The 68,319-nt window shown below is 43.0% G+C and overlaps 4 protein-coding genes across 5 annotated transcripts; all 4 read right to left on the bottom strand.

The window, feature by feature from the left end:
* Positions 1-13,944: 13,944 nt before the first annotated feature.
* prkg3 (protein kinase cGMP-dependent 3) lies at positions 13,945-24,411 on the bottom strand (the record flags this gene model as incomplete). The annotated part of the gene is made up of 21 exons (XM_083642617.1): positions 24,321-24,411; positions 24,073-24,135; positions 23,843-23,969; positions 23,077-23,243; positions 21,885-21,998; positions 21,646-21,751; positions 20,840-20,903; positions 20,304-20,381; positions 19,983-20,071; positions 19,448-19,513; positions 19,210-19,257; positions 19,051-19,092; positions 18,652-18,763; positions 17,857-17,993; positions 17,508-17,597; positions 17,143-17,284; positions 16,682-16,845; positions 16,082-16,198; positions 15,660-15,722; positions 14,913-14,988; positions 13,945-14,031 (listed from the first exon to the last, which is right to left on the bottom strand). The coding sequence occupies exons 1-21, from the start codon at positions 24,406-24,408 to the stop codon at positions 13,945-13,947; spliced, it is 2,040 nt and encodes a 679-aa protein (XP_083498743.1). The 5' UTR covers positions 24,409-24,411.
* Positions 24,412-31,674: 7,263 nt separating this feature from the next.
* On the bottom strand, positions 31,675-39,539 carry LOC310782614 (phospholipase ABHD3-like; the record flags this gene model as incomplete). The annotated part of the gene is made up of 9 exons (XM_083643296.1): positions 31,675-32,122; positions 32,729-32,894; positions 33,039-33,087; positions 33,203-33,376; positions 34,602-34,714; positions 36,207-36,252; positions 37,263-37,445; positions 37,848-38,008; positions 39,420-39,539. 9 exons carry the CDS (start codon positions 39,537-39,539, stop codon positions 31,917-31,919), a joined length of 1,218 nt encoding a protein of 405 aa, XP_083499422.1. The 3' UTR covers positions 31,675-31,916.
* A 5,377-nt stretch (positions 39,540-44,916) lies between these two features.
* LOC310782372 (cathepsin B-like) lies at positions 44,917-48,071 on the bottom strand (the record flags this gene model as incomplete). The annotated part of the gene is made up of 9 exons (XM_083643037.1): positions 44,917-44,993; positions 45,147-45,275; positions 45,366-45,482; positions 46,282-46,425; positions 46,592-46,677; positions 47,263-47,378; positions 47,521-47,635; positions 47,735-47,820; positions 47,949-48,071. The coding sequence occupies 9 exons, from the start codon at positions 48,069-48,071 to the stop codon at positions 44,917-44,919; spliced, it is 993 nt and encodes a 330-aa protein (XP_083499163.1).
* Positions 48,072-49,654: 1,583 nt separating this feature from the next.
* Positions 49,655-60,357, bottom strand: fdft1 (farnesyl-diphosphate farnesyltransferase 1). Of its 2 annotated transcripts, XM_083642544.1 has the most exons (8): positions 60,239-60,357; positions 58,341-58,438; positions 56,289-56,472; positions 55,284-55,412; positions 54,412-54,603; positions 52,582-52,758; positions 51,648-51,800; positions 49,655-51,562 (listed from the first exon to the last, which is right to left on the bottom strand). In XM_083642544.1, exons 1-8 carry the CDS (start codon positions 60,332-60,334, stop codon positions 51,335-51,337), a joined length of 1,257 nt encoding a protein of 418 aa, XP_083498670.1. In that variant the 5' UTR covers positions 60,335-60,357; the 3' UTR covers positions 49,655-51,334. The 2 variants fall into 2 exon arrangements, with proteins under 2 accessions (XP_083498670.1, XP_083498669.1); XM_083642543.1 differs by lacking the exon at positions 60,239-60,357 and having other exon boundaries at positions 58,341-58,693.
* Between the last annotated feature and the right edge of the window lie 7,962 nt (positions 60,358-68,319).

Genomic DNA, 68,319 nt, shown 5'->3' on the forward strand with positions numbered 1-68,319 from the left:
TGTGTCTTATAAAACAGTATGTCTAGTGGTAGAACAAGTTTTCTTTTCACACAGTTGTCCGTTATACCAAATGTCTGTAATTTATGGAGAGAATAATAACATCATATCATTATGGAATGGAATATGTTTGACTAGAGTTCATTCCTGTTTATCCATAGCAGAGCCCCAATATTCTTTCTAAATTTTTAGACGTGTGCTGTACATCATGTCTAAACCAGATGTTTTCAAAGTGGGAGGCGGGCCTCCCCAGGGGGGCTCCAAGCAGTTTCTGGGAAGGCTCAGTGAAGGAAGTGAAAAAATATGACATTAGTTATCAAAAGGAGAAATATGCCTAAGTATGTGTGATTTGGTTAAAGAGATAGTTCAGTGCTAGATACAGTGCTATAGTAAATGTCTTCAGACAGACCTCTCTATATTTGGTGTAGCCTGAAGTATGTCAAACAGCAATATCAGGCTATCTTGGCTCAATTATTGATTGTGTATGGGATCAAATAACATAATCATGATCCTATTATAGGCATCAGGAATTGAGCGAGGGGGGGCGCCTTTTCCAAGCTTTGTCTGGGGGGAGGCCCACAGTCTCAGACTTTGAAAACTTGCCAGGTGAATAATTGCATTAGCAGGTTACAGATGAACTATCTCTTTCTCTCTCTCTCTATGAGGGTTGTGTTTGTAATCGATCGATAGAAAAGATAAACATCTCCTGTCGTACGGACTTGCAATACATTGAAAGAGAGAGAACAGCCTGGAGAAAAGAGAAATACAGTGCACATGGAGGGACAAGTTAGCCCCGAAGCCTTTCTGGAAGAAGACCTTTCTGTAAGAAAGGCCATGTCGACCGAACTCATTTGATTGGTCGCCGAAACCGCTTCTTCCCGAAAACGTGCGGCAAGTAAAAAAAGATGTGGTTAAGATTAGGGTTTTCTCATCTAACCACGACCATAACCAAACCCTAACCCTAACCACATTATTGTACTTGCCTAAACCTAATGTCTAACCCTGATGTTTTATAAAAATGTGTGTGGTTTGACCAGGAATCAAGAGAAAAGTTAAAAACACGCACATCCAGGTCGAATCCGGCAGGTGCAGAGCTGGAGAGAGGCTGGAAACAGTGAATAAATAAAACAGCTCGCACACTGCATGGGCTCCAGTGAAAAGATTTATTGCACCGTTGGTTGTAACGTTTCGAGCAGACTGCTCTTCATCAGACCTTGACCAGGAATCAAACCCCAGATCTCCGATTAGAAGGCAAGCATCTTACCCATTAAGCCACAGGACAGAGCACACCCTGAGCTGCACTTTTTTCCCCACACCTAACCTTAATCTTAACCACATTTTTTTAAATTTGCAGCACGTTTTCAGGAAGAAGCAGTTGCGGCGACCAATCAAATGAGTTTGGGCTCCGGGCCTAACTTGTGCCACGTGCACCCTTAATGAGCACGCTCAGAGCAAAGGCCTGTGGGTAAATAAGTCGGCCGGGTGATCGACAGCCTCTGAGATGCAAGCTGTCAGTGCCGAAGAAAGCCAAGGAGTGCTGCGGTGTGTGACGTTTACAGCACATGTGAAGCTGTGTGTGTGCGTGTGTGTGTGTGTGTGTGTGTGTGTGTGTGTGTGCGTGTGTGTGTGTGCGTGCGTGTACGTGCATGAATGTTTGTGTGTTTGTATGTGTGCTGGTTGGATTGAGAGGGCACTGAAAGTTCATTTCAATTGTACCCACAGAAGGATCTTCACATAATTTTGTTGTTTTTGCAGGAGGACACTTTCTAATCCAGTCTGTGTGGCTTGCATCAGAATCCCAGTTTAAGCATCTTGAATGTTTCTGCCTTTCATGTTGGTTATGGTGTGGATGAGGTTTATTATGAATGTAAGCATGCTCGTGATCTGACATTGTGATTTACAGTATGTATGCAACGCAAATCAGATGGCGGTTATGTTGGAAAAACAACTATGGATTTTTTTTAGACATCATTTATAAAATGACAAAATGATAATGATATAGCAACTGATAGATATCAGTTTGATTTTGGCATCAAGAGCCATCCTTCATAAATCATTAAATGAACCGTTTTCATTTAAAATCTTAACACATCTGTAAAAGACTAGCTAATAAACAGCAGTGCGAGTCACGTACACTCATTCGAAAAGAAACAACAACATGATTTCAACAGGTGTCGCATGTTGCTTTCTGTATTACTTCCCATGTTTGTAGATCAGATGAGTGTGTATTTCCAGGCTGTGCTTAGCGTTCCGCAGCATCGCAGCCAATGAGTTTTCACTGAGTGGTCAATGTGTTCATGTCGGTATGTCAACTCAAACGACACACTTTTCACAAGCTTTAGAATAAAGTCTTTTATATGAACGAAAACGAAAACAATCAAGGTCACTGTTTTGTTACAGCACTGCAAAAAACATACAATATTACTACCTATAGCTTCCAAAATGATCAAACAGCTTAAAACCTGTTTTTCTTATAAACTGTTAAATGATATTCCGGATTTTGTTATGTTTATTACTGTATTAGTGTTCTAGTGTTTTGGATAATTATCTAGCCCCATTGTTGTCACTGGTAAACAAGTGGTGGCCACTCTGTTCTGTACAACTCAACAATAATGGACTCAGTGGTGTTGTAATCACATGAAAGCAATGACAGACACTGCCTAACAATGCATCTGGGCTGGTACACTGATCTGAGTCACAAGTTAAAAAAAGCTTCTTCATTGGTTCACAAGCACAGCATGGACCTTGCGACCTGCCAGTCTGCTGACGTCATTTCAGCTCTACCTCTCCTTCACCTCATACACATACAGTATTTCCTTTGTTCTGATAACACAAAAGCTACTTTTTGACAGTTTTAATCAGCAGCCTATTTGTCACTCAGGTGGTGTACAGTATAATCCTCAATCACGGGAGGGTCGATCTAAACGTGTGTATGACATCGACATACAGGAGCGCTAAGCACAGCGGCGTATAGACAGTGCCCGCAGTGCAGTTGCACAGGGGCCCCTGGAGTAGAGGGGCCCCAGGAGAGAGCAGACTCTCCATCAACGTATTGGGCAGAGAACGGGCCCTTGCAAATGACTCAAATTGCCACCCCAGAAATACGCCTGTGTTCAAATAAGAACACACATTAGCTTTAAAGTGGTGCCATTTGCATACAGAATGTCCTCGAAAGGCAAAACCATCTCTGCCATAGTTTTCATTTTTGTAAAATAGTCAGTAGCAATCTATAGCTAAATGCTATGCTTAAACATCAAATCAACATTCATCGACATTAAACTTGTTAAAGTCAGCAGTCATTTCAGAACCAGACAGCTTGTCCGCTCTCAGGTGCTGCTTCTGTTACTGGGTGTCAGAGCGCTGTCCATGGTTCTGATAACTTGGTCCTCTCTATTTTCCCCATACAATAGCCTACAAGTAACTCATTCAACTGTAAAATCCAACACATGTTGGTAATAAATATATGTATATGTATATGTATATATATGTATGTATATGTATACATATATATATATAGCCTATGCGTAATGTGTGTGTGTGTGTGTGTGCACACACACACGTGCGTTGCTTGCGTGTCTGTACTTCGTAACTAGTAGGGCCCCGTCAAAGTTGCTTGCACTGGGGCCCCTCGTGAGTCATGACTACCCTACGCCACTGGCCAAGCAAGTATTCAATAGCAAGACAAAATCCCAGGCGGTCTGATCATGGTAAAAGTCATTTGGACCAGAGTCTGTCATGGTTTTACTTAACACGACCTGACAGGTTATTTAATGACTCCAGAGATAGAGAGTGACGTTGCACATCCCCTCCCTGCCTGACAGAGACATTAGCAGATTCTCAGACGTCATGTTATGCTGGGAGGAACACGAGCCGTACTGCATCTGCCCTTCAACTGAGAGCTACGGCTGATCCACACTGCCTGATGATGGATGCTGATTGTGGACTTGATTTATACAGACACACAAACAAATGATTTGCACCCTTTGTTGGCTCAGATAATATATGATAATTTTCTAAATGTGCAGACTCTGAGTCATCTCAATCACTAAATGCAATGCAATATGCCACATTTCTGTGCAGCAATTTGCCTTGGAGATTTGGTGGAGAAATATATTGACGGCTTACAGAGTTGATACAATATACAATATGAAACACATGAAGGGACCTCACATGCAGGCAGTGCAAAACAACAATAGATACAATAGAAGAGAGAGTATAGACTATACTATCTACCATATTTTTCACTGTTTTGACAGCAAAGTAAATAATTGATCTGTAAAGGCTGACATCTTGACATAAATGCACTGTCTGCAACTGTATCAACACACATACAGGCATCTCAAGTTGAGATGTAGGCTATGTGTGTGATGGGGTGGCTGAGGATCGGTTGGTCGATTAGTAAATGTACCTGCAGTGACATCAGAGCCAAGGTCGGATTAAAGTACCATGTGCCCCGAGGCTATGACCCCCCCCCCCCCACCCCCCCACACACACACAGGCACCATCATAACTCCACTATTGCCCCGTCCAACCTGCACAAACATCAGCTATACACTTAAAGGGATATGTCAACATTTTTGGAAATGCGCCTATTTGCCATATTCCTGATAGTATAACTAGAATGTAGATGCCTTTCTCTCCTCTGTTCGTGTGTTTCACCCCTCACTGCTTAGCAGCTTATCACTACAATGGCAGTATATGGTACTCCCGTGCAGTCGCCCAAAATACACATTCCAACTGCGCCAGAAACACTCACATGTACATGTTGTGACTCGTGTACTCGCCACGCGATGAAGTAATAATCCAAAGTTATGGGAAACAGTTATTTTCTAATTAAATCCATAGCGAGAACTAACAAAGAGGGTTCCCTCTCTAACCGAAGTTACTTCCTCGTTTGCCTGAGGCGCATGCGCTGTGTGTGAAATTCTTATGCTATGGGCTCCCTTACAGACAAGGTGCAGTAGGTCAATACGTGCAAAATCATAGCAAACAACAAATACAAATACAAAATATACAAACAGTAAAATAAGAAAAAAGTAATAAAGTATTAAAATATAATAAGATAGAATAAATGTAAAAAGGCGTTCAGTGTCCAAAAGTGTCCACTTGTCAGTGGAAGTGTGCAAATGACACAGGTTTATTGCACTATTGTGTGTGTGTGTGTGTGTGTGTGTGTGTGTGTGAGAGAGAGAGAGAGAGAGAGAATTGCTTCACTTGACAGGTCCTTTGCAGACTATCTAATTCTACAGTATGATTCAACCCGTAATTGGCCTCAAGTCACATCCTCCCTGTCATTTTCTGTATTTTTCTTTCCATTTATTTGCACTCATGAAGGAGCTGCAGCTTTGATTTCACCTTTTCATACAAATACAACTTTTTATCTGAAATGTAGCCTATCTTAAATTATTTGTGAAGCTGTGTCCCTTTTGGGCCGCCATCAGCCCGTGAAATTGACTCAGATTAGCTTTTCATACTGTAGCAATGAATAATGTATCTATGGTAGGGGGGGGTGTATAATAATCATTCTCCCTGCAGCCAATATCAAGTGTGCAGGACCCCATTACTGATTAACAAAACACACAGCAGTGGAAGAACTGGAGGTATACTGTTCAATTAATGGTGTTTGCTGTGTCTGTTCATAAGCCACTCTACTGTGAGGCCCCCTCGTCTACTATATCAATAACCTCAGTTGAATAAGTTTTTTCACCACGTCATTGTAGACGTATGAAAAGAGACATTTGGCGAGAAAAACACTCTCTGGCTCTCAGCATCCATCTTGTAGTCACTACAGATTGAGTGGTTAGTGTAATAGATTTGTGGTCTATATACATATATATATATATATATATATATATATATATATATATATATATATATATATATATATATATATATATATATATATAAACTCAATACAGAAACAATACAATGATACAATGGAGAATTGGATCTACCAGGGCTTTCAATGATATATGAGAAGTCATTTGGAGTTGTGGTCTGGCAATATAGCTCCAGTCTGTATTGAGAAATATATTGATATGACGAGACATTTTCAAATGATTCACTTTAAGCTGTAACAAATGGGATATTACCTCTTTAATTGGACTTACCTTTTCAATCAATCAATTGCAAAAACAGACAACAAATACTTTTTTTTAAACATTATTTTAACTTTGACCTTTCCCTGAATCTAACAGCACTTTGCTGGTGGTCCAGTGTGTTGCAGATAGGATTTCCTCTCACACTGAGAAGATGAATAGCTTTCTGGCCTTTACTGCTCCAACCGTCCCTGTGGAGCATGAATAGTTGTAGTTAGAATAGCGATCCTTCATAAATAGTAAGCAACTTTTAACGAATGTTGAATACTATTTCTAGAATCTAGTGTGTAGGACTTGAGGCCAATATGCTCTAAGTCTAAGATACATAAAGGTCCAGCCTTGTCATGATCCACAGGAAACATAAATTGTTTAAAATGTTTGTGATTTTAATTTGTAATATTAGATCAGGCGCTACTGTTATACAGCTACTCTTTCGTGGAAGGATAGATCTGTATTGTGAAGCGTCTTTGAGCATTTGGAAAAGCGCTATATAAATCTGATGTATTATTATTATTATTAGATCATCATAATACTATAAGCTAGTCGACTCCTCAGTTTTTCCGTCCTTTCCCACTGGCTTCTATTGCAAAGGAGCTCATGGATCTGAGCCTGGATATCCTTCAGATTATGAAGAGAGAGTGGAGTGTCACTGAGATACGGAGACGTGCCTCTTCTTCTTCAGGCTGTGCAGGGCGTCCACTCCTTACCGCATGAGGCATTACAGTTGCCTCAGCTCTGTTTAGTCTCCCAGTCCACTAGACACATGAAGGGTGTGACAGCACAGATGTCACAGTGTTGACTTTGACATTTGGGAAACTTCAAATGGGTTGAAGAAATGGGATATGCATCATCTCTCGGGTGTCTCCTTCTGTCTGTCAGGAGGAGCTGCTGAGATAGATCTTAAGAAGTTACTAAGAAGACATTTTCCAAACTTGTTACAAAGGCTGGAATTAAGTGTAATACTGTAATAAGTTTTCTTAAAACAAATCGAATCTCTTACAAACTAATCACTTCTATAATAGAGTTGAGTTTACCTGGCAATGTAAATAGAGAGGCAACAAGCGTAAAAGGGGAATTTTCCCTCGCTGCAACCATCATACTTCCATCTAAAAAACAATTTGGAACAATAATTGCTAGGCTATCTTATCGTATACTTAAGTAACCTTAAATATAGGGCTCAGACACTGGTTATCTTTTAGCTAAAAGCATCTGTCTACTTTGAAGAAACATGAGACAAACACCAAGTGACAAGCTAGTACTTAATAAAATGTGAAATACAGCAAGTAAACATTCCTTTAAACAGCTGCTTGCTTTTATAAAATGTGTGTTTAAACTTAAGGGATGAATTTAGGCTTGCCTTCACTGCAACAAGTGGAAGGTGAAAGTAAATAGACCCGTCCACAGTCCCAGAGACAGCTGGATTATCAACTGTCAGTCTCTCCATATCAGCCTCCCCATCAGCCAACCTCTGCAACACATGACCCAGTAGACCTCAAGAGGCTCTATTCCGTCTGACAACGGTTTAATCCCTCTGTGCCTCCATTTCTGCCCTAGCCTGCATATTTCCTGCTACTCGACATTACATTGTATTGTTTTAGCTCCACTTAAAGTATGTCAAATTGAATTGAAGTTTTACCATTTAGTATTCGCTGTTCTGAATGTTTTCAGCTTCAAAAGTTATTTTGAGTTTTGTATCTATTTATGAAATTGAGTTACCCGGGCGGGGACCGCCGTTCCGACCTACCCTGTTCGGCCACAGCTATGCCGTTTTAGGTGCGATCGGGCTGAAACCCGCATGTGCCAATAGGACGGACGAGGCCGAGCTACGGGCGAGGCTGCGCAGCGGCCGAGCACAATAACAGCTGCACCACATTCTCTTTTCTTCTCTTTAAGGCCATTGGAGCAAGTTCAAAGAGACAATAATAAGAGTCACCATGCACAGGAGCCGAACTCTTTACACCTACTGACAAAGAAAGCGTTCCACAACAGTGTTGTTTGTGCTGTAGAAAAGTGAGGGTTTACTTTCAAATGCATTTCCCCTTGTTCTGCATTTTATTAGAAAACAGCAGGCCTATTATTAGGGACAACATATTGTGGCATGCCTTTTTCATTTAACTTCCAAATATTCATACTATAGCCTGACCTCCCTGAGCTGTGTATACACTATAGCCTAACCAGTGAGCAGTGTATACGTAAGGGATAATGTATACTGAGCCGGTGATTACTGTGGAAATAATGACCGACAGGTGAATGATTTAGCCCGACGCGCAGCGGAGGGCTTAATATTCACCTGAAGGTCATTATTTCCAGTAATCACCGGCTCAGTATACATTATCCCGCTTAGAACACGGCCTACAACTAAATCATTCAATAATCTGACAAAAATAATTATTCAAATAGATTTTTTAATAGCGTTTTCAACACAAAGCGGTTTCATTCGTAATTGGCACACAAGACACCACAGCTGCAACTGGTTGGCCTAATTAGTAGCGTCTGCGGACAAAATGCTCTTACCAACTGATTAATCCAGGTGTGGCAGAGCAGCGGTCGGTTGTCGAGAAATAATGACCGGTGAATATTGTTGATTGACCAATCAGAATCGAGTATTCGAGAGAGCCGTGTTCTAAGTAAGGGATAATGTATATTGAGGCGGTGATTACGGGGGAAATAATGACCGACAGGTGGATTGAGCCCGACGCGTAGCGGAGGGCTTAATCGTTCACCTGAAGGTCATTATTTCCCAGTAATCACCGCCTCAATATACATTATCCCGCTTAGAACACGGCCTACAACTAAATCATTCAATAATCTGACAAAAATAATTATTCAAATATATTTTTTAATAGCGTTTTCAACGACAAAGCGGTTTCATTCGTAATTGGCACACAAGACACCACAGCTGCAACTGGTTGGCCTAATTAGTAGTGGCTTGCTGACAAAAGGCTCTTATCAACTGATTAATCCAGGTGTGGCAGAGCAGCGGTCGGTTGTCGAGAAATAATGACCGGTGAATATTGTTGATTGACCAATCAGAATCGAGTATTCAAGAGAGCCGTGTTCTAAGTAAGGGATAATGTATACTGAGCCGGTGATTACTGTGGAAATAATGACCGACAGGTGAATGATTTAGCCCGACGCGCAGCGGAGGGCTTAATATTCACCTGAAGGTCATTATTTCCAGTAATCAACGGCTCAGTATACATTATCCCGCTTAGAACACGGCCTACAACTAAACCATTCAATAATCTGACAAAAATAATTATTCAAATAGATTTTTTAATAGCGTTTTCAACACAAAGCGGTTTCATTCGTAATTGGCACACAAGACACCACAGCTGCAACTGGTTGGCCTAATTAGTAGCGTCTGCGGACAAAATGCTCTTACCAACTGATTAATCCAGGTGTGGCAGAGCAGCGGTCGGTTGTCGAGAAATAATGACCGGTGAATATTGTTGATTGACCAATCAGAATCGAGTATTCGAGAGAGCCGTGTTCTAAACTCATAGATAGTATAGCCTGACCTCCCTGAGCAGTGTATACACTCATATATACTATAGCCTGACTTCCCTGAGCAGTGTATACACACACTCATAGATAGTATAGCCTGACCTCCCTGAGCAGTGTATACACTTGTAGAAAGAAAGGGGCTGTGGATATAGGCTATTTTCTATACATTCCCATTTCCACAGGAATAGTCTGGCAAAGAACAAGAAAGCCTTGTTATTACTTTGATTGGAGTTGCAAAAACTCTGCCCCGTTGGGAAATTACAAGGACACAAACATTCTACCAAATGTTTTGAGGAAGCAGTTAAATTGAGGAAGGAATTCACAACATCAGGTCCACAATATTAACAGTTATCGGCAGCTTGGTGATAGGTGCATTTTCTAGCTACCGTCAAGAGCATGAACATTACAAATGGAAAGCATCAAAAATCAATTTCCCTCCAATATTATATAAGATGTTGGAAAGGCTTTCACATAAGGCCTTTGTCTGTAACCAGTGTGAGTCAGCAGACATATTGAACCAGAGGGCACATACAGAGACGAGCAACACATCATTCAGATTAACAAGACGTTTGATTTTCCCCTCAGGGAAAATGTGATGTAACAACAAGAAGCTCAAACATCTTCTACTCTAGTCTGTACCCTGTTTTTCATGCCAGCCACTTCAAATTGATTTTTTTCCCGCATAGTGCCAGTGGAGTCAGACTACACATGGTGAGTCAGGTGAGTCAGTCTGGGGGAACGACGGAGAAGACGGAAAGGTGATGTGCTTCATCACATGGCCTCTAGAGGGCGGCTTTGACTAAGAGTCTTGATTAAGACTCCATCCGTGCCTGTAGCCCATCTAGCCACAACCCACGTAAGCTGCCCCCTCTGTTGCAACACACACTGTGGGCTTGTACAGGATCTGTGCTTGTTCTCTGGTACATGTCCACTTACACCTCTCCCCTTACTTCTGCCCTACACATTATACAGTCATGCACATGCTCTCGCTCTCTCTCACTCTCTCTCACACACACACACACACACACACACACACACACACACACACACACACACACACACACACATTCATTTATTTATAATCTTCCTATTGTAGTCCCGTATTTCAGTCCATTATGCTCCAGTGACATCCATCTTGCTATGCGGCCATCGCTGATGACATCACATCATTAGCTAATTAGCCTAATTAAAAAATCTGTCTGTCAGGTCACCCGCATGTGTGACGCACACAATTGTGGTCACATTGTGTTTATTTTGTTTTATTATAATAATCCTAATCATATCCCAGCAGCATCATTGCTCACTTTAATCAGATCCTAAGGAGTCTCACTTCGGCCACTAGGCGGCAGCGGTGCATAGCGAGGTGATTCAAGGCAGCGGAAGTACTCTCAGCTACCCTCAGCGCTCTCGTTGGGCTCCCGCCATTCTGCCACGAGAATCGTATGGGTATTGGGTACACAACTAATGTTCCAGTGTCCACTTCTTTCATCTGTTTTAACAGGTTAGTGTTATGTAAAAAACAAACTGTTTTAAAGTTTTAATATTTTTTCGGGTGAGAACGTAACATTCCAAATATGTGACCAGTTTATCAGAATAACGCCTATTTGGAAATATTTAACGAGCAGCGAGGACTGAGAGCGCTGGCTGTGTGACCAGTCGGACTAGCTAGTATCCATCAAGAACTACTACTAGGCAGTGAGAAAACACTGTCGACATGCTTTTGGAACCAACGTTAAATGCCGACCGGCTACAGATATCGGCTCCTCGCAGCAGTAATGCTATGAACATATAACTGAATTCGTTGGCCGCAGTGTAGCTTCTGAATGTTGCCAAACTTAATTCAAACTTCATAGTGACGAAACAGAAGACGGACAGAGTCCACATTGCCAAATGTATATATAGATAAGATAATACAGCCACATATAACTGGAGGTTACAGTTTAGTAGGCTACCCAACATGCACATTGATTTTCAAAACTTGGGAATTCCGCGGAGGCATCAAATATGTAATAACAAAGTAGTCAGCAGCAGGCAAATCAGGAAAGCAGAATCCAGTGCTATAGATGTAGGCTACAGGTAGCCTACATCCTGATTCCTCTGGACAACTTGCCAGGTCGCTGTCATGCTCGATGTTTCGTGGAAGACTGAACCGAATCAACCGAATTGAATCCCAAGACTTCAAGGGCCTATGATGTATTTCCCTGCAGGCAGCGGGGAAACGTCTTAGACTTGGTGTGTATTCTTTCATGGAAAATACAATTGTCTGCTTTCATGTGATTTTCTCTGATCCGACACAGCAGACGCCTCACGGCAATTTACGGGCAGGAGCAGCAGGTTGAAAGCCCCTGCCCTGACAGACAGCGCTCCCCCTCAGAGCCTCGCATGCAGCTGCAGCCAATTTCGCAGATCAGATTAAACCTGTAAACCTCACGCAAGCACTTCCTCCTCTGATAACCACTTATAAGGATGTTCCCCTTATTCAGGAGGATCCGTCTATCTCTCACATCTTGCAAATACAGTGATTGCATGTGTGGTTGGGGAAGTAAAGGCATCTCCAGGGACCAGGGCATAGACAAATAATATGGACGTAGCTATCCCATTCAATTTCTTCTCCCTGGAGTTCAAACGTTGGCCGTCACCATCTTGATTTTTCGTCAGCAGGTGCTGAAAAATATCGCAAGAAGCGATGGGTTGAGTCCTTCCGCACCTCACGTGAGATGGGGGTTTCGCAGAGCCGCAGGTCCGCTTACTATTGGTCCGTGATCGGCCAGCTGCGCGATCGCTGGACATGCAATCTGTCAATCACACCCTTTTCTATCATCTATTTTACTCCAAACGGATGAGTTGTATAAAAACTGACCCCCCTACAGTTGTTATGAAAAGGTGAAATTAGCTATATAGGCGAAAACCGTGTTTCGCCCCTAACTGGAAAGATGTTTAATTCTTTTAGAAAGTCGAGCATTTTAACATGGGGAGATCTGCCTACTGCCCCCGAGCCCAAGTGGCCATTCAAGGAGTTACAGCTTAAACAAAGACTTGCGCATCTTCCTGGGAAAGGGGGTGGGCTTGCTGGACCAGGGGCAAATAAAGACCGCTACTCAAGCATATGAGAGCACTTTTATTTAGCAAACTCAAGTCATATAGGAATTCTCTATCGGGATGTTCTGTGGTGATCAAAATACTTTGTCCACAAACAATCATGCATAAAAATAGGCTACACACAATAAGGCAGCAGAAAAAAGTGTACCCTGATACATTTTTGTTTACATTCGACAGTTTTGTTTACATGATGTTGTTTTTATGTGGAAGCCTATTTCATTTACCTACACAGTATTTCTAAATATGGGCTGTTCAAAGTATCACTGGAGTGATGATATGTTGCATTCGGGGTGTTTTTGGTACAATGTTGACATTTCCAATGTTTTCAGTAGCATTTGAACTTCTCACTCACGGATCTGTGATTTATGTTTGTTTATTAGGGGAGCCAGGTGTCAGTCTTTTGTTATTAGCCAATCATTGCTGATCACGAGATGAGTATCGCATAAGGTCTAAGGCAGAAATTGCATTATGTATTTACTTTTTTCTTCCAAGATAACAAAATAAATGAACCCTTTGCCTCGAGAAAACAAGCTTTGTTCTCTCGAGATAATGACACAATTAACTTGTGTTCTTGAGATAATGGCATAAAAAAAATGCAAGCATAGCCGTTCTCAGCGTCTGTAGAGTAAGGTGACCAGATTTCTGAAATGAAAATCGGGGACATTTCCAGTTCGGCAGTCAATATATAATTAAAATATCCAATGTTATAATCTATGAAATACAAAAAAGGGACAATCCAAAATGTAGCCTAAGTTTGGAGCATTATTTAGCCCCCTTCCCGACAAGCTAGCATGATATGTTATGTTATGTTATGCATTATATGATTAACACCTCCTCATCAGGCACCAAATCTCCCTGTGCCGAGTTTGGGAACAGAATGTCCTGACATCAAGTCATACTGCAATACCTCCATACGTTTCTGGTCCTTCGCCACCTCGAGTGTTAAGTCTAATGAAATTACAGTTCTAACTGAAATAAGATATTCTAGTTATGCACGAGGGAGTTAATGTCCATCACATCCCCATCATGTTTCTAAAAACGGTTTTATCTCTTAAGGTCCCGAGGCAGATCAAGTATGTTTCACCATCACGTGGCCTAAGCCCTGTTTTGGCTCCAAGGGGGTCTTATAAATAAATGAAACCAAGAATACATTGGATTTGCAGCCATACAGCATTTGGGTGATCTGGGTGCCTCCTCCTGTGGCTTTTGAACCCTGCACCTTGGGTTTGGTGGGTGGCTGCAGTCAGAAGTCACGGTCCCAACCGGAGAACTCCTCGTCTGCCTTCGGCTGCTCGTAAGGGAAACGATCAAAGTTGATGTAGCAGGGGCCCTAAAGGAGGGGGAAATGATCATGGATGATTTCAAGAAAAAGAGTGTAATTTTTATCTGGCATGGGGTCCAACTGCAAAAACCAGTACTTACACCACATGGTATATACATGCCTATCTTAATGCAAATACTGTAACCAGTACTTACACCACGTTATATACAGACAAATAACCAGTACTTACACCACATGGTATATACATACATGCCTATCTTAATGCACAGGCTAGTGGAGCTGAAGCCCCGGGCCCAACGATATGAAAGGCCCCTAAGTTTATCATCGTCCAGTGTCTGTTTGTTGGCTTGTGATGCCGTAGCAGGAGGTTTGAAAGCGGCTGGCTGAGGTTAGTATGTCGCCCGTCGGCTAACGATCAAAAATAAAACTAAATAAAGACTTGTCAAAGAAGAGACTGCGCAGCGCTCTACAATGGCCACTTAACATTGATGTCATTGGAAAGTGACATTAGGGCTCTAAGGACTTTTCCACACATAAAACCAGGAGGAAGACATTTTGAAGGTCGGAATGGACTTTAATACGTGCGGTTGTTGATTGTTTTGTGCAATAATCTTGCACTACTTGTGAGAGGACAGAAGGATGTATCCAGACTCTCGTGCGCGCGCGTGTGCGCGTGTGTGTGTGCGTGTGTGTGTGCGCATGCATCATGGGAGAGAGATGGATATTGGCCTACAGTGAACAGGCCTGTACTAAATGTAAAATCAATGTGGAGACTCGAGAGCATCAAAACTAACTAAATGGAAGCTTGAAGAATTCGCAACCTGGGGCCCGTGATACTTTAATCCAGACTTGCAAATGAGGATCAAATCTACACAAGAAAACTTCCAAAATCAGCTGGCAGTGACGCCACCCTGCTCCTTTCTTCTTACCTTGCGTATGAGGCGGACTGTGGGGGCGTCGACCTGGCCCACACGCAGCTTGTGCCAATTTATATTGCTGAACCACCTGAAGGGGAAACGAGGGAGAGATGAAACGTCATCTTTTCATGCTGGGCGATTTTTAATGAATGTAATGACTGCAGTACAGTCAGTGTTGTATGTGTTCCTTAATCATCAAATAAATTAATTAATTCAAAATTGAATATTAACCACCGCACACTGGAATGACTTTACTGAAATGTATTCGTGAACAACGCGTTTGGCGGATAGCGCTATCCGCGAAATGTGTTGTTCACGAATACATTTCAGTAAAGTCATTCTAGCGTGCGGTGGTTAATTACAATTTTGATTCATGATGTTCCTGCAACCAACGAGCACCTGATCATTGTACTGGCTGTGCGTGGGGAATCCTCTTCACTAAATGAATGAATGAATTAATTCATTCATTCATTGAGCGGAGGGTTGATGACTCAGATAGTAAAGGAAAGGAAAAATTGCATAAAATATGCCAATTGGTGAAAGTTGTATTGCCTTTGTGCAAAGGGATTCATGGTACCATTGCATATTTAATATTCTTAATCCCATTTATGGCTCAACATGGCTTCAAATGAAAAGAGACAAAGAAAGAATTACCACCGCTCAAGAAACGCGCACACACACACACACACACACACACACACACACACACACACACACACACACACACACACACACACACACACAGGTTGCTATGGTTACCTGTGGTGCCGGACATCTTTGATTCCATTCTTAGTGTTCCCTAACCTCTGACCTGGCCGAGGCCTGCAAACCACAGCACAAAAACACAGCATAGTCATGTTTTTATTATTTATTTATTGCATGGCCCTCCACTTCTCAAGAGACTCAAAAAGGAAAATAAAAGAAATCACATAAATGTATTGATTCAAAAATGTGTTCTAAAATTCATGCTCTTGCAATATTGAGAAACTCTAGCCCCTTTTGGGACTTGTGTCGTGGAACTGAAGGAATCAGCTACCCTCCACTAGTCCCTTTCCCAAACGTTAAATTAGCATTTTAAGCCCTGCCCTGCCTCCCTGCAGGGAACGGGACCAGAATTATTTTTTAAATTCGCCTGGTGGAGATAACATGATTCAACAGACAGTATAAGCTACACCTCTCACCTGCACAGTTTACTGATGATGGACTTGGATGCCTCACTCATGTAAGGTGGATACTTGAGAACCCCGTCCAAAATCTTAGCATAGATCTTCTGGGGCTCTGAACTTGAGAAGGGAGGGCTGGCAAGATGAAATGAGAGAGGAGAGTTGATATTCCATCATCGGCATGTGGACCTCTGAACCATCTGACATCAAAACACCTTGCTAAAGAACCAAGTCATGGTTGGTGGTTAACCTGTGATTATTTGTTACCATTGGTCTGTTTTCAACAAAGATGTGTTTCAAAGCTGCAGGAGGTGACATCAGTCATACTGCCATGCTGCCATCTACTGGTCAGCATCAAGGCTTGACTCATTCATGAATATTATGGATGAATATAATGGGCAAACACATTTGGAATTCATTCTATTTGCATCCACCTAAAATCCTTCTTTGGCTAAATAATTGAACTGAGGTTCTATTCACTTATCAATACAAGCATACGGTATCAAAAGCATACAAAACATCTCAAATGCCTTGTGTTTCCTTGACCGATAATACTACTAATAAAGTTGTGATCCCTTATTTTCCAACCTTTTCTGTCATTATTATGAATATTTTTACCATCCCACCAGTAGCTCGTAGACCAGGATACCAAGGGACCAGAAGTCCACTGCAAAATCGTGTCCCTGGTTCTGGATGATCTCTGGCGCCATGTACTCAGGAGTGCCGACAAATGAGTAGGTCTTCTCACCGCGCACCAACTCCTTGGCAAAGCCAAAGTCAACCTGCATGGAGACATACAGAGAGAGGGAGACAGAGAGAGAGAGAAGGGGGGGGGGGTGCATGAATATATGCAAAGACATTTCCATGCTAATGCTGGAAATGTGCAACTCTACCTGCAAAGATATGGGAACCCGAGTGGCAAATTAGTCCCCATACATGGACACATACACACACTTTTGAGAATTGTATTTCCCTTTACAGTTTGAACCAAAAAAAGAGCTTAAATAATACAGAAATACTTGGTAAAGTAATTTGACTCTCTCTCTCACACACACACACACACACACACAAGGTCACACCAGTTTGACGTAGCCCCTTGCGTCCAGCATCAGGTTCTCCGGCTTGAGGTCTCTGTACATGATGCTCTTCTTGTGGAGGTAAGCGTAGGCCTCCACCACGCAGGCGGTGCAGAACACGGCCACCGGCTCGTCAAAACGCCCCCTACAGGCAGAGAGACACAACAGGCCGATTATCCCTCCTTGGCTCCCTCTAATCTGCCCTCGAAAAATTGCCTCAACTATGACTTCCCTTTTTTATGCTGCTGTCAATGCAAGTTGCTGTAGATAAGTGTCAGCTAATTCCCTTAAGTTGTAGGATGTAGGTGTACAGCTGAAATGAACCCAGAAGGTGTTTTGATGGTTAAAATGTGGCTGTGTTTTCTCACACTTCTTTGAGTTTGGTCCAGATCTCTCCGCCACTGCAGAAGTCCATGATCATGTAGATATAGCGTGTGTCTTTGAAGGCCGCATGGAGCCTAGAGAGAGAGAGAGAGGGAGAGAGAGAGGGAGAGAGTCTGATAGTCATTTCCAAGATCTCTTTGCTCTGACATAACGAATCAATGCCAACTGATTTTCTTCATCCCTTTGAGTTATTCCTCAAAGCATTTACTGCCGTCTGCTGAAATGTATTTTTTTTTACAATCCGTCTCTTAATAATGATCTGACAGAAGAGAGGTTAAGGATGAACTGATTGAGAGAGATCAGAAGTGAAAAGGATTAAGATCACACAGATACCTGACGATGAAGTCACTCTGGATGGCTTTGAGGATCTTCTTCTCAAACAGGACGTGCTCCTCCTGTCTCTTGGCAACAATGTGTTTCTTACTGACCCGCTTCATGGCATAGTATTTCCCACCGTGCAATGTGGTCACCTTAGAAGAACCAACAGTGAAATAAAGGTCATGATTGTGAATTATGAAACTGTCAGTGTGTTCTTTGTTGATATGATCCAAAAGGAAATTTGACTGTCACAAATTGCAGAATTTTGTTCTAGCAGTTGGATCTCTTTTGTGACAGACTGGCTATTTGTATAGCAAATGTTTATAGTTGGAGCTGATTTTTAATAATAACCTCTTTGGTTCAACTTCAATGGGCAGAGCAAAAGAACCAGTTTATCACAGCGCTAATTAGCTAACTGCCACATTTGACTAGCAAAGAAAAAACTCTGGTCAAAATATATAACAATCAATCAATAAATAAAAATACATATATAAATACATAAATAAAATACCAGCTAGGCTAACTGCTTTTTCAGTTAGCATCAAGAGTGCTACAGTAGGCGTCATATCATTAGCTTCCTGCACTCTTAGCTTGTGTCTTTTTAACTGGGGTTCAATCTGAGACACAACACATACAATCAATAGTTATCAGATTGTACTTATATAATTACAAAATTGAAAAAAATGATAGAGGTGCAATATCTCTCTCTCTCTCACACATACACACATGCGCACCCCCCCCCCCCCCCCCCCCCACACACACACACACACACACACACACAGACACACAAGCGCACACACACACACACACCAGCTCAACACGGCCAAAGCCTCCCACTCCGAGGGTGACGGCCTCTCCCTGATAGCGACCCTCCTGGTACAGCACAGGGACCAGGTCTTTGAACTTCAGAGAGGAACTGGGACTGAGAGAGAGAGAGAGAGACAGATAGACAGACAGACAGACAGACAGACAGACATACACAGAATGCTTTTAACCTTGGGAAGAATGGATTCCACACAGCTCACCTCGAAGGCCAGTGCTTTTAACTTATGCTCACTACTTCATTTCACATTCATGAGGTGCTCATTTGTGTGATGCATGCTAACGTGATACCTGTTATGTCTTTCAACCTATCACACTGTATCAATCAATCATACTTATCGTGCACGGCCTGTCTTCCATGCTTTCGGTCACCATTCAACCCCTCACCTGGACTTCTCTGGAGCTTCTGCCTCCTGCAGCACCTTGGAGCTGGAGGTGAAAGACAGGTGAGAGTCAAGATGGAACGAAAACCCGCAGAGAGATTCAGACCATGACGGGGGTACGAGGGTAATGGTTATGGGTTGAAACATTTCTTGTAGCACATACTCGTCAAAAAGCTCCAGGTGTTCAACAGGAATCGTCTCTTCGAATACCCTGGGATACAAAGATAAGATGTCAGTCAGTCAATCAATCAATCAATCAATCATGGCCTATTTATAGCTACAATTATCACAAACAGAACATGGAAACAGTAAAGTCCTGGTTAGAAGAATCTTCCTCTACAGGACCAAACCACAGAAAGACATTCATTCACACGTGTGCTCTAATGTTGAAACAGACTCACTCCTTGTCAATGGAGAAGCAGGTGACAGGGCCGTCAGCCGTGCAGGTGGCAGTTCTCAGGACTTCCCTGCAGGTGGGAACAAAGTTACAAATGTCAACCCTGTATTATTCTGTTATTACAGTATACATGGCTTACAGTCAGTATGCAATACATTCTGTCTGAGAATCAGTCTTAATCCACTTACTCACTTTGGTTCAGTATGGCCAAAACATGAGGTGATATGATAAATACGACCAAAGTGAATTTTAACTCTCAAAACTTTAACTGAACTTTAGCAGTTGTTGGAAACTATGATATTTCCGTTTTTATGTTTTGTTTTATTGAAACAGGACGGGCATCATCTCTATTTCTACTGTCAAAATGTCCAGTAGGTAGCTTGACAGGCTTCTACTCTGCACAGTTAGGAAGATAACCGGTGGGCCAAACAGCCAGAACGTCAAAGACGACCGCAGCCGAGCGAGGAAGGTGCACTGAGCCGGCGCTGCTGCACAACGTTCCCGCCCATGTCCTCAAGCATTCATGTCGCCATGGTTACCGTATGAGGGCCTGCTCCCCGAAATGCTCCCCTCTTCCCATCCGACGAATGTGCTTCTGATGCCCGTTCACATTCTTAGTCACCAGGACCTGAGGGCATACACACATCGAGAGAGAGAGAGAGAGAGAGGGAGGGAGGGAGGGAGAGAGAGAACGAGAAAGAGAGAGAGAGAGGGTGAAAATGAGACAAAGAGTATACACACATGCTCCTATCATATTTAACACATGCAAAACCCTGTGAAACCAAACGATGCAAATACGGCATTGGCACAAAGACAATTATACTGTATGCCAGTTTGTAAACCCAATATGATACATTTACCTCTCCTTTGAGGATGATGTAGAACGTGTTTGCTTCATCTCCTTCTCGAACTATAACGTCTTTGTCCTGGTATTTCACCTGGGAAAGCAAAGACAAAAGTGACAAGCGCCTTAGGAGGCGAGTTCATATACCGGCACAAAAATCACTGCACATGTTTGTATAGAAAAGATATTCTTTGATTTGCAAGAAAAGGTGAAGCTATAAATATGACACCAAATGCTAGCTTTGAAAGCTCCTGGCTCCTGAAGAGACGCAATGAACACTTTGTCTATGAAAATTCCCCCCCACCCCCTTTACAGGACCACCATGCATTTGGTGAGTCAGCCCATGAGATATATCGGCGGTTTTACCCCACTCGCGCGCCAGCCGTTTAACATTTTGTGGGCGTTCCCAGACATGCGGACTGTCTCTATGGAGTTTGAAAGGGTTTTATGAACCCCATAGAGGAGCATGTAATCAGTGAACTAAAGTTATAACTGGGGTTACTCCACAAACACACTCAAAAGTACACAATGGGAGAAAAATAAAGTACACACCTCCTCCATGGAGTCAAGGATTTTGGACAACTGGACGTCATTCAGGTCCTTTAGAGTGTGAGACCTGAGAGAGCATGTAAAACACACAACAACGCATAGTTAGAAATCATTGCAGTCTTGGCCAGTGGGCGTGGAAAGGTAAGCCGTTCTTCCTCGGGCCATGACCAGCCTTTCGACAAAGTGTTGTGGTGTCAGGTGAATCCATGTGGAAGTTAAGCGCCTTTTTGTGACTGGCCACGCCCCCTTTTGGCCAGTGGCCGTGGAAAGTTCATCAGTTCTAAGTCCTGCTTTTCTACCAAGTTTCGTGCAAATCTGTTCATAACTTTTAGAGATATCCTGCTGACAAGCAGACAGACAAACAGGGGCGAAACATAACGTCCCAGCACAACAATTCTTTTTGTATAGCCCTAATTCACAACCATGTCTCAGAGGACTTCACAGAGAATATGTCTAGCTAAATCTAGCTGACACAACAGTAACAATTACAGTAGTAATAATAACAACATGATTGAACAATCATGTGATAGAGAGAGATAGAGAGAAAGGGAGAAAGGGGGAGGGAGGGATGTGGGGGAGGAGAGAGCAGGGAAAGGGAGGAGGTGGGGAGGGAGAGCGGGGGGGGGTGTGTGGGGGAGGAGAGAGCAGGGAAAGGGAGGAGGTGGGGAGGGAGAGCGGGGGGGGGGTGTGGGGGAGGAGAGAGCAGGGAAAGGGAGGAGGTGGGGAGGGAGAGCGGGGGGGGGGGGGGATGTGGGGGAGGAGAGTAATGACTTCACGCCGCACAGCTCAGTGCAATAGAGCCTACTCACGTCTTCAAGAAGCCCATCAGCTGCTCCCGTTTCTTCTTGGACTTGTTGGTGATGATGGTCCTGTAGGTCTGTCTCTCCATGCACCACAGACGCACCATTGTCTTTGCTGCAACATCAGCGAGAGAGATGAGAGGTGAAGTCAAGGCGTCCTATGTACAGTCTACCTACACAGTATGAAGATGAACAGTCTCCTCCCATCATGAGAGGTCCCTATAGGGGTCATTATGACAGAGGCAGACCTTTGACTGTTGCTGTGCGTTTGCAGTTGTACAGGATGGCCAGCTCCCCAAACACATCGCCACACGTTAGGGTTCGGAGGTCGCGGCCTGCCTGGGTCACCCGCAGCTCACCAGCTGAGAGAGGGAGAAGCACAGAGAGTGGTGGAGTTTTGCCCAGAGTGGAAAACATGAAGGATTTAGAGCAGTGATGAACAGAGTCAACAATTCAGAAAAGAGCAAAGATTTGAGAGCGCTAAAGCCATCGACTTCAGCGTGGGTACTAGAAAGATTGATCAAAACCCAAAGAGGATCTGAGGCTCTCTGTTATCATGGAAAAAGTCAAAATCTTTTATGTTAGAAGTTCTTTTTTATCAAGTTTTTTTCTGATTTCCTCCCATTTTCTCTCCAATTGTACTTGGCCAATAGACCCTTCTCACGCGGGCCATTTTGTGTCGAGAAGCCAGGGTAAACACAGGTGCAAGCAAAACACTAATGAGGGTTTCCAAATCCCAATCATGGAAGTTGGAAACCCTCATTAGTGTTTTGCTTGCACCTGTGTTTACCCTGGCTTCTCGACACAAAATGGCCCCCGTGAGAAGGGTCTATTCTCTGTCCCGGCCGTTGCTCCTCCCCCTCTGCCGGTCTGAGGACTAGCACATGCTGCTTCTTTTCACCTGACAGAGAGGAGTTTCGCCGGCAGGATGTAGCATGTGGGAGGGGATTCCCCCCAGTTCCCCTCCCCCACGAAGAGGTGTCCCGACTGACCAGAGGAGGCACTACTACAGCGACATGGATACATACCCTTAATCCGGCTTCCCACCCTCAATTGTGCTGCTATGGCGGAGGTAACACAGGGGTGGCCGGGGGCTTGAACCTGCGACCTTTGTGTTGGTAGGCCCTAGGCAGGGAATATACCGCTGCAATACCTGGATGCCCAGTTCATTTTATTTTCAAGTACAACTGACTACAACTGTCAGCTGGATTGTCTCAGTAAATTTCAACTTTTTAGATTGCCAGAGTAAAATAGAGTTTTCACTTTTACTGCCTTGGATTTCAGCCCATGTTCACAATATTTATTGTATATCACAATTATGTAAAAAGAGAAGCTCAAGCATATGCAACCACAGACAGGTAGACAGAAAGACACACGCACACGCACACGCACACACACACACACACACACACACACACACACACACACACACACACACACCTGCCACTATGTACATTCGGTCCCCCTCTCCGCCCTCTTTGATGACCTCATCACCGGGGCTGAAGTCAGACGCCACCAAGAGATCGACCATCATGGCCGTCTGCTCGTCGTCCAGGCGACTCAGGAAGTCGTTCTTCTGGATGGCCTTGACGATCAGACTCGTCTCACTGGAGATGGAAGGTGACAGAAGTCAGATTTTAATATGATAATAAGATTATGAGGAATTTGACATACTTAAAGGAGAACTTCACCGAAAAACAATGCTGATTTATTTAGCACGTGATCTCACACATATCCGGAAACTGTAAACAGTTTTTCAGGCATTCATTTAGTTATTGACAGTTATTGAGAGAGTTGAGTTCAGATGTGGACCAGTGTAATTTTGTGCATGAGTCAAATAAGTCAAAATAAATAAAAGTGATTCTCATTCCCATGATTCAGTCTCACTTACGAAATGTATATTGATGTTGCTCTGTTTGGTTTTGTGTGTTCTGATTGAAGGATATAGCTTCCATTAAATGACACTGGGATTGTTGTCTTGTCAGCAGTACTGATAACCTGGCTGTTTTCTTGACCCTGATGCGTGTGATCTCCAGGTTGTCATACTAACCTGGCTGTTTTCTTGACCCTGCTCCGTGTGATCTCCAGGTTGTCATACTAACCTGGCTGTTTTCTTGACCCTGATGCGTGTGATCTCCAGGTTGTCATACTAACCTGGCTGTTTTCTTGACCCTGATGCGTGTGATCTCCAGGTTGTCATACTAACCTGGCTGTTTTCTTGACCCTGATGCGTGTGATCTCCAGGTTCTCAGGGATCGGTTCTGGGGCCATGACAGCCGCACGGCTCATCCTGACCTCCGGGTCGATCACATTACCGCCCTGCGAGGGGAACTCTGAGGTGGACAAAGCAAGCGATGGAGGTTGGGCAGTTTAGGAAAAATTGTTTTGGTTGAAAATTGATCATATCTCTCCATCATTATCTCCATCGTCTCTTACCTAGGTCATGATATTGACTCTGCAGCTCCTGCAGCAGTTTTTCTTTCTCCTGGAGTCGCTCTTCTGCAAGGATAAAAGTGAGAAAAAACACTTTATACAAAACATTAAAAACACTGTGCTATTGCATTGCATCTTCCCGGCATTGGCATGGGATTACAATTGAGATTTCAGCCATAGTCATGATAAATAGAGAAGTAGAGATGATAATAGGTCATGTTAATGGTGATGGTAGTTATGGTTGTACCCACCCAGGTCTTTGTTTTGTGTCTGCAGCTCCTGGTTGAGCAGACATTGTTTATCCAGCTGCTGTCTCAGCTCCTCCAGTTGCTTCTCCATGACTGCAGGGAAAGAATCACAGGAGTTAATACTATATAGAAAGAGTTAATAAAGAGTAATACTATATAGAAGAGGGAATTAATCATATAAATTAACAGAGTGGGTGAAACCGCCATAGGGGAAAACAGACAACGGCAGAGATGGGGACTTGGACTTATAGTGAAAAGTGATTATTACCCTTTTTGTTAGGGCTCCCCTTGGAACCCCCTCAATGACCCCTGTGGGTTCCCCGGACCCCACTTTGAGAACCACTGCCTTAGCGACTGTGAGGACATTCATTGACATACTATACTGCATTCCCTGGACCCTAACTCTCACAACTAAATGCCTAACCCGAGCCGTTACCCCCCTGAACCCAATTCTAACCCTTAAAACCAAGTCTTAGCCTTCAAACAGCCTGTTGAAGGTGTGTGAGAAAGTGAGGGCCGGTCAAAATGTCCTCAATACTAAACTGTCCTCAGTTCCCAGGTATAAAACTCTTAATTGGTTCTCACTAAGATAGCTGTACATCAACACACACACACACACACACACACACGCGCGCACACACACACACACACACACACACACACACACACACACACACACACACAAACACTCCCCTGACAATATCTCTATCTATCCAAGTGCAGTTTCCATTGATCTGTTTACAAAAGGCCAGATAAGGAGGCGACTGGAGGGTCTCATTTTGCCGTCAAATGGAAAGAGGTTTTATGTCCGTATTGACACACCAAACCCACACGAGCATCAATGCAAACACAGGCCCGCCGGTTACTCTACCAATTAACCAGCACACACATCGGCTCCGCCAAGGCAGGCCTGGCCCAGCTGTTTGCCTATAATCACTGGGCTCCTCACGTGACCCCGCTTACCTGTCCCTCACCCTGAACATTGAACAGCTCAGAGATTAGACATGAAATTCAAGCTAATCTTAAAGTCACCGAGCAACAGAGGGGAAGTGGAAAAAGGCTTCTTCCATTATCAAAGGGGATTGTTTTTAGAGGGTGATACTGGTGGAAGGGAACTTTTTCAAACATCCTTATTTTCAGAATGACCATGTATTTTTTTAAATTGTATAAGTTTTGAAAACCTTATAGAGGCTGCCAGAGTTTGTCTGCATATAAGACTAATCACTCAGTTCAAGTGAAAACATCAAAGCAGGCAGCATGTTAGGAATGCACAATATATCGTCAATCATATTGGTATTAATATGTTCATATTGGGATGAAACAATGCAGTAAATCTATGATTTAGGTGTGTGTTTTTTTTTTTACAAATGTTTTGGAAATAAAGACAGACAGTTCACAGTGTTTACATGATTGTGTTTTTCAGTTTGTACAAAATATGATCATCATAGAAACTTGTTTTTATACAGATCATATCGACATCGGTACATAGCGGTTATCGGCCATAACAGCAATGTTAATATCGGTTATCGTATCGGTCAAAATACAATACAGTACGTTTAGTACAATAGGACACCATGGCTGTTGCCGTGCCAGGAGTTAACAAGCCTGTGTGGCAAGAAATAATAAGCAAGCTTGAGAGTCATAAAATTTTCATGAGGGACAAACTTGGTGACAAAATGTTTTACTCTGGAATTTCAAATCATCCTCTGGGTGTTTATTTTGATCCCAGACACACACAAACACATGTACACACAAGCACACACAAATTGTCAGTTCTCTAGATTACAGATAATCAGACGAGCAGGACAGATTGGGATGATAACCTTCAGTGCCTGAGGGTCAAGTGTTTAATGATTGCCACTCAAGCTTTCAGTTGACAGTTTCAGCCTTGCTTTGGCTCCGTGTCGTTATCATTTTGAATGTGAAACTGCAGACTTTCCACTTTAATTCAAAAGCTACAGCTCTTCCTTACATATCACTGATGGTTCACGTATGGTGAAAGAGTAAAGCTCAGGAAAGTCATCAGTCATATTCACTATATAGTGTCAAATTCTTAAATTCTCAAATGCAATAGAAATCAACAACTTAGATAAGCATGAATTGATTTAGCAGTTAATTCCTCGTACTAATTTGAAGAGGGACAGGGAAGGGGGAAGGGAGATGAGTATAAACAACTTCTAAACTTCTACAGAAATCTATTTAGTCTGTCTTTCCACTGGCCTCATCACCCTCACACTCAAATAGCCAACATACTGTGTACTCCATACTGTCTCATGACTAATTCATAGGCAAGTGGAACTACAGCCGGATTCTCATAAGATACACTGAAATACAGAAACGCTGGGGGGACAACGAAGACACCTGAATGTCTGGTGGTGTGAGTTGAGCTGCACTCTTTCATTGCACATTAAGCCTATTGGCTACATGAAAAAAAAAAAAGGTTTTATAATCTTAATATAGTTTTTGAACATTGAACTGGGGAGACCAAGCACGCAAAGCACTGTAACTGTTTGCATGTCATAAAAGATGACAGTCTGCACCTTTAGACACATATTCATTGTGCCACTTGACAAAACGCCTATGGAGCACACTGTACAGTGTACAGCACTTAAATCAGTGTGGTTCTCAATGTGGGGTCCAGGGAGCACCAGGGGTCCTTGAGTGAGTTCCAGGGGGTCCCCTATCAAATTGACGAATTGGTCAACAATTCAGCATTATTTCATTTACAAAAAGTGAACAATCAAAGAATGTATGAATCACTTCTTTTTTTTATCAGTGTCCCTGTCATCGCTCTACCTACAATACAAATAGTCATCGAATTCTGGACAAAAATATAACAATACAAATATTCTCATATTTGGGTCTGAGAGACAAAATCTCATCAAATGGGGGTCCGTGGACTAAATTGGGGGTCCATGATATGAAAACGGTTGAGAATCACTGCCTCAAAAGAAGGACTCAAGACACTGCAACAATATGTAGAGAGACTAGCCAGAGTCACACTCACCTGTAGGCGGTGTAGGGATGAGGAGAGAGGACGAGTCTCTGTCCAGCCTATGAAGGCCACATGGATGTTGGGATCCAAATAGTCACCCCGACCCACGTAGAAGATCAGCTCGTCACCGGTAGAAAATGATATACACAGCTGTTCGAGTTGTGCTTGACCCCGGACTGTGTGCAGACTGGACACACCTGTGTGCAGACGCAAACATACGGCCAGCGCCTGCTATCTCACCGTTTCCCCAGCATTCCTCGATCTCCTACCGCTGCACACACACACACACACACACACACTGTCTCTCATACCTTACATTGCAATGTCTACGCCAGTGCCTTTATTATTCTGACTTGTCTCTGGCTCTCTCCACTCACTCTTCCCCCCTTCCTTCTCTATCTGTCAATCTCAGCAGCCCCACTGTTGAATCATTAACCAGACCCCAAGGCTCCTCCCATCACACCAGGTAGAGGAGGACAGGGGGGGAGGAGGAGGGTGGGCAGGAGAGAGGAGCTGAAGTTGGGGTCTAAGTGACACAGTTTACTGTAACTACCAGATCTCGTTACAGTGTAACCTTTGTGTAACTGCAAGATCTCGTTACAGTGTAACGAGATCTTGCTCCTAATTAGATTGAAAACATGACATTTTTCAGCAAGTAACCATTTCCTGTGCATGGAGGCAGAATAAATTGGTGCTTGGCTACATGTTCTCTTTCAAAATGAATTTAACGAGCTGTTTTGTCACTTTGAAATGCGCCTTGAGATAACTCTTGTTGTGATTCTGGCGCTATATAAACATAACATTGATTGATGATAATTGCAGGATTGACTTGCGAATTCTGCCCTTTTTCATTCCAACATTTTGCAATGAGATTTCCTTTCCTGAGGAGGTGGAAGACAGAGATCTGAGAAAATTGCAGTGACACAAATAGGAATGGGGAGGGGCGGGGAATAAATTAACTCGAAAGAAAGGCTGAAAGAGTAGGGGAAAGGGATGTTTCTTCCAGACCTTGAGACTGCAAAATATACAGATACAAAACTCTACATATAGCCTTCCCCGTCTAGTCTGTTTTAACATTATGATACAATGGGAGTTTTGGACGTTAGAACCATGATGAGCGACACTGCTAGCACCTTTCCTCTTGAGCACCATATTCAGAAACACTGGGTGGACTTGAGGGAATGTCTCCACACTGGCTGCCAGAGGGCAACTATGACAACTAACTGATCCTGTCTGCAGGAGGTGGAAAGTGGCGGCTTTATTGGGCTCGGTTTTTTCACACGGAGCGCGAGCGCCACTGGATGTTTTCCAGAGCCTGACGCCATTAAAGCAAACTAAACGAGGCTGAAGGGTTGGCATTGTGACAGAGGGCGTGGGCTTCTATTGTGACCAGTTAATTATTGATACCTTTCTCTGGTTAATCAATCTCTAAACGCCATTAATGACCAGCCGAAATAAGGAGGGAATTCTGTGATAGGTGACGCGTGAGTTGCTGCCTGACATTTTTCCAATAAGACCAACAAGGTGCTATGAATCCATCAAAGCCAGCCCAGGGTGAGTGAGTGAGTGAGTGGAGCCATTGCTTCTAAATAGAAGCAGATGACACTGATGAGAAACAAGGTTGATCGAGGAAATACGTTTCGTCCTCACCGAGATATCCCCCCAATTATAATCACTCGGGCAAATAACGGGGAAAAAAACATTTGAAATTCATATGTATTTTTATTGCCGATATTCTTAAATACAAGTCGAATCCAATAGTTGACATACATGTGCAGTGAAATCATAGTCAAATGGAAAGTCCATAACACACAAAGGTCGCTCGATTGCACACAGAGGCCACAGTGGAAAGGTCAAACTTGACTGTTATTGCGTCACACTGCGATTGTTATTACACCTCAAACTGAAGTGACCGTGGAAAAAAGAAAGATGACTTCAAAGAATCAATATCAAATACAGCAAACTTATTTCGCTTCTTACATTATGAGGTTATTCAGATATTGATGTTCATTCAACAAAATACACAGCAAATTGCAATTAAAGGCTAAACTGCAAAGAGTAAACAAGTAAACATTCTTTCATTTTGTGACTGGGCAAAAGCCAACATTCAGCACAATTAGCTACAGTCCATATAAATATGTTCACCTGTGTGTGACAGTCAGGAGCACCTGTAGGAGGCAGTCATGGGAGAAGCAGCAAGACTAATGACACAGTCGGTTTACTGGCACTAATTATGCGGGAGATGGCATAAGAGGGTTCCAAGACTGCTGCTCCCTGCTGGCTTTGAAGAGATATACCTTTGGCAGTCTCTCCCCAGTTCTGTGAAATAATGATGTAGTTGACAGCGACTATTTCATTTAAAATAAGAAAACTGTGGAGCACTGAATGTATATTGAAGTCCATTTGTGAACTGGTTCAGAGCTTGCAGTCGATACGTACGTAGGCAGAAGTCGGTTGAAAGGGAGCAGGAACATTAGCAGCAGTGTAGCACTGTTCTTTTTGCGGTCATGCAAAGACATTGTCTTTGTCTTAAGACAAAAAACCTTCTGATAATAACTATAAACTATGCATCAGAAAAAACATTTGCCATGATATGGAATGAGTAGTTATTAGTGCTGCAGCGGTCTTTTGCTGTGAAACTCCAGGACTGTTTTGTGGACCAAAAAAAACACCCAACCTTCAGCATGGGGGTGAGTAGATAATTAGCCTAGTGAATTTTCATTTTTGGGTGAACTGTTCTTTTAAGTCCCGCCCATTGCCAAAATCTATCTGGAGCCCAGAAGAGAGTTAGACAATGATGATTTTATGATCTTATGAGCCAACATTGAGACAACAGCAATCATCAATTAAAGGTGATATTGATAACATTCAACATTGATAACATTATAGATATCGCACTCCCCCTCCCCGCTTCCACTGAATTCATGTCACAGCTGTTGCTAGGAAACAGAAGCTAGTCTTCTTTAGGCCTGTCTGTAGATTCAAGAATTTTGAAAATTAAAGATCAACAACTTCAGAAATTCTTTACAGACATTAATTTCAGACCCGTCAAATGTTTTTAAATGATTAATTCATTTTTTTTTCTTCTTTTTTTAAGAAAAGTGATACTTTTATTCCACACCTTGCTAAAAACTATCCATCTATATAAGAATGTTATCAATAGGACCTTGAAACAATGTTTTCACATTTCGGCCTACTGTGCAAAATTATCATTTTTAATTTTTATCCCCAAACTAATAGTGTTATAGATTTCAACACTAAAAGGTGTGCCATGGATAATAGTGTTATAGAGGAGACCTGCTCATCTTAATGGTCCCTGGGCTTCCTGGTACAGCAGACAGTGATAATACAGAGAGCTCCATTTACAAATCAGACAAGTTAGATGTTCAATTATATAATCCCTCATCTATTTCCTCAAATAATTTTGCGCAAATGACAAACAAATGGAAAAAGTACATTCTCAACACAAACGCAGACCTGTTTGTACACCAACTGTTCATTCTTTGGAGGGGTAAAAACAGCTGAGGCATCTTACACTTCTAGAGAAAACAAGCTTAGCAAAACCACATTTTGTTCATATGTTCCCATAGCAACTGAGCCAAACAACAACAACAAATCCAAAACCAAGGACAACATTAGCACCCTAATTTTCATACTCATTAAAATGTCTAACATTACCATCTTCACATGCTTATGGTCCAAACAATCAAGAATGTTCTGACAGGCAATGATCTGTGCATTGTGTTTTGAAAGTCATGTCTTCGTGGATTACCCACCGATACAAACTTTGTTGCGAAGGCATTTATAGAACACCGTTTTCTACCTAATTTGCATATTACTCCTTTAATTGGACATAGTGCAAACAAAGAACGTGATGTCTAAATCACCAGTACTGGCATTAAGACCAATGGTAAATATGAATTGCTCTGAAACATGGGAGCTTAACAGGAGAATTGCATCAGGAGAATTGAGTGGTGCAGTAGCCAGGTCGGGCCTTTGAAGCTAGGATGGCACCGACCTGACTGGAGAGAATGGCGTGGGGAACCTAATCTGATTAAGAGCAATTGACATTCTATAGAAAAGGAGCATAATCTCATATTCTCCTTACTGTTATGTGCGTAGATATAGATATAAGGCTTGTTAGTTGGCTCTGATATACTGTGTGCGTATGTATGTATGTATGTATATATATATGTATATATATATATATATATATATATCTTGATATATCTCATATATCTCGAATACATGGAAAACGGCTTCAACGGCATGATTTCAGAGTTCTCTACTGTCTCAAACTGTCTTTGATTGGTCACTGAGTGAGAACCCGAGACCACGAGGAGGTAGGCTGAGGGAGTTGCAGTGCAGTCTTGAGGTTCAGAAAGTACAGTTGGTCATTCTATGTGTAGATGAGGGGGGGGACACTGCCATCTCAGGAGTAGGACAACTGATAAACATGCAATGAACATTTTCATGGAGGTTCTTTTGGAAGAACTGGGGTGAAAACGCCATTGCAGAGTCATCATCCTACCTTTGTTTTACTAACCACGATGCCAGTGACTCCGCCTTCATTCGGGGTAGTCAGTCTCAGGCTCAGAATGCCGTCAGCCCATCTGTTCCTCCTTGGCGCTGCAGGCCCTCTTCAGCTCCGCGGGGTGGTCAAAGACGGCTTGGATGAACTGGCCAAACAGGCGGTCCATGTAGCTCTCGCCGCGTGGGAACAGGCCCTCCAGAAAGGCTATGTGTCCACCATGGGCCGTCACCAACAGGGCAACATTGGGCAGGCGCTGGGCGAGGGCCAATGGGAAGGCTGCGGGGGAATTAAGAAGGGGGGGTCAGATGCAGTGATGGCCCGTTCCTTTATCGCAAACAAACTGGGATGTAGCCGTTGAATGACGTCACATGTGTTTTGTTAGCGTTCCATTTGCAGAAAACTGGCAGCTGGGAAGTTCACTGTTGAATTGCGTCGCATCCGTTTAAACGAGTCAGATCTTGGTCAGATCCAGTCACTAGCCACTAGCCAGGCTAGCTATTATTAGCAATAACAGTTGATAACAAGGCATTTCGTGGCATTTTGCGCATACAAACAATATGTCCACAAAGATAGAAGTTAGACAGTGCTGCTGTGTTTGCAGCTGATTTAATGAGACACAAACAAGTCAGAAGTGCTAATAAACAACATTTACTACTATAACTACTGTTGTTGTGCGGAGCAGCCATCTTGGATTTTTGAGGTCGGGGCTGCTGAGGCTCCTACGAGTTTGGAATGAGAAATACCAGCTCTGGTGACGTCACCGTCCCAGATCATGACCTTTGAACCGTCAGATTACCAGTCATACCAGTTATAAAGGAATGCCCCATGAGCGGAAGAGGAAAGAGGGCAAAAGATTCAAGCAGCAAAGACAAAAAAATATACCATGTTTGGGGGAGAAGGGGTCATCAGCAGCGTTCAGGCAGAGGATGGGCACTGCTGTCCTGGGGAGTTTGTAGTCCGGGCTGGCATCGTTGTAGTACTCCAGACACGATTTGTAACCGAACTGCACCGCGGTGAAGCGTTCGTCAAAGTCACGAAGAGTACGCGCCTATAGGAGGGACGGATCAAGAAGAGAGGAGAGGAAATAATAGATACGTCAAAGGTACAGAAGTAAAGAGAGATTAGAAACGTTGTCAGGCAGCAGAGACAAACTAAACCTCGTGGCGCAGTGGAGTGAGGAGCAGTGCCCTACCTTCATTACATAATCAATGTCCACTACTTTCTCCAGGATCCTCCTGTGCCTGCATGTGACAAACACATTTGAAACGTGTCAACTTGACCATTTTCATTTGTTACGCTAAATACGTCAATTAAATGAGGACAGAGTCAGGGCGGAAGCAGCTGCAGTCACGTGACCTGTTGACGGTGTGACACAGGATGACGGTGAGGTGTCGGTTGAACAGCAGCCAGTTGAGGGGTTCCTCCACGGAGGCCGAGGACTCCAGTGTGTTCCAGCAGACGGACAGGGTGATGCCCGCCTCCATACCGGACTCGCTCCCCCTACGGGCCAGGTAGTTCAACAGCAGCATGCTGGTGAGGGAGGAGGAGAAAACGGTTGTGAGAAAAATATCACACAGACAAGATAATAGAGGGTATGAACGTGATGTCACGGACACGGAAGTCAGTTAGTGAGGGGGCAGAAAGACTGAGTAGATGCGTTAACGTTCGGCTTGAATGCGGTGAAAACACATCTAAAATGGGAAAGAGCTGTTGTGCGATTGCTTGTACAAATAGATTCAGCAAGAAATCGGCTGCCGAAAGCTAAAAAGGAGAGACGCAAATGGATCGCTGCAATTCGCAGATTAGAAACAACTGGAAACGAGGCGATGCAAACGTGGGTTTTTCCGTTGCCATTTTGTGCCATTATGATCAGCATGGTGGCTGAATCACACTCCTACAGGAGGCTACCTTTGGAACCCTGCTTTGTGGAATAACCCCCCCAGGTGAAAGCTTTTGATTCGTTTCTGCAAGATGTTGTTGTTAACATCAGTAACCGGGGAATAAAACCAATAGATGTGACCTAACGTTAGCAATCATCTCTCTGTGGACATGAATGATGGATAGCCTATCTGACACAACCAGCTGTGTAACATAGTAAGTGACTCTGTCAGGGACCATGTTGGAAATAAATGTTCACACTTTTACATGTCTTGTTCTGCTATATCCATAAATAAAATCAATCAATCAATCAATCTACTGCTTGTTAGCTAACACTCCTGATAAGTTTCTGTCATTTTGCAGTCTGTTTAACAGCCTGTGTTTTTCCCTGGATATTAGCTGTAATGTTGCGATGCGCTACTGTATACTGTATGAACGTCTGCCTGTACATGTAGGCCTATATAAATGTCAGAAAACCTGATTCCTCGCCACATGTCAATGTCTGTGGGCCACCGGTTCTTTGGTACGTTGTAAGGATGACTGGTGATTCCAACTGCCTTTAATTTAAGCTGATAATTGTGTGATTGTGTGATACTAAAGGAAGTCATGTTGCAGGCTGTTTTGCCACTCAGTCTGACTGAGGGGGCGTGCTCCGGTGGGAAAGTGACGCATCTGTGCATACCCTCTATAAAATGGGAGGAGAGAAAGACAGCAAGGCTAGAATTGGTCAGAACAGGAGAGATGAGAAGGCAACACACACACACACACACAGACACACACACACACACACACAGGCCACGTGCCATGAAATCATTATGAACGTGACCTGAGGAGAGTAGGCTGTGGTAAATCACTACATGGCGTCGCACCAACTCACCCTCCCAAAGACACCCCGGCACCCAGCAGAGGGGCTTGTGGGTAGAGCTCTTTGACGTGGAGGACGACACACTCGAGATCGGAGGTGTCGGCTGCACAGAATGTGAGGGGCGTCTGAGGAGGACAGGAGGAAGGGGGGGGGGGGGTAATAGGTCATGTAATAGGCCATGCCCATCACGGGGGAAGAGCTCCGTTCATTTCCACACACCAGCGTCATTTTCCTTGAATTAAACATAGCTAAAAGCTGGTCTGCGCAGACAACAAGTGTAAAAAATCGCCAGTTCAAGTTTTTTTGTACTCCTGAGCAAAACAAGGAAGCCATTGAGAATTGGCGAGAAGAAAAATGTGGATCTAGCTGTCAAGAAGTAAGTTGGAGTGTTCATCTTCCGTATATACGATCTTTTGATGCAACACGCAACCATGCACGTGACATAGGAGAACGCCAGGATTGGACAGGAGTTTGTGTTTTCCCCCGTCTTGGGCGTGGTTTCTGAATGATGACGCGTTACGCAGTGTCTCTATAATGTACTTTCAATAACCCAGATAACCTAGATAAGCGGAGCCTTTGATCAATCTTGGGACATACATTTTAGGACTGGGAGGTTGGTCACACCAGGATTGGCCAGGTGAAGCCTATTCTCACACTGGAAAACCAGAAATTATCAATTGTTCGCCTGTGTAGTGCAGGTTGCTGACTTTTGGGACTGGGCAGCAGGGGCAGGACTGACTTGCATTCATTTCTAGCCGGCCATGTTGAACTTGAATCATGACCAAGACGACATTGCCTATAACACTGATATTACTGTAATAGTCACACTGCTAAAATGAGAACTTCAACCCACTGCTTTCATACTGGCTGATCATCGGTGAGTCATTAAAATTCACAGGTGAAAATCTGAACGGCATCAAGCTAACAAAGTGAAGTTACCATGTGGTTGTGCAACCGGTCCATAACACATTAGCTGAAGGTTGGCTTATGGTACGGCGCTCGACAGGTTTCATAAATGTCGCATGACAGAAATAAAAGAGTCACACGACGTTTTCAATTCATACTTTGGTGGAAGATTTCAGTCGTCTCCACGGTAACAGCGGGCCGGCCCCTCCCACCCCCTCCTCCCAGCAACAGCATCCCCTCGGCTCCACTCCGAGGAGGAACGGTTGTTCGCCTTCCTCGGAGTCCAAATCACTGTAAAACATCTTGCCCGAGTCCTGAATGCAAAAAATAACCACGGGCCCTCGTATATCTGTATTTTTCCCCACATCAGTTTTGACAGACAGCGGCTCGCTCCTCTTTTCAGAGAATCTCTCTGCTCCTCCAGACCTTCACTCCGCCCACACCGAGCACTGTCTGTTTCCCCCGGGGGAGGAGGCTGCCCGGGCAGGCTGGCTGTCAGACACCGCTACACTGACGGAACTCTCTCTCTGGCCACAGTGTGCAACAAAATATGCCTGTGTCGGCGACATAACAACATTCTCCACGTAGGCGACAAGAAAGAACAGTGTCGAGAGAGAGTTTTTTTCTGTCGCCAAAGACGTCATATCTGTCGAGAGACTTTCAAAAGTGTCCAAAGATGAAGCATGAATTGGGGATGAGCGTTCTACTCACCAGCAACTCCTCTCCTCCGAAACCTCTGTTGTTGAAGACCACACATCTAGGAGAGAGAATATCAATGAAAACAGCTGGAGCAGCCAAAACCCCTCGACACCATATTTCTGCTTAGGTGCGCACTCAGTACAGTTACGCTTTCGGATGGAAAATCTCCAAATTCGTCAATTTTCTTTTTTTTTTTTCACGAATGGATTTTGTGGGTACCCAAAAAGAATCAGTGAAAGTTTCAGGTACTTTGGAATAGCGAAAGATGACATATTACTGGTTATTAATGTTATTATAGCTATTAGACTACCGGGTATGTTAAAATGTTAATGTTGTTTTTCTTCCTTGTGAAAATCAGCTTTTTTGAAGATACAAGGTTTCCGCCCGACAGCGACGATATTTGTTGTAGAATGGAATTTATATCAATAACATTCTTCTCCCGCATAATCAGCATCTCCAGCCAAAATGAGACGGTGGGCAACTTTGAGGTCAAATCACTTGTGATCAAAATAATGAGCCACGAGTCAAAATGTACAAAATGGCGCACATATATTTAGCCAAACACATCTTCGCGACAATGATTGCAAAGCGACTGGCTCCTTCGTGGAAAAACTTACATGATTATTACAGATCAAAAAGTACAGAAGCGCAGTCTCGAATGACAGTCATTCAAAGATCTTTTACTGAGAGAAACACAGCATATTTTGGCTAGCTGGCAGAGAGCAGAGGACTGGTGACCCTATGGAGCAAAGAGGGGAAAGGGAGAGCAGGGATGAAGGCCACAGCTGAGTGTGTCAGAGTCACAGGGCACTGTGTGAGGCTACAGGTTATCTGAATATGGCATCTGTCTTCCATAGATCAGGATGTATCTATGTGTTGTGCATTTATGACTAATAATAACTAATACCAATATCTATGGGTATCTGCTTTATGGCTATTGATTATGAAATAAGCCAATGTAACTTAATTTTTTCTATATCAATATTGATGAGACTACAATAAGTCACTATCTCTTTGTGCATGCAGATACAGTTCAGGTCAAGGTGTAGGGTGAGAGCTGTAGCTGACCTGTAGCCACGCCGCGTGGCCTGGCTGACAGCATGCAGCACATAGGGCTGCTGGCTGTTCCCCGTCAGGCCCGGGAGGATCAGCACAGTGGGCCGCGTGGACGACTCGGGGTAGGCTGCACTGCTCCCGTTGTCCACCCAGTCCAGAGAGACCTGGCCGCCATCGGCCGTACGGATCAGCTCGCTGGGGGGTGAGGGGAGGGGAGGGCGAAAGCAGAGAGCAAGAGAGAGAAAAGGGAAGAACTGGTTCATTCCAGCTGGTCAAGTTTATGACAAAGAGTATTAGTTAATAGGCCCCTTTCACAGCAACCGTTTTGAAGTGGTAAAGCAGGAAGTCAAGCAGGTGTAACCAAGAACATTAATGATGGTCCTGGCACTGGAACACCTACATGGAATGGAACCATCATTAATGGTATTGGTTACACCTGCTTTACCACCTCAAAACGGTTGCTGTAGTGTGGAATGGGTCTATACTTGAACTTGTTTGAAAATTAATAGTTTTGTACAACATATAGTTCTATCGAAGTTCTATCCAGCGAGAACAATGCAACAGGACAGAAGATCTTGTGGAGAAGGTTCATCCTACTTGCGATAGGTGACAGACGGTTTGGACTTGAGGAAGGCTTGGACCAGGGTTTGTAGCCGGCCGCCCCAGCACCAGGGAGTGGGACAGAAGCGCTCAGCCACCACAGGGCAGTGCTTTTGGAGGAAGACGCGGAAAGCATCGCTACACACCAAGACTGGTGTCTGAGAGGTAAGAGAAACAGAGGAGCTATGAGTATGCAGAGGAAACCCAAATGAGTAACTGTATTATTATGCCTGTGAAACTAGATGGGTGAGTGTGAGGGGGGAAAGAACAGACAGTGCCGTGAGGCATGAAGCTCACTTGGGGGGGGTGTGTGTGTGTGTGTGTGAGAGAGAGAGAGGGAGAGAGAGAGAGAGAAGCAAAACACCCCTATGCATAGCACACTACAAAACTATGGAAGCCCATTTGCACCAGTGTGATAAAAAAAAAAATGTTCCGTAAGTCATTCTAATGAGAAACATTCTCAAAATGACTTAGTATCCTAAAATAAAAAATAATGTTAGTATCTCAAAATAATGAGAAACGTTCTCAATATTTTGACTTTGTATCTAAAAATGAGAAACTTTCTCAAAATAATGAGTTAATAGCCTATCTCAAAATCCTATAATAAGAATGCGAAGTGTGTGTGTGTGTGTGTTTGTTTGTTTATTAAAAAGGGTCCCTGCTAGTCTTCCTGGGGTCCAGAGTGAGTGTGTGTGTGTGTGTGTGTGTGTGTGTGTGTGAGCGAGCAGAATTGTGTTTGCGTGATCGTGCTGAATCTTTCAGGAAGTGTAAAGAGCACCCCTGCAGGTGACCTAAAGTCACTGGATTTTTGAATTAGGTAATTAGGCCCGACTAATGGGCAAATAATTTGCTAATTAGGGGCCAAAATGACTCAACACAGGTTTAGCACCATGGAGAGCTCCAGAGTGGAGCAGCACACAGGTGAACAGAATTTGAATCGAAATGTCTAGTATTTATAACTTTAGTATAACTTTTTAAAACGTGTTTTGTATCATTTTAGTATAACTTTGAGTAAACAAGCAAACAGGGGTGAAGGGGCACTGCACTATCTCAAAATAAGAATAAAGAAACTCAAAATGACTTAATAGTATCTCAAAAATAATGAGAAACTTTCTCAAAATAATGACTATATCTCTAAATAATGAGAAATGTTCTCAAAATAATGATAAAGTTTCTCGCCATTTTGAGATACTACTATCATTATTTTTGAGAAAGTTTCTCATAATGGGCTCCCATACAAAAACACAAAGGAAAGGGGAAATATAGCCAAACACACACGCCCAAGTTGAAAACATTAGAAACCCACATTCTCTGATAAGTAGGATTGTGCCTATAACGTTATGTGGGGGGAGGGGGAGCCTGGCATCAAATGCTGGTCACCTACTGAGCAGAGCAAGGGAGAAGATGAGAGACAGAGTGCCCCACCACCACCACCAACAGAAATTTGAATAATTCAGCGTGTGTCAGCTGGGAAACGGGATAGGAAATGCCCGAAGCCTTGCAGGAGAAGACAACACTGCAGAGAAAACCATGCCCCGAGGCGGCTGCTCTGTCCAGCCGCGGACTGACCTGGACCTTGCGGCCCCAGAGGTAGCACAGTGCGGCGCTGAAGGTGCAGATGGCCACCGTGTAAGGTCTGGAAAAACACTCCGAATATGTTTCCCATAGCTCCAAGTGTGGTAAAAACATAGCAGTGTGGGTCAACTCCAAGTCTAGATAGCTGGCTGAAAAGACAGAATCAATCCCTAATAACGTTACCTTCACGGAAAAAAAACAAATGCAGCAGCCCCACACAACAAGGTCGATGCTGGTAACGTTAAAGGTGCCGTGGAGCTAGCATAGAGCTAACGTTAGCAGGTTAGTATCTGACACCACCACTCTCAACAGACGGGTTAGGACAACTGAAGTTGAAGAACTCCGCAAACCTGCCTTGATAAGCACCATCTAAAGACGCGATTGTCAGCCACTGCCCTCTACTCCACATCTGTTCAACCCTTCAACGATAACGATGACCGACCTACGTCCAGTGTCCACCACCAATTCACCGGTGTGTTTGCTATCTCTAGGAAACATGGCTTCCTGGTTGCGAGAGCGTGAGATTAATCAAAGATCGTCTGTTTAACAGAACAATCACTCCATAGTTAAAAGAAAGCTGGCATACCCCTCAGCCTACTCACGTGATACTGTGGTTGTTCAACATGTTGCCCTTACCCCGCTCGCCGGACGCTTCTGGCTCATACTGAGCGCATTAGCGCCCGGCGAATGCAACCCATTTCACATATTAAATTTTGCCATTTTCACGTCTGGGTCTAAAATCCCGGCTCCTACCTGAGTCTTCACGTGAAGTGAAGACGCTATCCGATGTCCAACATCCTCTTCTTTTAATAACACCTAGTTGTTGCATCCAAAATGTTGCATAAAATCCACTTTTCTGTCGCTCAAAAACCGAAAACCATATATCTGGAGCAACCCGGAACAACGACTCACTGTTTACTCAACAATGCCCCCCACACTTCCGAAATGGTATTGCACCTCCCATTTCTGCATTTGTGCAGAAACGGAGGTGCAATACCATTGCGGAAGTGTGGGGGGCATTAGTGAGTAAACAGTGAGTCGTTGTTCCGAGTTGCTTCAGATCAGAGAAGAAGAAGGAGCGGTGCTCCAAATACATGGTTTTCGGTTTTTGAGCGACAGAAAAGTGGATTTTATGCAACATTTTGGATGCAACAACTAGGTGTCATTAAAAGAAGAGGATGTTTGACATCGGATAGCGTCTTCACTTCACGTGAAGACTCAGGTAGGAGCCGGGATTTTAGACCCAGACGTGAAAATGGCAAAATTTAATATGTGAAATGGGTTGCATTCGCCGGGCGCTAATGCGCTCAGTATGAGCCAGAAGCGTCCGGCGAGCGGGGTAAATGTTGCCCCATGTTTTGTCCATCTAACTTTGTTGATACAGTTGCTCAAGTAGGTTGATTATCTTGTATGTATGAGGTGAAGCAAGGCTCCATAATGATTGCTATCAGTGATTGTAATGTTTCTACGTTGTGTGTTGAAACTTGAAAGTTGTCAGGCTACAGCACACCAAGGCAAGCAGAAAAAAGCATAACTTGCTCGAGTTCGCACAATTTATTCGCCAAACTCGAGCGAATGAGGCAAATTTCGTGTCATTCGCACTGCGAGATTTGGCTTAATTCGCGTCACCCGGGGCGTGACACAGTGGAGCTGCTACAGTAAGTATAGCCTACTAGATGTATTTTAAACTATAGGCCAGTGTCTGACCCACTGTTCTTTGAGCCAGAGCCACTCACTTTTTCACGCAAATCTAGGGAAATTTCAATTATTAGAGATCTGATTTTCTTCTCTGCTGTATCCAGAATTTGTGATTTCCATATGATGAGGCAGATGTAGTCTAATTTTGATGTTTAACAATATTTCACGTTTTATTTTTTGGTTTACTGTGTTTTTATGAAACCTCAATGTTTCATAATGTAGGCCTATCACCTGCAAAAAGTAGGTCATGTCTCAAAAATTGCCATTTAACACAAGAACTATCCAGAACAGACATGCCCTTCAATTTGATTGTGGTGCTTGGAAATGGAGGCAGAGTGAGAGCTCTTTCAATTTTCCTTCTCTCAGCAGCGGCATATGGCATTGCCCTCGAGGGGACAGTCTGTGTCATTCTGCAAAATGCACAGGCTGTACAGTACAAGCTCCATGCAGTAGCGGCGCCAGAATTCATAGTATGGGTGGGCCTACAGATGAGCAGGTGGGCCAAAGAAAGACGATAATAAACGACTACGTGCCTGAGCCTCGGCTTATCATGGGATCACACCAGCTGTGACAAACAAATGTGAGCCAGGGGTGTAAAGTGTGTGTGTGTGTGTGTGTGTGTGTGTGTGTGTGTGTGTGTGTGTGTGTGTGTGTGTGTGTGTGTGTGTGTGTGTGTGTGTGTGTGCGCGGGGGGAATGTGTGTGTGTGTGTGCTAGGATCACCCCCCTGTTCAATCTCGACCTTCCAATTGTATGCCAACTACACACCTGTAAAGTTTTGTGACTGCATCTTGCACGATTTTGACGCTATATCACATTAGCAAAATCGTGGAGGGGCCAATGTGGGGGAGGCCGACCCTCTTACTTGGATCTTGCCCATTTTCGAACTCGACCTTCATTTTTATGTGAACTACACACACCTGGAAAGTTTGCCGACTGCAACTTGCACGGTTCTTATAATTAGGGTTAGGCAAGTACAACAATTTGGTTAGGGTATGGGTATGGTGGTTGTGGTTAAATAAGAAAACCCTAACCCTAATCTTAACCACATATTTTTTTTACACGTTTTCAGGAAAAAGCGGTTGCGGTGACCAATCAAATGAGTTCGGGGGGTGGTTTCATCTAAACTTGCTGCCCCCAAGGCCATAATAACGGTACCTAATCCCAGACACGCCCACTTTCCATTGGTCAAATCAAACTCCTCCACATGCTATGTCCCACCTCTCTACCCTGTTTCAGTTGGAACACGTCACAATAAAAAATCACAGACCCTGAGAATCCAATTTTTTACACCCCGGACCTTATTTCCAGCTTAAAATATGATGTTTTACTCACCCAGATAACTTTGGTTTCATTCTGATCACCATAGAAGATATTCAGGTCCGAGTAGAGTCAGAACTGGCCAAAACGGGCAAAAATGGGGCGTACGTAGTACACACTGCAAATAACGTATTTTCTGCAACATAGCGGTTCATATCCTCATAATATCTTCTCCATATGAACGTGAATCCATCTAGTCTCCTCCGGGCTGCCTCGGGCAGCTTCGGGCAGCCTCGGTTTCCTCATCCGGGGTCTGTGAACTATGGCGATCAGAATGAAACCAAAGTTATCTGGGTGATTAAAACATCATATTTTAAGCTGGAAATAAGGTCCGGGGTGTAAAAAAAAAAAGAATTTTCCTTTAAGCAGCACCTGAGAATGTTGATTTTATGTTGAATAAGCATAATCATTTTGTTATCGAGATTGCTGACTTTTTTTTTACAAAAAAATAATAATGACATGACAGAGATGGCCTTGCCTTTTGAGGGCATATATCGCAAATGGCACCACTTTAGAATGTGTGTTCTTATGTGAACACAGGTGTATTTCTGGGGTGGCAATTTGAGTCCTTTGCCAGGGCCCGTTCTCAGTTCTTACTGCGCCAACTTTGACGAGGTGGTATTTTAAGAGCACAGCACAGCACACTGCTATGAAGAAATATAGATAAGTAGAGATAAACTCCATGACAATGTTTAGCCCGTTTGATAGTCTTGATAAAAACATCTTGTCATGATGTTGTTCCATGATATGACAAGAGGAAGGAGGGAAGGTGCGCTTACTGATAAGAGAAAATACAATTGCTTCATATTGATGTTCTGTGCGCGTGCGTGTGTGTGTGTGCGCGCGCACGCAAGTGTACGTACGCGCAAAGCATTCATTGTGCAAGTGTGTGTTGGGAAATTTGACTTGTATTGAGATTGTTACCGTTTTTCTTTTGTTTTGCAACAGTTCCATAGTGCTACATTGCATTGTCCAGCAATGTTGGGGTAACTCATTACAAAAGTAACATATTACATGTAATATATTACTTTTAGCAGTAACTCAGTAATATAACTTATTACCAATGGGATTTCAGTAATATTATACCAGTTACTTTGTCAAGTAACAAGTTACAAGACAGCTTGCTGCAAGGGAGCTGGAAGTGGGCTGCTGAGGGTGCTGCAGCACCCCCTACCTAAAAGTACTTCCAGCGCCACTGCTTAGAAGGGTTTCTCAGGGACCATTGTCCAGTTCAGCACTGCGGACAGCGTCAAGGGTGCTGTGTGGCTCGGCACTGTCCTCAGTGCTGAACTGGACAAAGGCCGAGACCTAATAGGCTTAGGAGTTCCGTCAATTCTCTCTCACCCTTAATTAAGAACATTCATATATCCAAAAACAAGGATTGAACCAATATATCTTTGGAGGACCCTCTCTCTCTCTCTCCCTCTCTGTCTCTCTCTGTCTCTCTCTCCCTCTCTCTCTCTCTCCCCCCTCTCTCTCTCCATGTATTTAATGACCAAACACAGCAGCACATCAGGGAACAACACTATACTGTACTTTCAGAATATCAGTTCAATCAGGAGAGACTAGATACCAGAGAATGAATAAAATAATATTTATTACAATAGTGAATGATGAATTACAGAACTACATAACCACACATGCACCTATCCCAACAGCAGAACAGCGTACAGTCTGGCACAGCTCCTAAATAATGTGTGTAGTGAGTGAATGAGTGAGTGAGTGAGTGAGCGAGCAAGCTAACAATGGCTGAGCACCCTGATACACTACAGGAGTATTCCCCTATGTAGTTGTTTTAATGTCTGTATCTTTTAATTATGTAGCTATTTAAAGCAGTATCAATAGATGTCACTGAACATACAGGTGAGCAGACAATTTTAGAACAAAAATCATACTATATAGTTTTACCATGTTGTGCAATTTACTGCCAGAGAAGTTGTCAATGAACTGAAATCTACCAAGTAGTCCCAATCTAAATATAGAGGCAAAGTGACCGCCTACTTCCTGCTTCAGCACTGTACCAGAGATTTTCATCCGCCATTTATTTTCCCATAGATATTTCGTAAAATGCTTATACAAATAGTTGTACTTGTTCAAACCAAACGGTTCAGATATATTTAGAAACAGGAGAGACCACATTACATTTCAGTTGGACCAAAATGTAAAAAAAATTAAAGAAAATATTTTTTCGATGTAGTTAAGTTTTGGTCTGAGTGAAATGTTCTATGGTCTCTCCCGATTCTAAATATAGCTGAACCGTTTGGTTTGACAAAGTAAAACAATTTTTATACACATTTTACAAAATGTCTATGGGAAAATAAATGCGGGTAAAAATCTCTGGTACAGTGCTGAAGCAGGAAGTAGGCGGTCACTTTGCCTCTCTATTCACTACATGTTCTCACTAAATGTGGTCTTCCTTGTCAAATTCCTTGGTTGACTTGATTGGATAGTTGTCTGCAGTACTCATTTCATGTCTAGTGGAGTGGAGTCCCTGCAACCACCTCTGATTCAATGCCACATTCATCATTTCCACGCTTGATCTTGAAGAACCCTTAAACAAAACAAAACAAAACAATATTTAAAACCATAATTTCTTCACAGCTGAGTCGCCACTCAGCCTTTCATAGTTTGTCAGCATGTATGTCAGCATGTATGGCCAATCAGAGATGAGATGCTGTCCAGTCCCCGCCTTATTGTGTCGTACCTTTGTCTCCCCAGTCAGTGTTCCAGGAGTTGGCAGCCAGCCAGTAGGGGGTCCCGCCTTCCGACCCCCAGCCCAGGATCTTGATGGCGTGGCCCCCCAGCATTTCCCCCGTCACATGCTGATACACACCTGCAGGCAGACAGAGAAGAGGCCTCACCATCACACTCACCAGGGAATTAGTGAATAATAGAGTGAAGTGAATAGTGAAACCAGCCTCACCAGTCTTGTACAGCAGAAAGTCCTGGTAGACGGAGAAAGCTGCTTCCACCGGGCCGTTCTTGTACAGCTCAGTCATGATCTGCTCCTGTTTGGACGGGACACTGTAGGTACGCTTCCCTGAAGAGGACAACATTGCCAGCATCAATACTACAGTTTGATAATGTATTGATTGATTGATTGATTGATTTTGGGCCATTTTAGAGGTCCGCTTGGTCTTAAATAATTAGAGATCTGGTTTTGGACACTGACAAAATGTTGCACCCTATCATTCTAGGTTTAGATTAGATTAGATTCTTTAATGACCACACAGCCAGGCTGGTGGAATTTGTTTTCAGTACAGTTCATACGTAAGCAATGGTCCAACATTGAACATCATAATACATACATAAAACACAATAACAGTACACAATACAGTCATAGCAGCAGTGATATGGGGGTTGTTATATAGAGTTCAGTGTCCTTATGGCAGTGGGGAAGAAACTGTTTTTAAAACGGGTTGTCTTGGTGGGCAGAGACCTGTAGCGCCTCCTGGAGGGCAACAGCTGGAAAATGTGGTATGCTGGGTGAGTGGGGTCAGAAATGTTTTTTTTTAGCTCTATTTATTGTCCTTTGGCGGTGGAGTGATTCAAGTGACGGAAGGGGGGTGTGGATTATTTTGGAGGATTTATTGATGATTCGCTGTAGTTTGTTTTTGGAGTGAGTGTCCAGACTGCTGTACCAAACTGTTATGGAGAAGGTGAGGATGCTTTGTATGATGGCCAGGTAGAACCGGAGCAGGAGATGTTTTCTTATTCTGAATTTTTTGAGCTGACGGAGGAAGAAGAGTCTCTGATTGGCTTTTTTGTAGATGTGGTCTGTGTTGGTTTTCCATTTGAGGTTATTGCTTATGTGAGAGGACACAAGAGAGACAGCATACCGAAGTGTTTGTCTTTCTGATAGGACAGGGCGTATCCGTCGATGCACTGCTGCTCACACTTAGGAGTCTTCCCCTCGCCGTTGCAGGGAGGACGACTTCCATTCACATGGTGCTCACAGGGAGGGATGCTGTAGGGCCGGCAGCCTGTCACACACACACACACACACACACACACACACACACACACACACACACACACACACACACACACACACACACACACAACCACTATCAGTTTAAATAGTTTCTTGTAATGTCTCCTGAAAGACATTATAAAGTGATTTCAGCACAGATCTGATGATGAACATACCAACTTTGGAGCCATGCAACCCTCCTGTCACCAGTCCCTTCTTTGCCCAGAACTCCCAGGCAGAGGAGGGATAGCCGCCAAAACAGCTGCAAACAGGCACATATTTTACAGTACGCTGCATGCACCCACCAGTATTGTGTTTAACAATGTGCCCATGGGTGAAATAACTAACCTATGTTTACCCACATTACTAATTGAGTAGCTTTTCTGTGTACTTGTACTTTGTTGAGTACTGTTTAAAGTCATGCATTTTACTCTGATCCAAGTATGTTTCGAAGTATGAAGTATTTTCATTTTGTTGGCAACCGGAAATTTACAAATCATCTGTGCACTTTCTTTGTCATTTCCAAGGTTTCCAATTAATATAATCAAGCTTAAACTCTGTACCCTCGTCCATTTAGAACTGCCTGAAAAAGATTGCATATAACAAAGATATATTTTCTAAAAAACAACAACCCAAAAAACAGTAACTTTTATATTTTCAATTAGCTACTTTAAACTTTTACTTAAGTAGATTTTTACCACAGTACTTTAACTATCAGCAAAGTAACAATACAAGTAGGACTTTCCACCACTGAGGAGATGATTTGGAGTCATTCTGAAGTAGTTGGTAAAAATAAGAATCATGCATGCACAAGCACAAACACACATGTACACACACACATACTCACCCCATGCCACAATCTTCACAGCAGGAGAGCAGGTCTTCAGCAGAGATCTCCACAGAGACTTTGCTGGCACTCTGGATACATATTCTGTCTGATATCGCCTCAGCTGCCCCAAAGGCCTGGGGGAAACCAAAGAGGGAGCAATATTGGAGAATGTGATAGATACTTCATAAAGGGATTGTGCGTTTTTTAATGTGGGTTTGTATGAAGTATGTAATGTAATGTATGTAATGTTATTCTACTGGTTCAAGTCTGTCTTACCCAGCAGGAACCACAAGAGCCCTGATCTCTGATCTGCTGGATGGTGGGACAGCTGGACCACTGCTGGCGTGCGTCGAAGCTGTCTGGAAGCCTCACACCATCAACAGAGTGGAGCCTGCACAGGAGAGCATGCATGGTCACTGACACTGACCATCACCTAGTTGGACTTGTGTCATGTTGTGCACACATGCAGTAGGCTGGTACTGTCACTTACACCTCTGGAAGCCTGGGCCCATTCAATATGGTCCCATACAGTCCCTTCACATAGCTGATGTCAACATTATAGAAGTTCTGGCCGGCCTGGAGCAGGAATGAGAGGGGTTCAAATAGAAAACAGAGAGATCTCATCAATAGTTTCTGTAGAGTTCAAAAACGTACCAAACACTCGACATTGTTTAATGGTTGACCAAGTTGATAAGAGGCCTCACCTCCCAGGTGGAGTTGGCCTTGTTAATGAAGTCAACCATCTGGGAGGAGAGGAGAGGCAGCTGTGGCCGCGCCCAGGTGACGGACGAGGCCAGCAGCACACAGAGGAGGGTCAGCCGACACATCCTGAAAAACAGTGTCAGCAGACTTTAAAATAACCATAGAAGCTAGAAGATTTAAAAAAAAACGTGCTGTTTCTGTATCCATGTGAAGCATATAAGCTGCATGATATTGTTAATATTCTCTTAATATCTGCACTCCATGTGCAATACAATGCATATAACCTCTGCTACTTCTAATTACACCTTGTACATATTTTTGCTAAATTGTTAATTTTTGGTTTGCCACACTTGGCTGTTAAATATCTTTATATCTGTTTATATCTTTTACATTTTTATATCTGTCTATATCTTGTATATTTCGTCTAACTTATCGTATTCCTTACGTAACCTCCCATGTAACTTACTTGTGCATCAACCACACCAAGTCAATTTCCTTGTATGTGCAAACATACCTTGGCCAAATAAAATTATTCTAGTTCTAATGCTGTAAGTAAGTAAGTAAAACTTTATTTGTATTGCACCCTTCTCAGCACGGATGCACAGAGTGCTTCACAGTGGTTTAAAGTCAAATCATATAAAATCCAACAAAATATAAAATACAGCAAAAAGGGCATAAAAGATGATACACAACATACAGACTCAGAAGTTCTGAGTACAAAATCAACAGTTCCATCTACAAAAGTCCAAACACCTGTCTGAAAAGGTGGGTCTTCAGCTGCCACTTGAAGATCTCCACAGAAGCAGAGGCTTTCAAGTCCTGGTGGAGCTCGTTCCAGAGCTTTCAGTTCAGCTGTCAGTACGAACTGTTTTAATAATCAACCCCAGGCGGCAACAACTTTTCCCCGTTTGGCTCAGTAGTGTTGCTTTAATCACATGGGAACATCTTGTTAATGAAATACTTCTTCTCTGGTGCTGATCAAGTGACCCAGTCAAGTGACTAATCAACTATGAATCATACGAGTTGAGATGAAGTATATTTGTTGGTAATAATACAATATCAAAATGCTAATATTGTGCATACAAGCATGACAATGAATATTTACATTTTTCAACATAAATAAAAAATAAAAAACATTCTCTAAAATAAATTAAAAGTAGTAATATTAAATTTAAAAAGTGGACAAATCTAAACCTCTACTTTTACCTTGTTGGTTTGATGGATGTTCTTAGTCAGAGGAATTCTTCGCTCACACTCAACAAGATACCAATCCTCTTTGATTCCCTCAGCTCTTGCTGTCCTTTTTTACAAGCCAGTTATGGAATCACATGTCTGCATAACGGACCATCAGTATAAAACTCACATGACAAACCAACTCTTTTCAAAGGTTGACAACTGCTTTGAAAGTGATGACCTGACAACCTGACAAAGAGGAATTACGTCATTTTAACTTTCTGAAAATCTACACACAACACAAACACTTACAAAGATCCCCAGACACATTACATTAACCTTGAAATATGGCCTTGACTCAGCTATGACTGCAGTAAAATAGGCAAGAATATAATTTTACAGTCTGGAAACTATAAAACAATTCACCGATGACCAACAAAAGATTGTAAACCTCAAATGATTTGTGCTTGTCTGCACAGACGGAGTACAAGTCAACATTCAAAATGCGTTGGATCCTTTCAACTCTTTATTTGTTCAAGTATGTACAAATCAAAATTCCACATTACATAGCAATGTTTTTCATATAGCTCTCCTTTGGTTCTGTACAAGGTTCCTCTGTGCTAGCCTTTCTACACACCAAAGCTGTTAAGGACACTTAGCTAGTAATATGCATTTGTGTCTGATATTAAATCTACTGTATCAGCGCAATTACATTTTTATATATATGCTCATTCTCTCTTCTTAATTTACAGATTTTAAAGTCCTCCTCAGATAAAACTGTCTCGTCATTCTACTGTTCTTTCCTTGTCTTTAGCTTTCAAAGTCCAAACAGATTAAAGAAGAGAAGAGAGTAAATCTACTGTGTGAGTGGATGCGGACAACATCATTGTATGCTAACATACAGTGCAGCTGCTAAGTCTACAGTAGTAAGTGCACTGCTGCAACAGCTGTCTTTCTCATCTTCAATGGAAACACTTACAAGTGGAACATTCAGTTGGTTTTGACTTGACACGGGGAAAATAAAGAAACTAAGATGTGAGACAAAATAGCTGAAAGAAAAAAGAGTTCACTGGCTATTCCTCAATATCTTAAAAACTCTATGAAGTGGCATGGAGAGTGTGATGTGCTTCCATCTACTGACCTATTTCCCAATTAAACAGAAAATTCATCAACAGAAATTTGCTGTTTAGCGGAAAGAGACGGTCTGTAATTTTGATACAAAATGTCTAAAATTTCATTTTTTGCTTCTTTTTTTTTGGCCTGTAGGTAACACTATGTTCAACATCGGCAAAATTGTATTAAAAATGTTCAGTGTCTTGAAATGTGCTGTTATGAAAAGCTTTAAAAAAATAACCCACTTGGTATATTCAAATTCATATTTTTTAACTAAAAAAGTTCACTAAAGCCTTAAAGTGAAACTTCAGTATTTTTATCTTTTGGGGGGGCAACTAATGGGGGCAACACTTTTTGAAATTGGTCCAGTATTGAGTGAGAGCGCTTCAGAAAAAATGCGCAACATCGATGCACGTCCACTAAAAGTGCTTGTTTGTGCCACTGACACGCTCAGATTGTTATTAAGTGTCTGACAACATTCCTGCAACAACTCAACTCTGGTGAGACTTCGAGCGAGACTTGGTTACACACACAGACTAGATGAAGTGAAGTGAATAATTTTTTTTTTTTTTTTCTCTGTAGGGTCCTTCAATTATGTTGTCAGAAGCGCTCTCGCTCAATACTGGACACATTTCAAAAATTGTTGTCTCCATTAGTCACGACACAAAAAGATTGGAAAATAGCGACTAGGTTGAAAAATACATAAGTTTCCCTTTAGAATTGTCATCAATTCAAATGCTGGGTCCAAATTTTGAAAGAAGGAAGAAAAAACAACACACAAGTTCACCATAAGAATTAACATCAAAAAACAAAACGCCCTGAATTAGTGTAATGTGCCATATATCCTGATTAATATAACCACACAACAATGTGTGTAAATAGTTTATCCAGATGCAAGATGGACTACTGAAAATCACTATCAGAAAAACTAATATCAACTGCCTGCTACCAGTAGCCCCTCTATAGTCTGGTCTGTACAGGCCAAAACAAAGGGAGCTGAAACTGCAAAGGCGCTTCAGTTTCTTCCCAGTCAGAGGAAAACCATGGTACAGAGGCGTTCTCAGTCTGTGTGCCGCAGGAAAGGTGAGGGTGAGCGCGGGCCTCAGTGTCCCTGCTGGTCTCCGGTGCCCTGGGCCTGCGCTGCGGTCGTGCTGAGGTACTGCCAGCTGAGCGCAGCCAGCAGCATGGCGGCAGACAGGTACATGGGGGACAGGTGGTGTGTCCTGGAGGGCAGGCTGGACTGGGACAGGGACGACTTCTCTCTGATGATTGCCAGGATGTGCAGGGTCTTGTCCCGGGAGGGATCGGAGAGGGAGACCTTCTGTAATATCTGTGGAGAGAGAGATTGTTTGTGTTGAGGTACAATTATATAGTGGAAGATAGACACATATATAAACACAAACAAACAAACAAACCTCCTGGCTGTATTGGGCGATAATGCTCTGCACAGCTCTCATGTCGGTGGCCTCCATCATGAGTGTGACAGCCTGTCCCTTCCTGATCTTCACCACTCCCTGGAACACCACGGGGTTATTGTAACACGCTGACAGGGTCGCTATCGCCATCACCTGGTCAACAGAGGAATAACACACCAGTCAGATCACCATGCAGCCGAGTGGATTAGACATAGACAATAGACATAGACATAGACAATTAATTCTACTCAATAAAGCCCACCTTTTTCTTTTCTTTATTTACAAAATTAGGATTTAAAAAACATCAATCCCTGTTCATCCTTATGTGATTTTTCTCCAATCAGTCAGTCCTCAGAACATTAAACTGATTTGATCAGAAACATAACTGGCAGTAATAACAAAAGCTGACAGTGTATGGAAATGTCTGCAGGTCAAGCATGTCATAAAAATCAAAGCTATTGATTGGCCAATTGAAATGGATAAAAGTGTCAGGAAACAAACACCCAAAGAGTTTGCTACTGTAAACACAGAGACTGTAAAAAAAATCAGAATTAAAAAGGTATCCTTCTACATTTTATTAAAGGATTAGGCCACTGCAGTTATTTTAAATTTCCAGCTGCAAAAAATAAAGAAGAAGAAAAAAGCCTTAAAAGCCAGCAGTGAAGGAAAGTACACAGAGTCAACAGACACACCATCTCATCTAGTTGCATTGGTGTGAACAGGCAGGTGTCAGAATGTTGCAGACCTGGTACATTGCAAGCATGTGCAAGATGCATCCAGTCTTGTTGCAAATCATTGGTTTGAACTGGGCTTTAAGGAACCATATAGATATTAATATACAGTAGTGAGGAAAACAAACACTATATGACGGGATCTACAGGTCTACATACAGCTCATGAAAGGAATACATGTCATGATCTAGGACTGTCTATACCTGTGGAATGGCACAGAAATTGAAGACGCTCTGGTTGCGCAGGCGGTCCAGGTAGGCAATAACATCCGGCACGTGGTGCAGAGCATCAGTCACCAGCAGGTTGAGACAGGACAGGGCTGACTCCAGCTTCTCCAGCTGGGCCAAGTCCTCCAGGCGACCTGCAAACTGGCTCCACGCCTACAGGGAGAGAGAAGGCACCAACATTACACATACATTGACATGACATCATAGTGAGGGCTGGGTTTCGGTAACCAGTACCAAGTAGTATCGAAACTTCTCCACTCAAACGATACCTGCATTAGATCCATTTGGTACACAGATCTAGAAAAACGTGACTATTTGTATGGTTTTGCTCGCAGCCAATCACAGCAAGTGTTCTTCAATTTAACGTGACGTGTGATTGGCTGATTATCGCAGCAGCTACAACCCATACAGTCGAGTGCAGTGTATGTGCGGAGTTGGCAGGTTAGCGTGCCGCGACGAGATGCCACCAAAACATTCAAATTCACATGATGGGTATCAAACAGAGCAGCAAAAAAGGTATGTACTCTATTGGTATCGGTATCACTTGGGTACTGGTATTGATATAATTATTTTAAACGATACACAACCATACATATAGTAGAACTTTTTTTACGCAACTGGCAACCACTTATACAGAAGGAATAGTGTCAAGTCCGTCTAAGTATGTCCTTTCCTCTAGTCTAAACCCTTGATCACTCCTATGCAAACGTTAATAAAAAGATGGGTGCTATTTAGGGGTGGGGGAAAAAATCGATTCACCTAAGTATCGCGATTTTTAATGTCACGATTTTTTGGATCGATCTTTTATTCCAGAATCGATAATCGCAAAAAAAAAAAAAAAAAAAAAAAAACTTTTTTTTTTTGTGTGCTTGCAGTCAGGCCACTCACTGAACAGCAGGCCAGGCGCCGCCTACTGGTTTACTAGTGGTTTTATTACTTTATTAGTTAGTCTGAAGTAATAATTACACTTCAGGGTTAAAGTGGGTGCATCTCATTGTAAAATTGGACTTCAAACGGCCCAAATCTGGCTTCAAACGGCCCAAATTTCACGCGCGTTGGCCCATATCGGCCTGGCCTGCTTGGTATCTAATGCCCGGCCTGAATTATGATCCCAGTCCGCCCCTGTTTTTAACTATATCGCCCAGCCCTACTCATGATATATATACAGTCTCTAGTGTATGATTCAACTTTTCCCATGTTCTAATCTAGTGTAAAAAAGCAAACAAACTGAAAAAAGAAAAGAAAAAAATAAACAAAAATCGCAATAAATCGTAATATCGAATCGCAATAATCGTAGAATCGCAATACTTAAGAATCGCAATATAAATCGAATCAGCACCCTAGAATCGTGATAGTATCGAATCGGGAGATAAGTGAATCGCCACAGCCCTAGTGCTATTGCCATTACAGAAATGATTTACACTTTCAGAAAAGTATTCACTTGTTTCATTTGCCCCCTTAAAACACCTTAAAGTATCTTCCCACGACACTTGACACTACTTACTATTAAATGTATGTGAACTCTATTGTGGAACTAGAAAGGGAAACAAAGGGAAGCGAGTAGTATGAATAGAAACGGCGGCCAGAGGTTCCAAACACCTTTTGTACACACGTACCTTTCATGACACACAATGAGAGTCCATGGTGCAAAGAACGCACACAGTATTCACGAGTATTTCCTTTTACTAGAATACTGCATAGCTGTGTGCAGAGGTATGCACAACACACACACACTCACAGACACACACACGCACGCACGCACGCACGCACGCGCACACACACACAGCAGGACAAAAGAAGGCCTACCTCCTGTGGCCAGAAGGCGCGTCCCTCCTGCGTGTCCTCCAGGTAGTCTCGGATGATGTTGGTCTTCTGGAGGAACAGGCCCATGGAGTTGGCCAGCTCGGTGTCCCGGCCCACCTCGGGGTCCTCCAGCTGGGACGCAGAGAACAGCTGAGACAGCCCGATGCCCACCAGCCCCGCCACATAGTGGCAGTACTGCACGGAGGACAAAAACAGACAAGATGGCATCAGCTTTCACAGTCACAGTACGAAATGGGTTAAATAACAAACACATTAGCTTATGAGTGTATGTACACACAGTGATAATAAGACACCGGATTTAGATTAATCAAGTCTTCACACAATATTGAGAGTCATCTGTCTGTGTGAAGGGCGTACAACTGCTGTGGTGCGGTCTGATGAACATATTTTTAAAATGAGATCGGGTTGTTCAACAAGATCAATGACTCAAGGATTACTTTGTGAGATGCTGAGATTTCCAACTCGATTGCAAGCCCGTACTCTGTTTTGGACACATCCCCCACCTCACTTTTTCAGATGCTCAAAGATGGCGGACGACGGTGCTACCAGTGAAAATCGGTGTTAACATTTTGTTTTTAAGTAAAAAAAAAAGAAATCAATGACAAAGATGTATTATTTTGAATTGTGATGTATTACCTCTTCACTAGCCGTTTCAGTTGAATAACTAAGTAGCTACAGTAGTTCACTTGTCTCTATTGTGAAAATGTGACCATTAGTTTTATGTCCATTACAGGCCACCATAGCCTGTGCCAGAAGCTTGTTGATGTTGTTGAAATGCTTAGTCCCCTGTAGAGGGCGATAAATGTCATAAATCACTTAAATGACTTAGGGTTTTATTTTCAGGGTAACATTACCTGGTCCCACTCCTTCATGGATCCCACTTTCTTCTCCAGGAATTCAGCCATTCCCATTCCCATACGGTGGCAGATATCCGAGATGACGTCCCGGTATTCCTGACCGAGGTTTCTGAATTCCAGGGAAATCTAGATTAAAAGGAAGGAGAAATCAAGATTACAGTTGCATGATCTATCACATTCATTAACCTATTGCCATACAAAAAAATACATAAGAGCAATTATCATAACTTCACTCTTGTTTGTCATTCTTTGATTTGTAATTGAATTACTTCCATAGCATTAACAGCAACCAGCTTTTAAATTGACCATTTTATCGTGTGCACCAGAGGCCCCACGGCGGCTGAAGCTCAGGAGGTACAGCGGGTCGTCCACTAATCGCTTTGGATTAAAGAGGGTGGTAGTTTGATCCCCGCCTCCTCCAGTCCGCATGGCGAAGTGTCCTTGGGCAAGATACTGAACCCCAATTTGCTGTGCCAGCACCCTGCGTGGGAGTCTGCCGCCATCCGTGTGTGAATGTACCTACTCATTGTAAAGCGCTTTGGATAAATGCACTATATAAATGCAGGCCATTTACCATTTATGATACGAGATTATCACGATATATAAGTCACGATACGATATTATTGCAATTTTAAACATTTTGCGATATGCTGAGTATTGCAGTAACATATATTGTGATATATTGTGATTTATTACGTTTTTTCAACTACACATTATGTCCCCAAAGGAAAACTCATAGGTAGGATGTAGGGGTGGGAACAACAGAGGCCCCACGATACGATATTATCGTGATACTTAAGTTGATACAATATTGCCACGCAAAATATTGCGATACTATGCATTGATGTATCGATTTCCACCCCTAGTGTACATTATTGTACAGTATATGAAGTGAACTAGGAAATTAATCTGAACATTGCTGTTTATGTCTGTAAATGTCATTGTAATGGTACTATAGATGAAAGTGAGCAGTTCCATACAGTCAGTGAGGTGTCTACTGACCGTGGGGAAGTCCTCCAGGACTTGCCGGTCTTTCTCCTGGCTCTCAGTGAAGCACCACTCAGCCTGGTACAGGTAGGTGTGGAAGTCATTCAGCATGGGCACCTTGGTCTCCAGCGGGATAGTCATGTCGTCCTCCACCGTGTCCAGCGCCCGCAGCACCAGGTAGAAGATACAAACTGCATGTCTGGAGATGGGACAGACAGAGGAGACTTTAAAAATAACTGGCAGAAGCTTGTTTTTGTACTGGGAATGCCTTTGTATTGCAAATGTTTTAATAAACCAGTTGAAAATGATTTGATATTATAAATTAGAGTGATTTGTGGCATTAAGATGTGGAATTAAATGTATGTCTCAAACTGAAAAATAAAACAGGGAATTATGTACAGTACAGTAACTAAACATGTATTTGGAAGGGCAAGTTTGAAAAACAAATGTATAGTACTGAAATGTACACACTACTTTAGTTAAGGTGTTATAAATGCAGTGAAACATTTTAAATTCAGTTGGGCTACAATTATACACAGTTAGATGCCTGAAGGGCTCGGTGTGACATCACTATTGACTATAAAGTTGCATTGTCATTTGCAAAATGAAACAAATAGCACATGTGTCAGGCATGTCAAGCAGGCCTTGGTGGGTCAAAGTCCACACACACAGTTAGGATTTGTGTTTACAAACAGCTGGCAGTCCTGTACTGATATTAATCAACTGAACGATGGTCTTAAAATAGACACACTAAGCAGTAGATGTCTGTAACATAAGCAGAAACTTTTCCTGCTCCAGGTCAATCTCAGGTCACCAGCAAAATGATCTTTTGCAGTCAGTTCTGTCACCAAGTCATTTGTTAGGGATGATCTCTTACTGTGAAAGTAATATACAGATACTGACACATGAAATCTCAGCCAGCATCAATAATCATGGTATGATCAATTTTCCACACTAGGTGTTGTGAGGGTTTGACTGTGCGTCACACTAAATCATATCTAGACAATGATTCACCCCACACAAACTTCATTTGCAGATACCAGGGTGGGTAACGTTGAGTTACAAGCACTGACCTAAATAATGTGGACCAACTGAGCGTGACGTCACCCATTGGTTTTTGAGACCTCAAAATGAAGCCTCGTATCTCTTGATTCCGGGTATCATTTCCTGGAGCATGCTGGGAAAAACTGGAGCCCGTATGCAAGTAACGCACATGAGTAAAACAGTTTTCTTTTTAAGGATTGAGTACTTTTCATGTTAATTTTTTAAACTGTATATACGTAAATGAAAGTGTGCGCACAACTCAGCAAAAAGACTGGCTTAGGTGCACAGCCAAAGGGTAGTCTATACTTGTAACCATTGGCTCTGTGCTTAAACGCGTCTGTTGACCGTTGATGTTGAGTCTGACCCAGTGGCATTAACCCATTGATACCTGATGCAGCATTTGTGTGTGTATCCCACACGGTTCGCGGTCTTAAAGGGATACACACACAAATGCTGCATCAGGTATCAATGGGTTAAATGGCAAAAAGGACATTTTGAGTGCTGGCCTTTTCTTTCTGTTAAAATTGTATACTGCTTATCTTTACTCAAGTATATTTTTGAGCCAGTAATCTACTTTTTACTCTACTACATTTGTGCACTCTGGGAAAGATGGAGAGGGAGTGGGAGATTGCATAGATCGATCCTGTTTTTGCTCTACTACTACTTCTATCACTTGTGCTTTTTTGCCATTTTATTTTGTGCTGGCCCACACACTACAAAATATTAAAATAGAATGTAACTTGTACTTTGAGTAGCCTAATTTAATATAGTATTTTGTTAATCAGAGTAGCTAAATTGTACTTTTACTTGAGTATATATTTTTCAGTCTACTCCACCCACCACTGGCATACTGCTGCTTGGTAACCAACTGAATACCTTCCCCTGCAGTACAACAATGACCTGTCACAGATATGCTACACTCGCTATTACTGTAATCTATAACTAACTGTAGCTGTTGAAAACATGCGTGCAGACAGACACGCCCCTCCCTCACCTGGAGCCAGACAGTCAGTTTGGGCTCACCTGAGGTCTCCGTCCAGCGCTTGGATGACCGCTGCGAAGCTGCGGCTGGTCTGGTTCAGATACAGGTAGCAGGTCCTCAGACTCTCGCTCATGGCCTCCTGGCAGGAGACACAGAAGAAGGCAGGGTGTCGGTAGGAGCCTGCAGGTCTGAGGGCGCTGGAGGCCCGGGCCCGGCGCTCTCCCAGCCTGCCACCCAGCAGCAGGGACCGGGGAGCGGACCCGGAGCTCCGCTGGGTGACCGAGAGAGAGCGCCTCAACACCGACAGAGAGGCCGGACACTTGCAGCACGCTCCGGCCATATGAAGCTATGAAACAACGCCGTCCATGTCACACGCTACGGCTTGCAGCGCAGTTTCAGCAGAGTTCAGTAGAGGACAAGCGGAGTCGAGGGAGGTGAAAACTTGTTTTGGTAGGACGTCGAGGAGAGCGGAGCTCAAGCCGTCAGCGGACACCACTGATCCAACAGTTTGTCAAGCATTCTGCAGGTAAGCAGTGAGCAGAGCACGGGCTATCCGTATTGTTCATAGATCTCCTCTTGTTACGCAGCACCGCGCACAGTTTACACGTCAGACTTTGCGGAACAACTCCCACCTCTGCCGAAAATATGGCCCAAAACAAGACTCAAGAGCAGATATTTCATAACCTAACGTTACAACTGTTGTAACTGAATGGAGGAAATTTGGCAACTCAACCCGTTTATGAAACGATGTAACATAAAACCCACATAAACAACGTGTTATTATTTAGCCTATATGAGGATAGGGTCGTTAGTGGAAACGAGTAGGCTATAGCTTAGCATAATAAAGTCTATCTGAAAATATAGCCTAATATTGAGTATGCATAAACAAGGAGTGAAACTGTGTGTGATTGAGGAAGTCTGCTGCCAACTGTTGCACTGTTTTCTCCTGCCATCTAGTGGGAGACAGTAGGAAGGACATGTAGGTGTCTGCAAAGATGCGCAGTTTGCATCCAGCCTCCTCCAGTCAGTAGGCTACTAGTAGGGTGACTAAAATACATTTTAAATTGATTAAAATTGATACTATACAATACTCACTACTATTATAATGAACAATTATATAATTATATAGGATACTATAAAGGTTATAATGGTTGATTGTTTTCTTCTTCTTCGTCGTCGTCTACTACTACTAGCCTATTTCTCGTTTTAGCAACTGCGAAAATAAAATAAAGTAGCCTAGCTAGCTTATACTTTCTCTGCTCGAAGAACCATGGCAGCCTATATAAACTATGGGTCAAATCAGTGTTAAACCGCGGATTAGCCGTCAAACATGCGCAACACATCTCTCCCCGGTGAGCCCAAAGCTCATTATCCTGGCTACAGACTCTATGGTTATCTATAACTTGAGCCAACACAGGAGCCATGGGACTTTACATCTAATTCCACTCAGACCAATTAGTTGACGTTTCCATGAAGTGATTGATGGGATGATGAGAGCAGTGCGACACAGAGCAATTGTGCAACTATGCAGCGTGCATGCATGCATGCATCATGCAAATGCATTTTGTATTTTTATGCTTAAAGAATTGTTATGCGACTTGGAAATACACATGTTTTTGTTTATTCGTTGTTGCAATTACTCTGTGTGTGTGTGTGTGTGTGTGTGTGTGTGTGTGTGTGTGTGTGTGTGTGTGTGTGTGTGTGTGTGTGTGTGTGTGTGTGTGTGTGTGTGTGTGTGTGTGTTGATGCTGGGATGGAACATCATGTGCTGCTTGATGGAAAATGTGCAAATACAACAATGTTAGGCTATTGAATGAATGAATGAATGAATGAATGAATGAACGAATGAATGAATGAATGAGCCCCTCACATCAGAAACTCAGACATATGCGACAAGCTGGCACTTTCTCAGTGCATATTCGTGAAGAGATATACTCACATAGTCCAGCTTCGGCATGGTTCGACATCCGCCCATTTTAAACTTGAACAGGTTGAATATCTCCTCCGGATGGCCTAATGATTTCAGGATATCCATGTTGCTTTGCTTATCATGCAGTGTGTCTCTACTCAAGGTGTGCTAGAACCCTGCTGCTCATATTTCCCTCAGTCATTCGCGCGGTGCGTGGATCTGAAACACAGCACCATGTCCACCAGAGACTGCCTACAATCACAAGCAGTCGTCAGATCGACTGACGCCTGTGATTGGCTGCCGTACCATGGGCTCAGCGTCAGCTGCCCAATGAGTGTCTAGAGCGTCTGGTGTGATGCCCCGCCTCGACGGACACTGTGAATGAAGGTATCTGATTGGCCGACACAAGAGGGAAACCGTACCTGGCTGTTAGAGTCTATATGCTGGTGAAGTTATGTATCATTCACAGCACATATAACTGTAATATAGCCCTCAAATGATGAATGCTGTAACCTTGCCTTAATTGTCATTTATATAATTTGCTCATTGAATTGATATCGATCTCTTGTTAAAATCAATAATAAATCAGGCCGCAGCAGGGTTAATGCAAAGCCACCTGTGGTGTGGAGTAAAGCCTATTGAGGGGATCTGGGGCAGAGGACTGATCTCCTGCTTATAGTAGCCTATCCCATGAGCAAGTCTCTCTCTCTCTCACCCCCCCCCCCCCCCCCCCATATTAAAGTGGAGAGTAGGCGACTACATGGGGTAATGCCTGCCAATGCATTTGTCTCTAGTGAACATAATGTGGGCAGTGGCTGCCCTTTCTGAAGAATATTCACTGGTTCAAATACTTTTTGTTTTGAGTGCAGTGAACAAATGATGGGTTGTACCATTCATTTCTTTCTGAAGCAGGCAAAATGGCTGTGTAGCGGACGGTAGCCTGTAAGAAGAGGAAAGTAGATGCTGGAGTAACAGTCAGACTTTTTCGAGGCTTTTAAGGCATTTTATCAATATAGATTAATTTATGAATACAAAAGAATGCAAGTTTCATAGTAAATGGTGTATTGAGGAAGCTGCGTGTATAGTCTGGAGGGAGGACAGCTACTTTTTGGGAATTGAGATGCGATGCGGATAACATTGTGTCAGTGTTTGTGGTTTGTGGATGTCTTGTTTACCATTTGTTTCTAAGGGGTGCAGCCGCTTCTATAACTGACTTTGTGTGTCTGTCCGTCCGTCCGTCCATCCGTCCGTCCTTCCGTCATGCATGGACCATCCTTCCGTCCACTATTCAGTGATTCCCAACCAGGCTTACGTGCACCCCTACGGGTACTGGAGCAGCTTGCAGGGGTACTTGGAAAGATTGATGATTAAAATGTATTTCCAAACTGATAAAAGAAAAATAGCCCAAGTAATTTCAAGTCACGTTTCCCACATGTAACTGTGCAAAGTTTCAAGTTTCAATACTTTATTGCCATTCAACATCGTTGATAGGAATTTGGTTTAGTGAGCTCACACAAGACAAACAGGACATGAAGACATACAAAAAAAAAGAGAGAGAAAAATAAGTGCATAAAATTCATGAAGTGCAAAAAATACATAGCGGTAATTTACAAATAAAACAACACTCCCACAGGGAGGCTACAGAACCACGAGCAGCTGTGGTAAATGCCATAAATTTAAAATAAAATGCTGTCAGTGTCTCACATAAGAAACAGACATAAATAAGCCTGCAGCACATTACGAGTTGAGAGCACGGACAGCCTCGGGGTAGATGCTATTACAGAACCTGGCTGTTCTGCGTTTGATGCTTCTCAACCTTTTAAAAGAAGGAAGAAAGTTAAAAAGATAGTTGGCAGGGTGAGAGCAGTCCCTGAGGATATTTTGACCCTTTTTCTTGAGTCTGTTGGTGTAGATCTCGGTAAGGGATGGGAGGCCCTGAGCTATGAGTTTAGATGCCGTACGTACGGTTTTGTTCAGACATTTCCGTTCAGGTATTTCCATACCAGACGGTTATTCCAAAGGTGAGGATGCTCTCAATACCAGCTCAGTAAAATTGCATCATTCCCTCACAGCAGATAGAAACAGTCTTTCAACGGTCTTAAAAAGAAAAGTCTCTGTTGGGCCTTCTTCAGCAACTGTTGTGGTGTTGACTTCCCACTTTAAAGAAGAGGAGATGGTGGTGCCCAGGAATTTGTAGTGCTCCACCTGTTGAATTTCGTGGTTTCATGGTTCTGGAGTCATTCAACTCCAATTTGTTGGCTGCACACCACCAGTCCACCAAAGATGAGACCTCAATGGCACAGGGATTTCTGGACCCCTAGTTGGAGAAGTTTATCATACAGCCTGGATGGTAAAATCGTATTAAATGCAGAGCTGTAATCAACAAACGGAACTCTAGCATACATGGCTGGTGCCTCAAGGTGTTGGAAAACTGAGTGTAGGCATAATGACACTGCATCATCAACAGACCTTTTTGCCCTATATGTGAACTGATAAGAGCAACAGCAGACAAGTGATTAGAGAACAGATGTTCATGGCGCGCCACAGGTCTGTGGTTAGTTAGGATTCGTTTTTTGGGGCTGGGACCCTCTGCTCCAAAAGAGATTGATTAAAATGTGTAGTTAAAATAGGGGCCAGCCAGACCATCTCCACAGTGTGGCAACTGAGATTAGGTCAGGGCCAGCAGCCTCTTCTGCTTATGCAGAAGGTTCCTTCCTAACCTCGTGCTCTGTGATTACAAAAGGAGGCGTACAAACCAGCTACTATAGCAACCATGGAGAAATGGCTCAAACGTCCAGTTGATGTCACTCCGGATTCAGGTTTATGGGAGCCCGGTGACAAAAGGATAAAAAGGCTATTGTAGTTTTTCATGTAGGTCAATTGGTATCAGACCAGTGACTGATAGGCCAGGAGGAGAGTCTGCCTGTCACTCAACTCAATGCAACTGATTGCTACTTAACTCAGCCCACCTGTGAACCTGCATTCACAGGAGAGATTCAGCCATAACTAAGGCACCATCTGTCCTGTCACAGCCCCACAATTGTCGATTGGTGGGGTTGTCCATCCATCCGTTATGGCACGGACGACTGATGATGTCATACCCACTGGTGATGTCATGCCCCACAATCATCGAGTGGTGTGAGTGATGTCATGTCCCACAATCATCGGGTGGGCCAGTTGTGATGATGTCACAATGTCTATATGACATCATCAGTGGGTATACAGAGCTCAACAGTCACGTGGCTTTTCGTGACATTTCCTGCCTCGGAAGTGAGTTCCCCATTCATTTTCTCCATAAACATTTCAGGAAAAAAAATCCTTATATAACAACTCAGCTCAGCTCAGAACTGACTCCTGAGGTCAAGTGATCTGCCACCCTCAGCCAGGCGCGAAACAGACATGCTCATCGGGCTTTTGACTTATAAAACATGACATAATCAGGGCAGACAGCAAAGAGCTGATGTGAGCCTTGTCATGAACTCAGTCCAAAAGGCATCTCCAAATCCTGCAGATCGAGGCTCCCATTGAAAGGGTTTGAATGATCCCAATTCCTTTGAGCTTCATCCAAGAAGACCCCCCTCCATCTATAATAAAACACAAATACATTGAGCCATTTGAGAAAGTGTTACTCACTGATGACCAGTGTTGGGCAAGTTACTTTCAAAATGTAATATACTACATATTACTAGTTACTCTAATTTGAAAGTAATAAGTTACTTTACAATATTACTGTCTGTTTACAGTAACTCATTACTTAGGCTATTACACTACTTTTGCATTACTTTTACCAAAACAACAGCAGCAGCAGAATGACATCGCTGCCCCGGAACCATCCCGAAAAATAATGTCATCCGCCTTGAAGTCAGTGTAAACAATCCAAAATTCTAAATGTTATTCTTTTCCTTTGTTATTGTCATCTGTAGTGGTTATTTGCATAAAACAGTCAATTTGATTAGGAAATGATTGTATCTTTATTTAAATATGTGCCTTGATTAAACATTTTTTTAACTCAATTTGTAACTTGAGTTACCGTACTTGACAAAGTAACTCGTAGCCTATACTATTACTGAAATCCTAAAACGAATAAGTTATATTACTAAGTTACTGCTAAAAGTAATATATTACATGTAATACGTTACTTTTGTAATGAGTTACCCCCAACACTGCTGATGACAAGTTTAGGCCCATGCTTTCGCTCTTTGCTTTTCTTTTTTTTTAATCTCTCTCCCGCCCGTCTTTGTCCAAGCGGAGTTGCCGTAGCTAGCTCGCGCATGTGCAGACCGATTTCCAATGCTGAGCGTGAGCGAACGTTTCTGGTGTAAATATTCGAGGCATACCTATACTTTCATTAGTATAGTTTACAACTGTAAATTGACCAACATAATACTCTGTGTATATGGGTGGTTTGGCAATGAGAGAAGGAAGAAGCTCTCTCTTTTTATGGACTCAAATTAATGGTTTAGCTAACTAGCGTTAGTTAGCTGTGAAGCTATCGGAGCTAACGTTGCAGCTTTGAAGAATAACGTTTGTCTGTAAATCGTTCAGGAGGAAAAGTTCCTGTGTCACTGTATGGGAATGTCTAATGTCCAAAACCTGACAGTGTTGGTGAACTAGCGACTAACTGCGGCAGTTGAAGAGATATTTGGGCTGTTTGAAAAAAGATCGCAGAGTACGAGGAGGAAGCTTCTTTGCCTGAGTCCAGACCTTCGGATCTTCCACTCCACTGAGTTGACTGCTTCTAGGAAATGGAGTGTAACGAGTTAACAGTTCAGTCTGATATCAGACTAGAATCTTCTCGTTCCAAACAGAACGAGCAACAACAAAACCTACTGGACACAGTTTTAAATCCTGTAGTGCGGTTACACAGAGTAGCCGTACCTCCAGACTTCCAGCAGCTGTTTGTCATTAAAGAAGTTTCCTATGCGTTGCAGGAGTGGAGCCTCAGTCTGGACCAGGAGGACCCAGAGCCCCCACATATTAAAGAGGAACAAGAGGAACTCTGGATCAGTCAGGAGGGAGAGCAGCTTCAGGAGGACCCAGAGCCACCACACATTAAAGAGGATCAGGAGGAACTCTGGATCAGTCAGGAGGAAGAGCAGCTTCAGGAGGACCCAGAGCCACCACACATTAAAGAGGATCAGGAGGAACTTTGGACCAGTCAGGAGGGCCCAGAGCCACCACACATTAAAGAGGAACAGGAGGAACTCTGGATCAGTCAGGAGGAAGAGCAGCTTCAGGAGGACCCAGAGCCACCACACATTAAAGAGGATCAGGAGGAACTTTGGACCAGTCAGGAGGGAGAGCAGCATCAGGGGCTGGAGGTGGCTGATATCACCAAGTTCCAATTCACTATCTCTGTGAAGAGTGAAGATGGGGAAGAGAAGCCTCAGTCCTCACAGCTTCATCAAAGCCAAACTGAAGAGAACAGAGAGACTGAGCCTCTAGCCAGCAGCTCAACTGAACAGATGAAAACAGAAGCTGATAGAGAGGACTGTGGAGTATCAGAACCAGCCAGTACCGGCAAGACTTCAGACTCTTCAGAGACTGAAGACAGTGATGAATGGACGGAACCTCAGTCTCTCATAGACTCACAGAAAAACAGGAAAGTTCTTGTGAATAAACAGTTTAGTTGTTTAGTTTGTGGTAAAAGATTTGTTCTTATTGGAAACTTGAACAGACACAAGATAGTCCACATACGAGAGAAGCCATTTAACTGCTCAGTCTGTGGTAACAGTTTTGGTTGGAAACAATCCTTGACAACACACATGATAGTCCACACAGGAGATAAACCATTTAAATGCTCACTCTGTGGGAAATGTTTTGGTCTTAAACAGACCCTGAAGTCACACATGATACTCCACACAGGAGATACACCATTTAAATGCCCAGTCTGTGGTAAGGGTTTTGCTTCTGAAGGAACCCTGAAACGACACATGATAATCCACACAGGAGAGAAGCCATTTAATTGCTCAGTCTGTGGGAACAGTTTTGGTCGGAAACAACAATTGACATCACACATGATAGTCCACACAGGAGATAAACAATTTAAATGCTCCGTCTGTGGTAACAGTTTTGGTCGGAAACAACAATTGACATCACACATTTTATGTGAAGCACTTTGAATTGCCTCTGTGTATGAAATGTGCTATACAAATAAACTTGACTTGACTTGACTTAAGTGTATTCCCATTTCTCATAGCAGACAGTGACAGGATGTTTTGGATTATCGCTGTGTAGAATTGGATTTTCTTTTAATATATATAACCCTAGGCCTAGACAATGAGATGAAAGCTAATGAGCCAGAATATTAATTGGCTAGAAAAAACACATTCAGAGAGCCAAGCTGTAACAGTCCTGGGAGAGAAAGGTAAATGTTTTTATGCTGATGGCGGTCTATCTATGGCAGCTGACCACACTGTTAGAGCAGAAGAGGTGAATGAATATTTTTTTGATGAAAACAGCTCAGTCAGCAGAACTTGACTGAACTCTGGTTCTGAAACATGGTCTGTAGAGAAACAGCATCAGTGAGGGACAGTCTGGTTTGGTTCATCTGGGAGCTCATTTATCCCCAAATTTACAGATGTGGGAAAAGTGCTACAGAGAAAGGAACACCTTTTATTTTATTTATTTATTTATTAAAAACATTTTTTATTTTATTTATTTATTTATTTATTTATTTATTTATTTATTTATTTATATTTTCATGCATTGCCAACTTTCTTATTGGATTATTCTAGATTAGATCAACTTTGTCACCAAGTGAGAACATAGCATCAACATTTTTCTCTTCAAATGTGAGTTTGCAAAATGTGATTGTTGTTTTTACTGCGGTGCACAAAGTAACGTGTTGTCTTTTTGTATTTCATGTTTTCTGTTTGTATGTAGCCCTATGGAACCTATCCGTATGTATAGGCCTATATTTATATACATATTCCATCTTCAATATTTGTAGGCTGTATCATAAATTTTTCTTGTCTGTCAAATGCTTTGTAACAGTATGTTTAGTGCTACAGTAGATAGACCTACAAAATACTGCGTGAACCTGACTATATGGATTATGCCGCTAGATGGCGCTCTCACACAGCGATTGGCACAACAAGGCCATCTGCAGGATGTGGAATATGGCTGTTTACCCTCCCCTACCAGCTGTCATTGTGCATAAAAGCAGGGCAGCTTTACTGAAGACACATTTAGGACAAGCAGTTCTCTGAAGAGGGAGAGACAACTTCTTCTAACTAAGTTTTGTTGACTAATTTTTGTTATATAGTATGTGATGGTAGGCCTACTTCTGAGGCAAATGTAATGTAGCAGTGGCTTTGCTTCAATGCTTTGGGAATGTTGGTTCCCTTCCATTCATGCCAGTAAAGCTTGAGAGAGAGAGAGAGAGAGAGAGAGAGAGAGAGAGACCTGTGAGACAGAGATAGTGTGTGTTTGTGGAGCCTGGGTCCCAGAGAGCCCTGCGAAGGGGGGGGCGGGGCGAGACAGAGACGCAGACAGCAGCAGACCTGCTGATTGGCCCGGCCACAGGAATTAACCGATTCCTGACTGGCTGTGTATCTTGGCAGTTATTTTGACAGCACTATCATTGTGAGAGGGCAGATAAGTTGTCTTTTAGGAATCGCCATGGCGCCGGTGTGTCCCTCCTCCGGCCTGCTCAGGCTCTCATCACCCCCCCTCCACCCCCCATCCCTTCGGTGGGGGACTGAAGTGGGGTTTGTGTTGGCAGAGACCCCATGGCTCTGGGTAGCATCGTACCCCTTCAAGAGTCACCGAAGCCTCCAAGTGTTTGCACCCACCAACAATGACCACTTCACCTTAATGTCTCTCTCTCTTTCTCTCTCTCTCTCTCTCTCTCTCCCTCTAAATCCAGAATCTTTAAACGCCTCACTTGCCACCCATCAGACACTTCCTCTTTGCTCACATTCCTCTTGAGCTTTACAATGATCTTGTCTCTATTTTCCTTCCCTATTTTTGCTTCCCTAAGACGGTCTGACACAATCATAAGCGAACAGCACTAAAAAGACAATTCAGGATGAGCTCCTGTAAACTTTTGACTCTTGGCTGAGTAATGTGTTCAAGATGTTCAGCACTGTCTCATCAGTGCTCTATTT

Source organism: Poromitra crassiceps, assembly GCF_964638095.1.
Source record: "Poromitra crassiceps genome assembly, chromosome: 9".
In the NCBI taxonomy this organism is placed as follows: Eukaryota; Metazoa; Chordata; class Actinopteri; order Beryciformes; family Melamphaidae; genus Poromitra; species Poromitra crassiceps.

Excerpts from the sequence above, each read along its gene's own strand:
- fdft1 (XM_083642543.1), bottom strand. The coding sequence starts at position 58,639 with ATGGCCGGAGCGTGCTGCAAGTGTCCGGCCTCTCTGTCGGTGTTGAGG. Across the intron at positions 52,759-54,411 it reads GCGCCTTCTGGCCACAGGAG|GCGTGGAGCCAGTTTGCAGG; the intron begins GTAGGCCTTCTT and ends CTCTCCCTGTAG. Across the intron at positions 51,563-51,647 it reads TCGCCCAATACAGCCAGGAG|ATATTACAGAAGGTCTCCCT; the intron begins GTTTGTTTGTTT and ends CTCTCTCCACAG.